Source organism: Cinclus cinclus, chromosome 2 (assembly GCF_963662255.1).
Source record: "Cinclus cinclus chromosome 2, bCinCin1.1, whole genome shotgun sequence".
NCBI classification, from domain to species: Eukaryota; Metazoa; Chordata; class Aves; order Passeriformes; family Cinclidae; genus Cinclus; species Cinclus cinclus.
In genome coordinates this window covers 114,850,104-114,922,192 of record NC_085047.1, presented here as the reverse complement: position 1 = coordinate 114,922,192, position 72,089 = coordinate 114,850,104, and the positions used below count along the sequence as shown (strand labels likewise).

Here is a 72,089-nt window from a genome sequence, read left to right as displayed (position 1 = left end):
CCCCCAAGCACCAAGCAGCTTTGGGAAATATTTTTCATGCCTATGACAAGTCAGTTGGAATTTCCAGTCTGCAGCTTCCCCACAGCTGCAGACACCCCTCTGAAATGGGTCTGTCTTGAGGTATTTATAACGTGTCTGTCACCAGGGGAGATGAGCAGCACATGGAAAAGCAGCACCCAGGTTTGCAGCTGATGCAGCTCATCATCCTTTTGTTTCTCTCCCAGGTTCCACACCCTGGAGTTCTTCCCTCCAACCAAGAGCTTGTTACAAACCTTTGCTGCTGGAACCCTGGAAAATGAGAATTTGAAACTTTCTGTGCTGTCAGGCACTGACCCCCAGGAGAGCTCTGCATTTGACCTGAGGCCGTGGAGAGGGCTTCCAAAATGGAATGATGGAGCTGGGATCATGGGGGTGTAGTTTGAATAGAAGTGTGTGATATCACACGGGGGAAAACTTAAGACTTTAAGGGTTTAGAATACAGTAATATATATAAAACAAAATGGAGGTTTTAGGGCGGAGGTTTGTCCTTCTTCTTCACCTTCTTCTTCATAAGTCTGGGTGATCGTATTTAATTGGAATTGAAAAATTCACATTGTGGGTCACGGGTGATTAGTTATTGTGTTAAAAGTAAAAATAATTTAGGTGTCATTTCTTAATTGGACAGTTGGCCCTTAAAAGGCCTTGTAGAGAGAGAGATAGGGCTCCATTTTTAGTTTGTTAGCTTGAAGTGCTGTAGAACTCACAGTTTGTGAGACTGTAATATAGATAAGAACTAATAAACATCCGAGTCCAAACAAGAAATGCTGCCTCGAGCATTTAATCCCTGACCCTGGCAAAAAGAAGATAAAATGAGAGTTTGCCCCTCCAAAAGTTCCCCTGTGGGCAAGCCAGGTGTCTGCCTCCCTGCAGAGCAGCATCCCCTCCACAGAGTAATGGATTTTAAAACTTTGATTTTTCTGTTCAAGAGTTGGGGTAACTTTGGATGCCACAGTGAGCAGGCACATTAGCTCAAGAGTATTTCTACCAGCTCTCCAGACTCTTTCCAAATTAACTCTCAGTGTCTGAATCTCTCAATCTTGGCAGGTGAACACTTTGAAAGGATCACAGGCAAATGCAGAGCATTGCCCTTGGTCCTGCAAAGCCATGAACTGCTTTCCCCTCTAATCTCCTTTCTGACCAATTCCAAAAGTACTTCAACCTGAACTAACTCTTAACAGCCTGATCAGCCATTTCCTTTCCATTTTGTCTGCAGTTTTTATCCCTTCCTTGTGTTCTACCCAATATTTACTTGGTGGAGAGTAATCTTATCTGAAAGATGGAGTTTCTTCTCCTCAGAGTAAATATGCAGCTTGGACTGCTGGTAAATAACCTGTAAAGGAGCTGATAAAGGAAAATCACTCCCAGGCAGTTCTGGTCTCATCCAGATCTGAAGGCAAGGTAAAGACCTGGGACTCCAGAAAGCAGCCAAGGAATTTGAACATTTGTGCTGTTTAATTGGAATATATGTCTGGGCAAAGTCACCCAGGGCTTCCCAAACCAACCCTGCCGTTGGGTTTCGTACTTGCATGTCTGAAGTCTGACAGTTTTGCAAAATATGTTCCGAAAAAAAACACTCAAAGGGGCATTTAGGTTACAAAGAGCTGATAATTTATGGCAAAAGAAACATTCCTGGTCACTCAGCCCACCTGGAAGGTCTCAGCCACAGGGATTTGCTGAACTCCAGGAGCTGGGGGAAGCCTTTTGTGTGAGCTCTGGACAGGGCTGAGTTTTCACACACTGGGGACACTTTGCCCCCCATTTTGGGTTAAAATGTTCACAGGGCAAAATCTCCCAGAGGCAGACAATCCAAAGCATGGAAACATCAGGCAGAAATTGCTGTCCTTCCCTTTTCTTGTTCCTCCCTAAGGTTTCCAACATGAAGAAAACAGAACCTTCAGGGGCTCTTAGCACAGCTCCTCTGGTGCTCCCTTCTAGCTCTGCCCCATTTGCTGAACCCTGCCCTTACAGGATGTTACAGACACAGATTCCACCACTAATTTCCCATGTTTTACCCAAAGATCAGCCTCGTGGGCTCCCAAGGTCTTACCCGCAAAGCAAACAACTTCTTCCACTCCTCTGGCCCTCCACAGCCCCTGTTTCCTTCCGTGCTTGCTTTGCCCACACTGCTGCTCCACAGAGACAATCACAGACCATGGAAAATTCCAAAATTCGCCTGTAGAATTCCTGTGTGTTCTGAGCAGGGGAAGGGGCTGGGTCTGCATCCAGATTAAGTTTAGATTTGGTTTGTGGCTCAGAGCTGACCTGGGACTAGAGTTCATGGTCATAATTGAGGAGTGGAAAACTCATGGATTTGCCTGGTGGGGGATCTTAGTGAAGGATCTTGCTCTCTTCAGATTTGGGGCACAGGGGAAGCAGATCAGGACATGGAGTATCCCCTCAACATCCATTGATTCCCATGGGATGAACAGAGGACCTTGCATTAAGCCCTAGAACAGTCTCTGTGTGAAGCTTCTGGTTTTCTAATTCTTATGCTGAACAGGATGCACTGAGTGGGTTTGCCTGTGGGGACAAAGCCCTGGATATTTAACAGTTATTGTGACTTTTTGCCTCTTTGTGTAACCTAAACTATGGCCTGGGCTGGGATTTGTCCCATTCTAGCTGGGGGAGAGTGATCTTCCACTGCTACACACTCTAAAAGAAGAGGAGGTCTTCAAAACTAATGAGGGTGGCATCTCTTAGCTTAAAGAAGAAACACGTTTTGGCAAAAAGAGCACAACCTGTCCCCAGGCCAGCAGTGTCAGATGAAATCTGCCTCAGGTCCTCCTGGCTGATGTGCTCCAGCACTGCAAGAAACAAATCTGTTTGCTCTTTTTATCAGTGCAGCACACAGCACCAGTTTTCCATTCATGCCATTGTTAATCCAAAAGGGAAAGAAGCCAAACCTTTCACTTTTCCACTGTTGTTAAAGCACAAGAGTTTTATTTGGAGACCCTGAGAACATAATTGTTTAGAGTCTTAAGTAAGATTCCTGTGCTGCCAAAGATATCCATTCAGAAACCACGAACCAGCCCACTGAAGTTCTTAGGACTGGCATAAACATCATGAGACCTTAAACAAAACAATTTTCTCTTTTCTTTCTTTCTTTCTTTCTTTCTTTCTTTCTTTCTTTCTTTCTTTCTTTCTTTCTTTCTTTCTTTCTTTCTCTTGCTCTGCTTTGCTCCTCTTTCCCTTTCATTTTCCACCTCTCTCCCTTCCTCCAGGAATAATATTCTAAAGCTTTTGTCTGAACCATTAAAAGCAGAAAAACTTGTTTTTCAGTGGGAAGTGAGACTCAGCTATAACCACCTGATTCTGGGACATGAAGCTTTAAAATAAACCCAAATATTGGTGAGACTTTTAGTGCCATTAGAGACTTTTAGTACAAGAACCTGCCACACTTTCCTGCCATAAGAGCTCCACATAACCTAGAGAACCAAAAAAAATTCAGCTGCATGCCATTTATGTCATTTCTTTTTGATTCCTATCTGGTGATAGCAATTTCATGGCTACTTTTATTACTATTCATTGTCTGTTTTACTGCAAAACCTACAGGCTGTGGTCAAACTCAGGATACTCATACACTAAGAGGCAGCCATCAAGTCTTAAAGGATGAGATGAACAAAGGGAGGAAGAAATGGGAGATTCCCTCTCCCTCCCCATCCCAGCACGAGGAGATGGAGTGCCTTTCCCACGCTATCTCAGGAAGTCTGTGGCAGAGCCCAGAACAGAACCCTGGTGCCTATTTCCAGGCAGGTTTGCCTTATTTGCAAATCCTTCCTATCAAACCAAAGCCAAAGAAATGAGATCAGCAGCCTGAGGTGACCCAACACCACATGAGCCGTGCCAGGCCACGTGTCACACCCAGCTCAGGATCCCTGCTGGGACAAGGACAGGTCCCTTTTGGGTGTCTCTGGGTGCTGAAGGGCAGCACAGCCCCTGGCACATCACCTGTGACCTGCAGGGCTTGTGCTAACACACCTGGCACAGCACAACCAGTGCTGGTCTGACGTGAACTCGGGCACCCCCAGCCTCCCAAGGGCTCTCTCTGGAAACCATGGCCAGCTCTCAGCTGGCTCCTTTTGGTCCAAGAGGAAAGAAAACATGAAGGGCTTTGCTTGCCATAGCGTGGAGGGAACAAAGGAACAAAGTACGCTGCTCTTGGAAGTCAACAAAGTACAGAGAAATATCCCAGACCTGGCAAGGACATCACTTCATTAAATATTAAAAAAAAAAACTTGGTGTGCTGATCAACTTCCTTAATTTTAAGATTTTTTTTTTTATCAGAACTGAGCTGCTTTCTACACATTTGCAAACTACATTACTATCTAATGTAAATAAACTTTATGACTCCCAATTATATATTATTAAGTAATGAACATAATGACTTTATGAGGGTTATTAGGAGTAACTGTATAAACTGTAGCTGGGTCCAGGGGAAGGTATTGCATGTTTTAATTTAAACTGTTCTGGGGAAAACAACAAGAGGGAAGTAACCTTCCAGTTTTCTGGATAAGGTGATTTAAGACTACATCATAAACAGCGTTGTTGGGTTCAGAGGTCTTGCCTCCAATGAATTGAAAATTAGAGATCAGTGGAGTTTGGGATCAAAAGATTATGGAACCAAAACTCCTTTCAGGTGTGAGGTGAGGATGGGCAAGCACAAGCAAGAGATGGGTTTGCTTTTGCCAAGAGGTTGGGATGGGCCTCCCCAGAAGCAGGGAAGGGTCAGGCCTTAGGAAGGGGCTAGAATTAAGGTTTCTGATGTTTCCTTCCTTGGAAGTGGATTTGATTTAAGGAAAAGCTGTCTCTGGAGACTGTGCCTGCTGGTGATGAGCTGGGACTGAAGTCAGAGTGGCTGGTACGAAACAAGCCCAGCTGGGCCCAGGGATGGGGACCGTGCAGAACGTGTCTGGAGCTGCAGCTGGCAGTGCCTGGGGATCTGGAGGGACCTGGAGGGACCTGGAGGGACCTGGGGGAGCTGGGGGATCTGGGGAAGCTGGGGGACCTGGAGGAGATGGAGGGAGCTAGAGGGACCTGGGGGACCTGGGAGAGCTGGGGGGAGCTGGGGCACCTGGGGGACCTGGAGGGAGCTGGAGGGGACCTGGAGGAGATGGAGGGAGCTGTGAGATGCCTCCCCCCAGCACAGGGAGAGATGGGGACCAGAGTACAAGAGGGGTCCAGAGAGGGTTTGCAGCTCCCTGGCTCAGAGAGGTTGTTCATTTGCCAACTCTGGCAGCAATGGGGATCTGCTGGAAAAGATTCCTCTTCTGGATGTGTCTTACGGACCAAAGCATTGTCCTTGTCACCCTGTGACCCAACAGGGTCCTGCCCCTGCCAGGGCACTCTGGGGACTGTGCTGCTCCCATCTGTGGCTGGGCTGTGGCAGCCCCACAGCTTCCCCAGTGCCCCTCTCCTCACCAGGAGCTGCCTCTGAAGGGAAAAGGAGCTTTGCTGTTTATTTTGGATGGTGTTAACACCTCTTTTTAGTTATTGCAGGTCATGCACAAAGGACAACCTTTGTCAGTTTTGTTCTGATCCCTGCTCAGATCCATTTCCAGGGCTGATGCCAATCTGGCTGGATGCAAATGCAGGTGCCCTTTCCTTCCTGCTCTCCTTTCTTGTTGTTGCACAAGTGAAATAAATTATTTACAACAGATTTTGCTACTGCAGCATCATTCAATTTAGTGAAAGCGCCCCTGTTTAAAGGCCAAATTGTGCTGCTCTGTGAATGTGTTCCCTGGACTCTGAGAGGAGCTACAATTATGTAATTTGGTTTTATGTGTAAATGGGCAGATGCTTTAAAAGCCTGTTCAGTTCTCCTAGAAAGGCTCTGTAGGAGCTGGCAGAGCTGACAGAGGGCAAAGCACCTTGTGTGCACAGGTTTCTGATCCAGGGGAGAATCACAGAATGGTTTGGGTTGGAAGGGATTTACCTTTTCCATCCTTTTCCACCCCCAGCCATGGGCAGGGACACCTTCCATGAGAACAGATTGTTCCAAGCCCCACTTGGGGTTGAACCACCTCCAGGGGCATCTGTGGGATTTGTGGGCATTTCAGACAAAGCTCCAGGTATTTACAAGAGGATGGAGTGACAAGGGGGAATGCCTTCAAACTGACAGAGGGCAAGCTTAGATTGGATCTAAGGTGAGAACTCTTCCTTATGATGGCAGTGAGACCCTGGCACAGAATTCCTAGAGCAGCTGTGGCTGCCCCTGGATCCCTGGAATGTTCAGTTCCAGGTTGGACACTGGGGCTGGGAGCAGCCTGGGACAGTGGGAGGTGTCCCTGCCATGGCAGGGGTGGCACTGGGTGGGCTTTAATGTCCCTTCCAACCCAAACCATTCTGGGATCCTGTGAAAGCCATCAAGCCCATGGGAACACCAGCTGCAAGAGAAAGCTGTGGCAGATCTGATTCGCAATTTTGGGCACCACAGACTTGCCACAGGTCTTAGCCCAGCATTTCTGAATTCTACCTCAAGTTTTGAGGTGGAGAATGACCTCATTGTTTCAAGTAACTTCCCCCATAAATTTAATATTCCTCTATTCAAGAGAAAATGGAACTTTGGGAGTTGGTCCTACACCATAAAATCATCTGCCTACAGGAGCTGTGAGTCCTTGTCCCCTGCTAATACACACACCAAGAGGAAGGAGGATATTAAAAAAACCCAAAGTGAATCCTGAAAACCCTGAAAGCACTAAATCGACACATATCATTGCACAAGTATTTTTTCCGCTGGGAAAGGGATGGCAAACCACATGCCCCATATGCTAATTATGTGATATAATAGAATTCTGGAGTCACATATGGCTCCTGAGCAGCTAAAAGCAGGATAATAAAAATAATCCCCAAACTATGGGTAGCAGAGCAGCCTGAACAGAACTGTTGGCTAATTCCAGAGAGTTATTTCCATTAAGTTGAAGTAAGAATGGGTGAGATACACAGAGAGGTGTTTCTGGGTTGGTGTTTTTGTTTGGATGGTTTTTGTTTTGTTCCTTTTTTTCTTTCATCCAGAGACAAATCCAACTTTTGGTCAACAGGAAAAGCTGAATGAGGGGGCCGTGGAGGGCATGGCTGAGAAGCAAGTCACACACACAGACTCACAGTAAAGCACACAGTCTTTGAAGCAGAGGTTAAAATAAAAGATCCCACGGGCTTTCTGACCTCCCAGAGGCTCTGTGCACCATGGGCACCAGCAGGAGAGAGGACTCAGGGATGGAAGCTTCCTGCTCCTCCAAGGCAACAGGATGAGAGTCCCAGCACGGCCCCAGGCATGCCCTGCACTCAGATAATGTCACTGCTGCAGCCCCCCAGCCCTCCCACTTCCTCCAGAGGATAAACACCTCTGCTTCCTCTTCATTCTCCCAACAGATATTTGGCAATGGAGCTTCTCAATTTCCTCAGGAGAGATGAAGAAAAGTCTAGGTTCTTCCCAGTTGCGCAAATCCCCCCACCCCAAGGATTATAACCTTGGCGTGCAGCAAGAAATTATTTCCTCTTTCATCAGTGAAACCTTTGCACAAGCCTCCCCTGGCTCCTCAGCGGGCAGGAAAGGTACAGCAGAGGGCACAGCATGCTCTGGGTCGGCACAGCCTTATCAGTAACTAAAAATAAGCAGCAGGAGGATATTTCCTGGCATTTACGCCGCTCGTGCTCCCGATGACTCCGCAGTAATTTGTTGCAGCCCACCACCTCTGCCCCTTCTCCAAAAGGGATGGACACAGAGTCATTTGCAAGGCCTTTGCCACATCAAACCTAGAGCAGGATGCCAGGAAAGCCTGCACGGTGAAGGACGGTGTGACTGTGGTTTTTTGGAAGGTTGGCGAGGCAGTCTGCTGGGAGGAATCACCATAAATCATCAGCATCTCTCTTCCCTTCAGCTCAGCAGGCCATGCAAGGAAATCATCCAGCATCCCATTTCCCTCTTTTTTTTGGGCAGGGAGGGACTTTTCAGCCCACTGAGTTGCTCTGTTTTCCACGTGCTCCCCTCTGGTGCAGACTCATCCTTAGGGATGTGACAACGGCGCAGGTACCTGCAGCTCCTCGGCACCTCGTGGAGGGAGAGAAGGACTCTGCTTTAGGAACAGCCAGGACAGGATGCTGTGCAGTTTTTAGCCTTTTGTGTATTGAATCCCTGCTCTGCACAATGGCACATTTGGGAGCTCTCAGTCCCTCAGGAGGAAAACACACCGGAGGAAGCATTTCCTGCCACGGGCAGTTGACAGCTGGCGTTGGGAAAGTCTCGAGTGATGGAGAGGAGGCTATTTTGGGGCAGTTTTGGTGACATTATTTTACTCCTCTTGTCAACAGTGCTGGTGGTTGCCATAACACAAGTAGAGTGACAGATCAAAGGGGGGAGGTGACAGCAGGGAAGGTCCTCAGGTCAGAGTGTGCATGTCCCAGGCAAACACAGTTATCCCCACTCAGCTCTTGTCATTCTGGGGTAGGTTGGGTTCTCCCTCACCTGCCAGTCATATTTGCTGAGCAAGGGTGGAGATGGTGAGCACAGAGGTGACACAAATCCTCAGGTACACAATACCATGCATGGGTTATGTGTCTGAAGAGCTGTGATAGCCTGGGGAGGTCCCAGTGACAATCCAGAAGAATATGGAGTGAATTCACTTATAAAATTCACTTACAGACACTTACAGAGCCCTGTAAGTGTCCAAGGCCAGGTTGGATAAGACCTTGAGTAACCTGGTCTAGTGGGAGATGTCCCTGCCCTTGGCAGGGGAGATTGGGACTGGATGATCTCTAAGATCCCTTCCATTCCCTTCCTTAACATTCTATAACTCTATTTCTGTGGTTCAGCCAGCTCTTAACAGAGAAGAGATTTAATGGGCCTTATTTTCTGCAATGAGACAAGGACAAGTTGGAACACAGAGGTGATGATCAGGATGATTTTGCTGAAGTCCTGAGAAAAACATGATCATTTCAGTCAGCAATGGGAGTCTGAGAGGAAGAAACCAAGGAGTGGGCAAAGAAACTCATCTAATGAGTTCTGAGGGCAAAAGAATTGCAGCAGCCAGAGCTGGGTGAGCTGCTCAGCTGGGAAATCTGAGAGACGTGAAAAGTAATGATAATTTCTATTAACTGGCAACAGAATATTTTATGAGCAAACCAAGATTGTGCATCTAGAACAATCGCATGTTTCCAGCCAGTAACAGCCCTCCACAAAACCCATGGCACAGCTTAGCTGGGCAGTAACATCACTTATTTTTGGGAGAAGGAACTTGAAATAAAGATGATATAAATATGAAAAAAAAAATGAAAAAAAAGAAAAAAAATGAACAAACAAACAAAAAACCCCAACGCATTAGAAAGTTATAGTTTCCATGACTGGAAGAGCCTGAAACAATTTCTAACCAAAGGGTATAACTAAGAAAAATACCTATTTTAACTGACCAAATATTTTGTTGAATTCCTATCAAATTCATTGAACTACTTAAACCAGAAAGGGCTGAGAAGACAAAATGTTAACCAACAAAATATTTAACTTCAAGATTCTCAAACAAAAATATTTGGTTTTCCACTTTGAATGTGAGGGTAGCTTTCCAAAATAAATCTTTGTATAAATATATCTCTAAGATTAAGGCAGGTGGGTGAGAGTTTGTGTCTGAAGTCATTTATTTGCAGTTTGGGGCAGCTTTACTGGACATGCAAAAGGACATTGCTCAAAAGGGCTCCTGCTCCAACCTCCTGGCATGTCACACAGCACATTTTCCAGGACAGCTGCACAATCCTCTTTTGTCCGTCCATCCCCTGGCATCATGACTGTCATCACTTCTCTTCTCGTGGCTTCAGCTGACAAAAGGAACTTTACAACACAGATGGGCTCATCCTTTGTGCTGCTGATGGGCTCATCCAGGCTACCACAGCGTGTCCCTTGTGTCCCCATCCCTGGAGGTGTCCAGGGAAGGCCTGGACGTGGCACTCAGTGCTCTGTGCTGCGGACAAGGTGGGGACGGGTCACAGGTTGGACTTGATGACCTTGGAGGTATTTTCCAGCCTCAGGGATTCTGGGATTCTGGGATTCTGGGATTTCGGAATTCCGGGATTCTGGGATCCTAGGATTCTGGGATTCTGGGATTCCAGGTTTCTGGGAATTCTGGGATTCTGGGATTTCGGAATTCCGGGATTCTGGGATTCTAGGATTCTGGGATTCTGGGATTCCAGGTTTCTGGGATTCCGGGATTCTGGAATTCTGGGATTCTAGGATTCCGGGATTCCGGGATTCTGGGATTCTGGGATTCCGGGATTCTGTCAGCCCATGGCCATGTATCTCCTTTCCCCGCAGCGCTACTCAAACAAGACTGGTTGCCTTTACTCCTTTTCTTTGTAACACTTCCTTTATTATTAAAAGAAATTTAAAATAATAGGCAGCGAGCTGAATGTTTACTTAATTATTGGTCAGGAGTTGGCTCCCGTGGAAATGTTGGCTGAAGGCACTGCTGTACAATGCAGCCCCTTCCAGGAGAGTGCCAGAAAACCCAGGGGCAGGTGGCAGTTCTTGAACAATGGTTAATTAGAATTTTTAGGCAAATATTTGCTCACGTGTCCAGACAATAATGTCTTGTGGAAATGTGTTTGCACAATGTCCTTGACAAAGGCTCGCCTATTAACCTGCACACAATCAGCTGCAACCCTGGAACAGTGTTTTAACACATGAACTTCTCAGTTCAAGAAACAACAAAACGTCACGGGTTCAGCCCTAACAAAATAATCAGCCCAAGTCGCCTTCATATAGGGAAAAAAAAAATAAAGAGTCTCTTAAAGACTATTTACTTTTAACCTATAAAATCATCCAAACTGTGCTGGGATCTGTGACTCAGTTCCCATAATTTCAATGCTTCCAGGATAGCCTTGGCCAGGTCACTCATGAATGGAGTTTCCAGAGCCTCTGCAGGGTACCTGTGTTGTGCTGTGCTACCACAAAGGGATTTTTGGGTGGTCTGTGGGGTTTTACAGAATATTCCTTTATGGTTAGTGCTCATAGGACTGAACATGCAATATTTTAGCCCAACAGTGCCTGGACTGCTCAGGAGGGTGTCTGGACTAGAGCTAGACAAAGCCAAGCTGACTTTTCTATATTTCTCTGGGTTTAGGGGCCCACAAAATGAACAGCGTCTTCTAGAGGTGATAGCCAGAAGCATTTGGGAATTGTTAGTTTAGCCCTTTGGGTTACAAGCAATCCCTCAGAGCTGCTGCCCTTCATGAATTCCCTAATTTGCAGCAGTGTTTTCTGAGTGTTTTGGCTGAAATCCTTCCAGCCTCTGCTTTGCACACCACATGTTCACCTCATCCCAATGGTGATTCAGTATCCACGAGGTGTGTGAGTCACCTCGGGGATGTGGGATTGTTTCTTATTCCCTGACTGACGTGTGGGCACTTTTACAGGGCAGAACACATCTTTTGTGATAGACGGAAAACAAATAAGCCAACAAAACAGCAACAAACACAGCAGTGGCTGCACTTTGGCAGGAATACATGTTTGGGCTAAAACTGTTGAAGGTGACAGAATTCCTGTAGTGGTTTTTTTTTTTTTATTTTGTCATGATATCAATGAAGAAGTATGAACCTGTTCCCTTAGTTCATTGCAGGAATGGCTGGATGAAATGGTGAGGTTTGTGTTATTGAAGGAGGTCAGGCAAGGTAAGCAAATGGGCCCTGCTGACCTCAGAGAAGAATCCAGGAGTCACAGCAAACTCAGCTTGCCTTGTTTGTTCCTAAAATATATTCCTGACCCAACTGTTTAGATTTTGTCCCACTTGAGGAATGATAAAAAAGTCTCAAATTCCTACGGCAGCGTTCCTGATGGTGAAATCACACTCACAACCATCTTATTGTGATCATTATCTTATCCCTCTTTCCCTCCCCAAGGTCATTATTTTCCTGAATTTTTTCAATGTTTATTTTCCCATACGCTTTAAAAGCTCAATCTTTTAAAAGCTCCTTCATCTGCTAAAAGTAACTTTGCTCTTCTGGGAAGGTAAGTTCAGGTTTGCATTGTGGGCACCAGAGAAGGAGACACTTGATAAACAGCAGTTATGATGGATTCAGTTCCTATAATGCATCACTTTTTCTTTCTTTTCAGTTCTTTGTGAGTTATAAAGCAATGCCTTGACTGGAGGCACATTTGGGTCTCCTGTGGTGCCCCAGTTTTGACCACTAATGCATATAATTGATCTATGCAGATTAGTATCAAACACCAGGACTGGTTTAAGTTGCACTCAGAATACTTCTTGGGGTTGTGGGAGAGTGGAGAAAACTGCTGAAGTGGCCCAAAAACTGGAGTCAGGAGTGGTACAGTCTGGTAGGATTTCATGTGCCTAATCTGTGCTGGCACAAAGGAAATCCTCCCAGGAAATCCTCCTGCCCCCCAGTCTGCTGCTGGCACGTGATGAAAAGAAAATAATCTCTTCAGAAGAGGAAAAAATCGTGCTTTGAACAACCAGAGTTAATGGTTTATCACAGAATTCCAGAATCCCTGAGGCTGGCAAAGCCCTCCCAACCCACGGAGTCCCAGCTCTGCCTGATCCCCACCTTGTCCCCAGCCCAGAGCACTGAGTGCCACGTCCAGGTGACACCTCCAGGGATGGGCACTGCAAACCTCCCTGGGCAGCTCTTGCCAAGGCCTGAGCACCCTTTCCATGGGGAAATTCCTGCTGCTGTCCCAGCTGAGCCTGCCCTGGTGCTCCTTGTCCTGCCCCTTGTTCCCTGACAAGGGAGCAGAGCCTGACCCCCACCTGGCTGCACTGTCCTGCCGGAGAGTTGTAGAGAGCAAAAAGGTTTTCCCTGAGTCTCCTTTTCTCCAGATTGAGCTCCTTTCCCAGCTCCCCCAGCCACGATTTACTCTCTAGACCCTTCCCCAGCCCCTCTGTCCTTCTCTGGACCCACCCCAGCACCAAAATGTCTTTCTTGAATTACAATCCCCCAGCCCTTGAGGTGGGACAATCACTTCCCTGCTCCTGCTGACCACACTATTTTCAACGCAGATTTCCAAAGAAGCAGCTAAAATAGATAGTAAAGAATTCCTAAAATTTCTGGAGCTAAAAATTAGAACCCCCTGTTAATTACTGCTGCATGTTTTCACACCACAATGACAAAACACAGGGAACACACAAAGGCAAAAAAATCCCTCATCCATCCCCCTGGGCCAAAAGCTGCTCTCAGCTACGCCCAAAAAACCACATGAAAGGCTCCTGTGAGTGAGGTGCCAAGGAGCACCAGTCCCATTTGCCACCAGCTCCCCGTGGCAGCTCAGCACTTGCCAGATGTTGCTCCAGCCCCCGGAATGGATCCAGATGTGGAATTCTGCTGCCCTGGCTGGTGGTGGTGCGAGCTGGGCAGGGGGTTCCTGGAAAACAGCCCCCATGGCAGAGCCAGACTCAACCCAGGGCCTGTTTTGGCACTGGAGGTTGGCTCCTGTCCTCTGGGGATGATTAATTTTGGTAATTAGCGCAGCTTTTCCAGCATTTCTGGGCAGTGATGCCGCTCATGGAAGCAGAGGAGTGGAAGTGGGGTGGGACCGGGCTGGCCAAGGCAGCTGAGCACCTCTGTGAGCCCTGAGCAGAGACCACAGGGCTCCTCCAGAGCCTGGTGCCTCTGGAGAGGAGGCTGACAAACATGCTCCATCCTGCCAAACCCCAGGACAAGTCTGGAATGTGCTTCCAGCAGGATCTGCCCTAACCCATCGCTCCATCTAGTGCCAGCTCCTCTTACAGCACCCAGTGCCTTCAGCTCCAAAACATCCCAAAATGATGCTCCTTCCACCCTCAGAGGCTGCTTCAGGAAACCTTTTGTTGTTGTTGCTTGTTGGAGGCTTTTTGGGGTTGGTTTTGTTGTTTTTTTTTTTTTTTCAGGTGCCTCCTGAGTTTATAAAAGGCAGCAAACTTCTGCCCTAAGGAAGGGTTTGGGTGAATCCTGCTCTCCTGGAGGGATTTGGATGAATCCTGCCCTCTGGAAGGGCCATAGGTGAATCCAGCCCTCCAGAAGGGTTAAGGGTGATTCCAGCCCCCCAAAGTACCCTGTGTGAATCCAACCCTCCAAAATATCCTGGGTGAATCCTGCCCTCCAAAATGGCCATGGGTGAGTCCTGCCCTCCAGAATATTCATGAATGAACCCATGCCTCCAGAATGTCCTTGGTGAATCCACCTCTTAAGAATGGCCACGGGTGACTTTAAAACTTCCATGAGTAAATCCAGCCCTCCAGAATATCCAGGGTGAATCCAAGCCTCCAGGAAGTCCATGGATAAATCCTTTTCTCCAGAATATCCGGATTGAATCCAGCCCTCCAGAGGGCTACAAGTGAATCCACCCTGGAGCAATCCTCTCCTCCAAATGTGTGCTACCACTTTACACTTTTATTAGCAGTTGTGCTGCAATGTGGCAATTTGTGAATCACTGAGCAGCCCCAAACACACAAACAGCAAAAATAGACTGCAAAGCTCAAAAAAATGCATGAGTGGGTTGTGCAGATCCCTGTTATTAAAATAGGAAAATGGACTGGGACAGTAAAGTGCTGGACAGATGTTGAAAAAATCCCAGCTCTAAAGAGATGAGGCAACTGAGAGGCATTTTAAAAAAAGATTTTATTCCATTATCAATCTCATTGAAGGGTGAAATGTAAGAGATGCAAAACTCTGGGTCATTCTATCAGAAGCCAACTTATTTCCTGGTTACAATACCTTATAAATGTTTTTCAGCCTATTAGCTTTTGCCACACAATGGTGCTAATACTTCTAACACAAATCACCTATTATTTTACCCCACGTGGTCTTACCACAATGCATCTTTCCCAGCTCTAATTCTCCAAAATATCTGGTCTTTTTGCAAGGCCATGGTTTGAAACTTGTTTCTAGTTCACATCAGGGCTCAGCAGAGTCTTCAGCTGCCTCTCACACTCGTGATTGCAATCACTCTTTAGTGCTGGTAGCACACACAGAGGGAAAAAAAAGAACTTTTCTGGCTGCATGCTAAACTTTGGTCCCATATAACATTGGAAGCACATGGGAATCATGCACCTGTCTTTCAGCAGACACCAACATTTGCAAAGCCAAAGAGCAAAAAGTGTCACTGCTGAAGTTGCCATTGGAAATGAGCACAATTTTAGAGCAGCTGAAGGATTCAGTGGTCCCTGGATGCTGCTGAGCAGCCCAGGAAGGTGAATTACTTGGACAGGGTGCTCCCTTCATTACTAAATGCACTGAGGCAGGACTTTCATGGAATTCTGCTGTCTTTGGAGGTCCTTCATCTGCACCCTGTAACTTCTTTTAATTTATAAAGCTGTGATCCTATCATTTTCTTTAATGAAAACTTCCACCTCTTCAGGTGATAGCTCCATCAGAGATGTTAATGAATACAAAAAGTCCATTATCTTGGAACGGGGATTGTTTTTCAGGAATAGAAATGATTGCTTCACTGACAGATAAAAAGCTCTCATCAATGGGTTATAGAAATTGCAAGCAAAATTAATCTCAACAAAAGTTACTCTCATTAGTTTTAATAATGGAAATATTTCTATAATTATCTTTATGTAGAAACATTTGAATTAAAAAAAAAAAAAAGCAAGTTAAAACGTGGTCTAAATTACCAGGCAGATTCTCTACTCATAAACTTATGGGCTATGTTGTTCAAATGAAAAAATAATTAACGTCTGAGTAAAAATCTTAATGTTGTCAATTTTGCTACTGCAGATAATGCCAGCGTGCAGGAAGATTAATTCCAATACTGCGTATTTGTTTTTCTCATTGAAAAGGGAGGGAGCGGGGGGGGGGTTGGGGGGGGGGGTGGGAATATTTGTGTCCTTGGAAAAGACATCCCCTCCTGCTGCACTCTCTGAGCAGGTGATAGCTCGATTTTCCCTGTGCTGTTCGTGCCCACAGCCCTGAGTCCAGTCAGGGTGTGCCCAGGGAAGGATGCTCCAGAGGGTTATGGAAGTGAGGGATGGACACTGCCTGGAGGGTCCTGGGGGGTTTCTCACAAGCATGGAAATATCCAGGGTGCCGAGCAGCTCAGTTTCGGTGAATCCTAGTGCCATCTTTTGGGAGAAATGGGAATATGCCTTGGCCAGCCAGTGTGACCTGACACATCCGAGGAGAGGGAGCTGTGGCTCTGGGGAGTCCCTGGGGTGGGCACACTGCCAGCCTCACCTGGGACCTGCTGAGGGCACAGGAGAAGGGCAGAAAATCCTCAGAAGGAACTCAAGGTGCACCTGCAGTGACTACAGCAGCAGCATAAACCCAGCCCAGGGCACTGACCGTGCCATTTCCAGCCCTTGCTGTCATTGTGTCCCACCCCCGGGCACCTCTGCCTCTCCTCAGCTGCCCTGGGGGACCAGGTTCAGCACCACAGTCTGCTCCAGGCTGGGAAAAGGGCACAGAGCCTTCTTTGCAAAGCCCAGACCTTCAAACAGAAACTGCATGGAGAGTCCTAAAATGTCCTGTGCAGCCAACCCTCACCAGCCATAACGCTGTAGGAGAAAAGGAGAGTCTGTGTAAGGGCTGTGCTGCAAAACACAGCCCCCAAAAACACCTCTTAAAAACCACTTGGTAAATCCCTGCAGAGTGCCGAGGAATGAGGAGATGATGGGCAGATTTCACCAGGGAGCACTGGGGGCATGGAAACCACACGTGTGTGACAGACCATTCCCCAGCTCCATTGCCTTCTCTGAGGCTCCAGCCCCTCAATCTCCCTTTGGAAGTGAGGAGTCCAAAACTGGGCAGGGGAATTCACGGTGTGGCCTCAGGAGTTCCCAGCACAGAGGGACAATCCCTGCACTCTCCTGCTGGCCACACAATTCCTGGATGCCATTGGCCTCCTTGGCCACCCAGCCCACCTTCACCATACCACTCCTGAGCTTTTTAAAAGAGATTTTTTTTAATTTTTTTTTTATTTGCTGAAGAGAAAAGCTCCTGGTGCCTTGCACAGCCACAGCTCCATGAGAAATAGGGATTGATCAATCAGGAGCTGACTGATCCCATGGACAGGACAAGAGGACAGAGTCTCAGGCTGTACCAGGGGATGTTTAGGTTGGATATTGTCTGAGTTCAAGAAGCATTTGGACAATACTCTCAGGGACATGGTGGGATTCCTAGGGTGTCCTGTGCAGGGCCAGGAGTTGGACTGGATGATCCTGGTGGGTCCCTTCCAACTCAGCCTATAACTTTTTTCCCCCACAGCCCCACGGCTGCCTTTATAGGGGACAGGGTCACCCCAGGGCTGTGCACTCAGCCTCAAGCCCTTCCAAAGGAATGTGACTTTCTTAAATGACAAAGCACCAGGGAGGGATTCTGGAATGTCTCCGGAACATAAATCCCATCAGTCTATCATATTTGAGAGCCTAAGTTGCTTTTGGTCTTTTGGAAACTTTATCATCAGTCAGCTCACATTCACTTCACTACATTTTGCCAGGTATTCTGACTAAATACAGCTGATTTACTTCTTCCAACTTGTCTCCTTTTACTTTGTGCCAAAATAGGAGGGGAAATGCATGGTGCAAGCAATGACTCCGTAATATGAGTCATATATAATATATATGACTAATACACACATATATATATATATGACTCCATAATTCTGTCCCTGTGCCCTGCTCAGGTGTGACCCTACCTGCAGAGCTGCCCCAGGCCTGGTTCCCAGCACAGGGAGGAGCTGGAGCTGCTGGAGAGAGCCCAGAGGAGGCAGCAGGATGAGCAGAGGGATGGAGCAGCTGTGCTGGGAGGAAAGGCTGGCAGAGCTGGCATTGTTCACCTGCACAGGAGAAGCTTTGGGCTGAGCTCAGGGTGGCCTTGCAGGGCCTGGAGGAGCTGCAGGAAACATGGAGAGAGACAATTGCCAAGGGATGGAGGGACAGGACACAGGGAATGGCTTCCCACTGCCAGAGGGCAGGGCTGGATGGGATACTGGGAATTAGGAATTGTTCCCTGGCAGGGTGGGCAGGGGCTGGGATGGAATTGCCAGATTTGCTGTGGCTGCCCCTGGATCCCTGGAATGTTCAGTTCCAGGTTGGACACTGGGGCTGGGAGCAGCCTGGGACAGTGGGAGGTGTCCCTGCCTTGGCAGGGGGGTAGAACAAGATGATCTTTAAGTTCCCTTCCAACCCAAACCATTCCATGATTCTATTCTCAGTAAAGCCCACCAGACATTTTTGAGAAAGGGATGACTGAGTCACAAACCAAACACCTCAGCTTTTGTGAAAAGTAGAGAAATAAAAATCCAGCAGTAACTGGGAGCACCAAGCATGTCTCAGCTCAAGAGCTGTTCCAGTAGTGACAGTGGAACATCAAAAATATTAAAGCAGTGACTGGTTTCCCACCTCAAAGCCTGCTGTGCTAAAACCTTGCTCTGTGATCTGCAGTGAGTAGGAAAAGGAGAGAATATTGGACTTGGCACAGAGCAGGAGACACACACAGAGAGTATGAATGAAACTTCCATGTTTTTTGGTGTACAATTAAAGTAACAAGAGTGAACAAAGCTGTTTGCAGAGTGCTAAGCCAGCACTTTGTACAGCTCGTGACAAAACAACAGAGATGTATGGTCTGATGCTTTTATACAGTCTGCAGTGACTGATTATATACTACCCATTTAGCATTGCAATACATTTAATTGTTGAGGTAAGTGGTTAAAGAAATGAAAAATGCTGGTTAGCTCATTTTGCACAGCGACTGGAGCTGGATATTACATTCCCAGTGCAAATTACCAGCATTGGCAGGGCTATTTTACAGCTGTTCCGTCTGCAGCCTGCATTGTAATGAAGTCGTGACATGAAATGTTTGTGGAAATTGTAATGAAATGTTAGCTGAAAATATATTAAAGTGGTGAGTGTGGAAAGAGAAATGAAGTACAACATTCACTCACTGCAATGTCTCCCCGGCTCAGGCTCCTGCTTCAGCCCAGATGTGCTGACCTGCCTCCTCCTACCCAACTGCACATCACAGCTGCTCTGCGGCCCATCCTTTGGGCTCAGGTTTGGAGCTAAACCTGACCTTATTTTCTTTTTAAGCCTCCTTTTTCTTCCCCTGAACCTCTAACTTCCCTCAGGCTCACAGCCATCTTCTCTTCCGTTTTCACCTCTCTTCCTGCAAACCTCTTGGCACCCAGTTGCTGTTTCCTTCTCCACATCCCTCAGATCCATCTCACTTTCCATGGTGAGACAGGACAATGAGCTGTTTGGGTTTCCCTGGTCGTTGGAGCCTCCCTGGCATCCCCTGTCCTGTGGAATTTCCCATTTCCAAGGGCGAGGGAGGTTGAGCTAAGCCAACCTCTTTGGCTGCTGCCCTCATGTTCTCAGCCCAGGTTTTGATGCTCTGGTTGTCTCCCTGTTTGCTGACAGCTCAGAGCCGACCTCGTGTCACCGTCATCAAATCGGGTCCAACAGCACCAAGTAACCCCTTGGATGTCTTAAACTCCACTTGCAGAATTTGGTTATAAAGGTGTCAGTGTCACAGCATCTTGCTACTCCTCTGACAGCACTTCAGAACTCTCTTCTTTACATATCCAATTTTGCCTCTTTCTCCCATTTTTCCTTCCTCTTCCCAAGCCCTGCTGATAAAAGCTCTTTCATTTCTCAGGCTGTATGTCCTCACCCCTGTCACCTCCTGGAACAGCCAAAGTAATTTTCACATTTTTTTTGAGACTCAAACCCTCCTCCAAAGGCTGTGTGTCACTTGCTGAAGTCCTAAATTTCTGTCTTTTCCTTGGAAACCTGTCATGGGTGGTTTACAGCTTGCTTACAGCCATGCAGAGGCACTTGGAATTTTTCCATGTTTGTAACCAGCAGCCATTCAGACACTCCAGCCCCTTGGGGAACCAGGCCATGAGCTGTGCCTCTGTGCCAGGATATGAGCCCATCACAATGTCCAAGGACCTTCCACATATTTCCCAGATTTATCCTCAGCGTATGCTGGAAGAAGTAAAAAAAAAGTTCCATCCCCTCCCCTCATTGAAGAAAAAAGTGGAAAATGTTCAGCCTAGTCTTGGTAGAAAATACAGAACTTTCCAGCATTTATTAGCCTTGTGTATTTAAAGATAGAAGCACTTCAAAGCAACATCTGTTAATCATGATCTGTATTTACCCTCTCCAGCACAATGGGATCCCACTCATGGCTGGGTCATCTGAATTCATTCCCATCCCAGCAAACTGAAATATGTGGATATACCAGACCAATTTCTGGGAACTAAACAGCATGAGGGCATTTTTAAACCATAAAACAAATTAATATTTTTATTCCCCCCCCCCCCCCTTTTTTCCCCCTTGTATTTTGAGTACACTAATGCAGGTGAACATACACCTCCCCAGGTACAGCAGAAGAGAGACATTATTTCTAAAATTGACCATTTCAGTGGTCAGTGTGGCTGCAGAAACACTGAAGAACTTCACAAGTCCTCCAGCTCTTCTCCATGAGGATGGAGAGAATTGGTTGAGTGCTTTGAAGCCCTCTCTCATCCCTGGCAGTCCTGTGCCCATGTCACAGGTGGCCAAGGGATCTACACGGCTGTCTTGTGACACTAACTGGGAATTTCGCAAGAATATATGAATGAATTGAGTAAAAGACATGCCTAAAACTTCAAAATTGCCTTTCATGTCCTCTTAGAATTGCCTGGAAGCCTAAAAGTACCATGGCAATAATTTAGTCCAAGTTCTTGTGCCTGTTTTAGAAGCCTGTATCCAATTTGGCATCTGGATATGGAATTTGGGGACGTGGTTTTGGGGTGATGCTGGCAGTGCTGGGGTGTCAGTGGGACTGGATGAGCTTGAAGGTTTCTTCCAGCCTTGATGATTCTGTAATCCTGTGATTCTCTGCAGAGCAGATTTTCAGTTTTCTGCAGAGAAAAATGATGCCTTCAGCACAAAGAAAATTGGAAATGAACAGGCATTTTTTGGGGGGCAGGATGAGCTGGTGGAACCAGTGCAGCAACTTCACTCCAAGAATTTGGGAAAACCATCCCAGTGGTCTGCTGGTGGAGACACCTGAGGAAAGGAGACCTTTCGGCTCATGAGAAGGAAACTCCAAAGAAAGAAGAACATGAAAATCTATCTTTTATCTGCTCAAGGACAGACTTTCATCCAGGTGGGACTGAAAATGCATCAGCTGCTTGACTGGGAAGAACAAACTCCAGTGGGATGGAGGTGTAGTGATAAAAGTCCTAGGTGGGAATGGTTTAGCCAGGAGGAGACATCAGGCCTGGCAATGTGCAGGGGAGATGGGGGGAAGGAAAAAAAAAAACAAAATAAAAAGAAGAAGGGCACACTAGCAATTGTCAGAGAAGAAGAGGGATAGGTTTGTGAAGTGGAATATGTGTAAGCTTGGCAAACACCCAGTCAAAGGGAGCATGATAACAAACCACAAATATTTGGAAAGCTGTAAACACAGAGGCAGGCAAAGAACTCTGGAGGGTGATGCATGGGGAGTGCAATTACATGGAATTAGAAAATACAGAAATGAAAACAACAAAAATAACAAAAACAAACAAACAAAAGCAACAAAACCCCACAAAAACAAAACAAAACAACCAACCAAAACCCCCCCCCCCGCCAAAAAAAACCACCCCTCTTTGACAATGAGATGTGTAACAGGAATGGGTGGAAATACCCTGGAATGGAGACCTTTTCAAAGGAGAAGGTTAAGGAAACTTCAGACAATGTACAGCAGAAAATAGGTTTGTTATTATGAGATGGATGGACAGGGTTTCCCAAAGAGAATTAATCACTGCTTCTAGGATTGGGCACAGAAAATTATTCTGCCTGTTAGCTTTTTATATAATATATATGGACCAATATTCTGGCATGCAACCCCAAAATTTTCTGAGCCTGGTTTTGAGAAGTCCTCAATCCAGCTATTTAAAGGGACATCTTGGGGCAATTCCTGGCCTAAGAACCCTGGGTGTTTTGTTAGTTTTCTTGAAAATATGTGCCCTTTTAAAAAAGGGCTAGGGAGGGAGCCGACAAGAGAGATGGAGAGGGACTTTTTAGAGGAGCATGGAGTGCCAGGACAAGAAAAATGGCTTCGAAATGACAGCAAGTGGGGTTAAATGGGATATTGGGAATTAAGAATTGTTCCCTGGCAGGGTGGGCAGGCCCTGGCACAGAATTCCCAGAGCAGCTGTGGCTGCCCCTGGATCCCTGAAGTTCCTAAGGCCAGGTTGGACACTGGGGCTGGGAGCAGCCTGGGACAGTGGAATGTGTGCCTGTTGGAACCTTTTATTTCCAACCCAAACCATTCTGTGATGCTATAAAATTAAATTTTGAAATAATTTTCTGCATTCTGGTTGGCCTCAATATCCTCATTAACCAGCTCAAAGTATTCTCATTAACCTTTCTTCAGGCAGAGCTCATGCTGGGTCATGCTCTGGTGTCCTTCCAGCTGCCAGTGCCTCCAAGGAGAGGTCACAGCACCCAGGGGACAGCAGCAGAGCCAGGAAACCTTGGGGGACTGCAGCCAGGATCTGCTGTGAAGATATCCAAGTGCTCCCACCACTGCCCAAAGAGGGAATGAAGAATTTGTGTTGTATCAGGAGGTAAAATTCAGTCAGGAATTAACTGGACCTTTTGGATGCATGAGGTGCTCTTCTGACTAACCAGCAATTTAGATCATCAGAGACTATTTTCCTAATGTGACCAAAACTTGATAAGATGGCACAGAAAAAGATCATGGGATGAATAATCATATGATGCAGATAAAACAGTTTATTTTACCTTTAATACACATGTAAGGAGAAATTTATTTTAAAATTATGTTTTAGCTGGGGCAAGAAATAGTCTGAGATAGAAAAATTTGCAAAAGGAAAGTCAAAATCCCTGATGATCCCTGTGCTTCTGTGGGCAGTTTAAAAGGCTCGTGGAATTTGAGGTGCCAAGTGTGGAGTCTCTGGAATCTGGGTAAGGTTTGCAGCTTGGCTGACAACTGACTGTAAAAAACCCCTCTAACTTAAACAAATTGCTGAAGTTATTAATATTAGCAATTTCTGCAAATGTGGGCACATCAGGGCCGTGTTGTCCAGGTGCTAAATGGCAAAGAGAAGATCCAGCCAAGGTCTTGGGGTCTGTCTGAGCTTCACTGAACATCTCTCATGGTATGGACACGGAGTTCCTGTGCTGGGCTTATCCCTTGTCAGGGTCACAGGGAGACCCTACAAACAATCCCAATGCAGCAGCAGTAGGGTCTCTCCATCCTTCACTCCCCTCTTGCAAAATCCGTGTTTTCCAAGGCTCCTGGATGGCAGGGAGCAGGTCCTGGAGGAAGGTGTAGCTCTACAATGCTGACCAGTGAGCTCCCCACGGGCAGCTCAAGGATTTTACTCTTCACACGAGGGACTCCATCAGGCCATCAGCTCTGGCTCCATCCCTGTCCCAGGATGTGGACCCCAATGCCAGGATGTTGTTCCCATTGCACAGGACAAGCTGGACATCCTGCAGTCAGCCCTATGAGCACTGGGCATGCTTTGGAGGCCTCCAGGCATGACTCTGCCCATCTAAACTAAGACCTTATTTAAATCTGGATGTTTAGTGTTTAATTAAAAGCTGGTTCAAAAATACACTTACCATTTCAGGTTGAAGTACACATGGAGCAGACAGTGAGGATCTGTAGATTTATTTCCACTGAAAGGCAAATTATTATCTTTATAGTCACACATAAGTGTGCCTGCCATAACTCTGTAACTTTCTAAAATAGTGACTGAACTTTTCTGAGAGTTCATTTTTTTCTTTTTTTTTTTTTTTTTAATAGAAATACAGACTTACAGTGCTTATTTCCCTACTCAGGTCTCACATTGGTAACACAATCCTGTGCTTATGAATTTCCACCAAGACACTCCTAACACAAAGCCTGGTGAGCTGGGTCCCATTGCTACCCAAAAAAATGTATAAGCAGAACATTTCCTATAAAACCTGAAACCACACCCGTTTTGTCTGGGAAAAAGGACACAAAAAACAGCAAGAAGGAGGGATACAGAGGGCTGAGCTGTCTGGGATTCCTGCAGCAAACACTGTGGAGAGCCACTCATAAATGTCAGGGCTGATTTTCCAGACCGGTTCTTCAGATGGTGTTGGGAAAGAATGGATTTATGCCAGTAGGCACCAGATGCAGTTTGGGGGCCTAGGGTACAGAGTGTGAGAAGAGAAAAATAAAAATCCCTGCCCTTTGCAAACAGCCAGGATGGGCTGCAGTGATGAGTGAACAAGGCTGCCATACACTCCATTCTAAAGTGGGGAATAATGGAAATTGTTCATTATTCACTTTATTTACTAATAAAGATACAGAATGTATTAAGGGCAAGCGGGCAAAGCAATTCAACACATGATTCAGGAGGAAGGTACATCTCAGTCTGAGATTTTGCAGCATGACTTCATGGCAACAAAAGATAATTTCTGAGTAAGAATACTCTTCCTTGGAGGCCTCCCTCAAGCTTCATTTCCAGTCTTGGGCGTGGAGCTGTCAATGAATTAATTGGGGATGGTTGCAATCTCTGGGCCAGCACAGGGATGGCAAGGCACTGTTAAAGAAGGGCTGGAAGTGTTTCAGCAGAACTGTCTGGAAAAGAGGAACACAGCACCTGTGCACTTTACACTTAGGCTGTTTGCTCCTACATTTTCACAGCCCAAAAAGCCTGGCCTATTTTAACCTGGTGAGTAGCAGATCTGGCATGGGTGTGACACACAAAAAATGCAAACACAAATGCAAACCACAGTGTCAATCTGAAATTGCCATGCTAGGCCAAGCTTATTTTATTACATACATTCTGCAATCTAAGGACTAATATGTTCATAATGTAAACATTAAGCATACAGAGTTAAAATTCAAGGCCACAATAGTTTTTTTTGGATTGTCCCTTTTTTTTGGTTGGTTTTTTTTTTTTATTTTGTGTGTGTGTCTTTGGTTGGCCGAGATCAACTCGTAGTGTATAAATGCATAAGTTATATAATAATTATATAAAAAGGAAAAAAAAATAACATTGAACTTGTATACTTCATTCTGACAAACGCACAGCGTTCGCGACTCGGTAAGAAAAACTGGCGCCCGCCTAACAAAAATACTCAGGTGATTTCTGATTCTGGCAGTCAGGGGCTGTCTCTTGCTCTAACCAATAGAAAACAAACTCCCTTAGTAATGATGAGGTTCTAACTGGTAACTTTTAAATATCAAACACAATTCCAGTTTTGCTTTGTTTTTTTTCCCCCCTAAAAACAAAAAGAGATGCATATTCTGATTTCTCGCTTCCTCTGCTTTTCCCTTTCCTCACTTTTTATTACTACTGTTCCTCCTGAAATACTGGGAATGGTATAATACTGAGCAATATGTTTCACAAGTCCAAACAAGTGTTTCTTCATAGTCCCAACACTACAAAGTTTTCAGTCTTTTCAGTCTCTATTGGTCAAGAAGTTTCTTTCCTCCCCTTCTCACCACCTTCATCCTCCTCTTTCTCCTTCCTGCTTCCTCTGTCAGGTGCAGGCCTCTGATCTACAATCATACACTTGCCCTCCAGCACATTCTCATTTCCCACGTTTGGCTCAGGGTTCCTGTAAAACTGTCAAGGAATCTGAAAGTTTGGGTTGTCTTCACAGTTTTGAGTAGCTGATTCGCTCTGATGAATGGATCTCGTTTGATTGTAACCACAAAACTGCTGCTTCTACTCCAAATCAGCTTCCACACTAACCAGTCTCTTCTGCTGATATGTTTCTATTTTTTAAATACAGATAGGCTTTTTTTTCCCTTTTTTTTTCCCTTTTCCCTCTCTTTTGTAATGATCCATATACTGTATGTTAGGTCACTATAGACTTATCCTTATATTGCTGTAGTATAGTCCCAGTTTTGCACTAGCATGATATCAAACTTTACACACAAGCTTATCAACTTTTTAAGACCACCAGCTTCCGTAGGTTTTCCTTATCATTTCATGCTTCTACCTACAATAGTCTATTGTTGTTTGGTCCACAGAATCGATGCCCATATACATTACATTTTAGTATCTTAATACTTCTTGGATATTTCCTTTAAATCCCTACTACAAAAAGTCTTTTTGACTCCTATTTTAATGTGGTTTTGGGTTTCTTTTTCCCAGCCAAACCTTCAGTTGTCTCTTTAGGCACTTTTAATTCGAGTACTCCAACAGAGTTCACTGCGACTCCTCAGCGACCGAACCCCAGTGAGAAGCGTCTCTGCTTTTGCCTGGTGTTTATTTTCCCCACCCCACTTAGTAGTAGGTGCCAAGATGAGAAGGCATGTGAGCAGCTGGCAGCCTGGTGTTGGGGTAGATCCCTCCAGTCGGCGAATTCCAGTACGGATTGGGGGCGGCAAAAAAGCTGGAGGATGTTACGGGCAAAGCAGGGGGGTGGGGAGCCACAAAGTTCATCTTCTGCGGGTGCGCGTGGTACGAGCTCATGTAGGGCAGGTCCGATGGGTATTTGTACATGGACGACTCCGGGGGGTGAGGCTGCAGCGCCTGGGCGATGCCGTGGAAGTCGAATTTGTAGGCGTAGCGCTTGCCGTGGACCTTGGTCATGATGTTCTTGTCGTAGTAGTAGCGCAGGGCGCGGCTGAGCTTGTCGTAGTTCATGTTGGGTTTGCTTTTCCTCTCGCCCCAGCGCCGCGCCACCTCGTCGGGGTCTGTCATCTTGAACTCGCCGTTGGTGCCCTCCCAGGTGATGCAGTTGGAGTTGGAGCTGTCCGACAGCAGCTCCAGCAGGAATTGCCACAGCTGGATCTGCCCGCTGCCTGCGGGGAGGAACAGAGAGGGAATGTCAGGGCTGGCATTAATAATGGCAAGGCATCAATCCTGCAGGCTCTCCCCGAGGACCCCATTAGGAAATGTTGTGATGTTGGCTCCTAATTCTTTCTATTAAGCAGTCCCCCTTCTCCCAGGACTGTGTCACGAAACCCCAAAGAGCAGGGGGTAATTGCAATGTGTCGTGTTTTCCCTCATGTGAGTGGCAGAACGCCATTCCATGGAGATTTAATTGTTACCTAATGTCATTCAGCGCAGACAATTGATGGGGAAATAATACAGCGCTCATTTAGGAAACTAATCTCTAAAGTTCAGCACAAACAGCTTTCACTTGCGTAACACTCTGCCTGTTCTCACAGCATTCTGTTGCAACTAAGTGTTCCCCGCTATGGAATGAGCCCACACAAAATGGAGAAGTTCAGAGCAAGCTGGGCCCGTGCCAAACCGTATCGTCCCTTTGCAGCATTTGGGGAAATGCAGAACGGAAACTTATTAGCTTGCTGTTGCACTGCATACAACCAGAGGGCAAAACAATTGCAAGAACAGTGAAAAGGTCCATAAAATACATCCTTGTCATCATTCTGCTCCAAAGGAGTTTAAATGATTATTTTACATTAAGACATAAATTGTTGCTGTTGTATTTTTCTCTGTCTCTGCCAATTCCACCGCAAAAAGAAAATAGTCAGTCTGCTGTAAACTTTGCAACAAAGGTAGGGCAACAAAATTTGTCCATTTTAGACAAGTGAAAGAAGATTTCAAAGGGCCTTGCCACTGACAGTCAGTGTTAGGAGCTTAGCGTTTCTTAACAAAGCAACACTGAAATGGTGCAAAATGCAGCTGAAGCAGCTTGCGATGCAATCTGTTTCACAAGCATGGTGTCAGCAGACTTTGCCAACCAGCCTGGATGTGCTAACTCTGAACTACGTCTCTGACCAGGAATCGGTTGGTTTTCTTTTTTTTTTTTTTTTTTATCCAAACCAGCTATGTGGGTATAATAAACAAGCTTTTCTTTAGAAAGCTTATAGTAGCAATTACAGTATCAAGCTGGAGCAGCATCTGAAACCCATTAGCAGTTTATACTTCAGTGCAACTGAAACCAATATTCATTTAAATTGTATTTATTCAAACTGGCCTTAATGAATTTCTTCTGTTCCATTAACATGCATTAAATAAACAAACAAACAAAAGAATCCATGGTATGAGCAAGGCATGCAAGTTTTAATACACGAAACATAACAAGAGGATTAGGCTTTGAAAATCAATAAACAGTTCAGCACTGGACAAAACACAAATTTTTGAATAAGCAATCCAACATATGTTCTAACATAAACACTTGCCTTCCAAATGTAATATATAGTCCTATGAAAATAAATGGTTGCTGTCAATTTCCTTTTAATGAGAGAGTAATTCCACCAATTTATAAACACACAAAACATGTTAAAGCACAGGAATGATGGCGTGGAGGAATTCCATATCCAAATGTTATAAAAGCATCCCAATCCAGATCGTGTTAGTGTCATCCACAGTGATGAAGTCAACCAAATGGACACCGGATAAAGTTTGGCAAGCCATGATTTATGACCAAATTAACGGGATGTAGGGCTGCACTTCCAGTCAAGACCAGTGCTGCCTGGAAACCCCCACCACATCAAGCCTTTTGGAAAATCCTATTCTTCACACTTAATTACTTTCCTCTGCCACACAAAACTGTTCAGATAGTCAGCTAATCTAGAACTGTGCTCCATGTCATTTGGGAGAAAGTGAAAGGAGCTGATCAGCATTTTGGCAACTTCAGGCCTTGAAAAACCCTAAGATTGTTGTAAAAAGGAAAAAAAAAAAAAGAACCACTGTCACTGGGGGCTGAGGATACCTGTGTGGAGCAAGGAATGTTGTGCCCTGGGACTGTCCAGGCAAGGGACACAAGGGGAGCACACAGTGTCAGTCTCCACTGTGGTGTTGACCATGGTGCTGTAGAGCCACAGCATGTCCCATGGACTTGGAGCAGTGCAATCTGCACAATTCCCAACCAGAACTACTAAACTACCCAGAAGAACCCTTGTCTTTAGCAAAAACATGCTGGTCCAAGGTTGCACTCGAGGATCCTTGAGGTTTTTTCCAGCCTGAGTGATTGTGTGAGTCTGTGTTTTTTTTTGAAGCTACACATCCCTATCCACAATGCACTCCATTGCCTTCTTGAGGTGGGTGAGCATTTTTGAAGTGTTTAAACCCGTTATTATTTGCAAATAGATTATACATTCCTGGTTTTTGTTTTCTTTTTCCTATATATTTCTGCTGGGTTATTCATCCCAAAGTTTTGTATTCATCAAGGCCAGTATGATACTGTGTTGTGGATTAACAGAATCTGAGACACAGCTGATGAAGAGTGGTTAAGAGATTTGTACCCTTTTTGTACCATGGAGGGATAACTGGAGACCAGAGGGGGTCTCTTAACACCCCTTAACCAAATCCTGATATTCAGGCAACTGAAGTGAACTCCATCTTCAAAGGCTGGACTCTTTGGATGTCCTTCCCAACTTTAATGATTCTAAATTCCTCAGTTCCACACTGTAGAGTGAGAAAATCAGGGACATCCCCTTCCAGTTCTGGTCTTAAAGCTTAAGTGGGGACACTCAGCAGTGAAAGAAAGGAAAGCCTCCTAAATCACCAAAATCCCTTCTCACCTGGATTTGCAAGTCGGCTGCTGGTCGGTCCAAGAATCTGATATGGATCTACAAAATTGTGAAAGAAAGATTAAAAACCCTGCAACAGCAATGTCAAATATCTTAGGTACTATTTCTGAGCCTTGTAAGGGGCAGTGTGCACTGCCTGATGGGGCAGCACCCAACACCTAAGCAATTTGCTTCCTCTGCATGGCAATATTTGCTTATTTCCCTTTCAAACTCGGTGTGCAAGGATATACATTTGCTTTTTTTACTGTATTAATGTGCAGATGCATATATGCAGAATGCAAATTTTGTTATGAAGCATTCTGGTGGTGGAATCCCCATCCCTGGAGGTGTCCAAGGAAGGCCTGGATGTGGCACTGAGTGTTCTGGTCTGGGGACAAGGTGGGGATGGGTCACAGGTTGGACTAAATGACCTTGAAGGGCTTTTCCAACCTCAGGGATTCTGTGACTCTGCGATTCACTTTTGTCACTGGACTCCAGTGAGACATCCCATGGATTAACCCTGCAGCTGAGGTTTTCAGGAGAGCCTCTGTCAGCCTTACAGTGCCTGCAGCATCTCAGTATTTCCCTCTAGGAATTCCCTCTGGAAATGAAAACTTACTTTGGCCTGAAGTCCAACAGGGGAAAAGGGAGGGCTGTAACAGCAGGACCAAAGCCAAAGTGATGGGCTGCAAGCACTGAGTGACCCTGTGGCTTTTACAGCCAAGAAGACAACGAGGTTACATTCCTTACACATTTAAATAATCTGTGCAGCTCACATACAGCCACTAAAAGGCCCTCAGGATTTATATAAATCATTGGTATATTTCTAGGAAGTTTCTCATGGTTGGAAGGACAGATTAGATAAAACAGTGTTTGGGCAAAAATCAGTGTAATACTTCCCAGGCAGTCTGCATGAGTTAATGAGACCTAGTCATGCACAGTCTTGTTTAGCTATAACAAAAACCAGAATAATGATTTAAAATCCATGTGATAAAAACTGGCTCAGAGTCTTCTGAGCTAAGAATATCCCCTAAATCTCTTTTATTTCCTTTTTCTAACCTTTTGCTGTTAACAAAAGCCATGACTGACTCAGGACCTTTGTAGTGCTCTCCAGCTACCTGTCCAAAATACAGCTGAATTTGCAGTAAGGGATTAGGTCCCACCCCATGGATTTGCTGCTCTGAAAACACAAAAGGCACCCATTTTGCTAAACCACTACTCTATAAACCCATAAACTTCTGCTTTTTCCTCAGCTTTCCAACAGACTGAGAATCCCTCTAATATTCCTGTTGTGTTTCAGGAGCCAAATTCCAATGGGTTTCTGTAGGCTGTAATCTATTCCTTTCTTTTTTTTTTTCGCTCATGCACATTTTTCAGCTGCTGGCATCTCAACTACTGGGGTCTTCTGACATTTCTACCTTCCACCTTTGTACCCAAAATGTAGATATATATATATATATTTTTTTTTTTTAATAGCATTTTTATTCTGGAAGGTTGTCCCTGCCTTTAAACATGGCATTTATCCCAAATCCAGCTGCAGAGCAAACCCCATTCACATCTGGGGTTTTGGTGCTCTCCATCTGGAGTGGTCTGAACCAGACTGTGCAGTCTGGCTGCCCTTCTCATCACATTCAACAAACCCAGGCAGAATTCAAACAAATGACACCCACCTAACTGAGGACGCTGGTCTTCTGTTTTGGGAACTGTTGAGGATGATGGCTGAGTAGCTGAAAATGGAAAAAAACAAAAAAAAAACAAAAAAAACCCCATGTAGTTATTTTTCCAGTTAGGAAGTTGATCACCAAACCTATGAGAGGTCCCCAGGCCAGGAATTCCTGCTGCTCTCTGCTCCAGGTTGGATACAAGAGGATTTAAAGCTCATAAAAAGTTTTTTAAGGCTCTCTGGTGATGGACTTGAAGAAGTTTAAGGAAGGATGTGGCTGCCCAGTGACACCTCCCAGTATTACCTATACAATTGGCTTTTCAAAAATGCAGGGATAAAACCCCTCCAGAGCTCCTGCACTTCCCTTTGGAGTATTACCCACATTTCCCCAGCTGTGCAGATGCTTTTACCTTTTGACTGAGGGCTGGGGTGGCTGTGACTCGTCCACGCTGATCTCCTGGCTTGCTCATAAGGCAAATCTGTGAAGGAAAAAGGCACTTATTCATGCAGATATGGCCTAAAGTGACTATGTCCAAAAAGGGCACGTTTGAGGGGACTCAGGATTTGGAAGATTACTGAAAACAGGCAGGGGATTCTCTGTTCAAACCTTTATCATCTTTACTGTCTCTAAAAACAGCAGTAATCACAACAGTTGTGTTCTGCACTGCTCTGCAGAGGTGCCTGTTGCTGTCAGAAGTCTGAGCTGCACTGAAATTGGTGGTGCAAAGAACCTTTAGAGACAATGCAGAGTTCATCACTTCCAAAGGTTCAGGGTACTCCCTTTAGTCCCCTTCTTCAGCCCAGGACACCAAGGACTGGCACACACTGACATTATGAATAATCTGTGCTAGAATCTTGCAGGAAAAGTCCTCCAAGAGCTCATTTTACTCATAAATCCTCCCAAATTCAGCATCTAACAGTATTTCCTTTTCAGAAGACAGGCTTTAGTTGATTTATTCCTTTCTGCTTCTTGGGACAAGCTCCTTAAATTTACACATCTAAATTTTAATTTCCCTTTCTTTCATTTACTCGCCATTTCTATTTTATTTCAGTGCTTTAGCATATAAAAAAATTGAAAAAACTAAGCCATAAAGGCTTTCTTCATAAAGCAAATGTAGTGAATTCAAATGTTGGGTTTACCCTTAGAAATTTTTGGCAGTTTCCTGTGCTTTTCCACGGCTGGCTTTAACACATTAGCTAAAATTACTGCCAAAATCAGAGTCTTACGTAACTTCCAGGATCTCAGGAAGGTAGCAGTGCCCACCTGGTGGAACTAAGTTGGTGCAGATGTCTTGACTCTCAACACCACTTGTGCTTTATTTCAGAAATCATGGCTGGAAATGAAACAGCCCCAGACTGGCTCTGTGCAAGGCAGATATATCTGCCCATTTCCAAGCAGTGGGAAAAACAGCATTGCATGGAAATAAAGCGTGATGTAAAATGCACAACCAAATTGCCTTTCATTTATTTAATCTGTTTGGCACTGCCAGCACTGCCACCTCCCAGAATCCTACACTTCAAAACCTTTGCTTTTGCTGAGATTTGCAATTGATTTTTGTACTGCATTTTCAAAATTAATAATCTTGTATCCCTGATTTCTTGAGAACGATCCCACAGCTTCTGAGAAAATAATGTGAATTTTACAGGTGCTCATCTCTGAGCAGAATATGAGTTCTTGTGACCTGCAGATGTCCTGCCCAGGCTGAGATCAACACTGCTGTTTAGTTAGAGACTTTTCCATCTGGCAAAAACCATCCAGAATTACTCTGGCTGTAATTCCAGTGGGTTGTGAGTTCTGTGTGTACACAGGGGGCTCAGCTGTGGGGTCTTGCAGGTATCTTGTGCAGTCCTGCCTTGCCCGTCCAGTTCCCCACCCCATGGCAGGTTCTCCTCTCTACATTCCCTTGCCAGGCAGATTCTGATGACACAAGGAACCGATTTTTTCCCTGCAGTTTTTCCACTCCCTGCCCAGAATGACGTTGTCCCAACCACAATTCCACCCACAATCTCTTCTCCTTTCTTTCTCATTTTTCTTCTTTTCTTCTTTCTTTCTTTCTTTCTTTCTTTCTTCTTTCTTTCTTTCTTTCTTTCTTTCTTTCTTTTTCTTTCTTTTCTTTCTTTCTTTTTCTTTCTTTTCTTTCTTTCTTTCTTTTTTCTCTATTTATTTCTCTTTCTCTCTCTATCTCTCTATCTCTCTATCTCTCTATCTCTCTATCTCTCTATCTCTCTATCTCTCCTCTCCTCTCCTCTCCTCTCCTCTCCTCTCCTCTCCTCTCCTCTCCTCTCCTCTCCTCTCCTCTCCTCTCCTCTCCTCTCCTCTCCTCTCCTCTCCTCTCCTCTCCTCTCCTCTCCTCTCCTCTCCTCTCCTCTCCCCTCCCCTCCCCTCCCCTCCCCTCCCCTCCCCTCCCCTCCCCTCCCCTCCCCTATTTTTGCATCTCAAATTCATCCAACACCTGTGCCCTGAGAGGACTGGGAGATGCTGTGTGTGCTTGTACTTGGTGGCACTTGAAACATACTTGGTACAAATTCAGTACTGTGACAAAAATGTTTTGCCTTTTAACTCATCACATCACAAGAGGTTCTTTTGACTACGCCCTCTCCATGAAGAGAAAAATCACATTATCAGCTTTTCTTGAAACAGAGCAAAGTTCCAGCTTCATGCTTGCTTCAGCATCGTGCCTTGATAAACACGTTGTTATCCCAGATAAGCAGATCTGTTTTTGTCCATGGGATATCAGCACATGTCCTTATCTCAGACAGATCCCTGATGGGAATGCTCCTGTTTGGCGAGCCAAAGCCCAACCAGGTGTCCCTGAGCTCCTGAGAGCCTCATTGTGTTACTGTCACTGAAACCTCATGTTCTGTTGTAAAGGTGACTGAGAAACCCTCCCATGCACTGCAAGCCCTGCTCATTTCCCATTTTCTATTGTAGTGCCTTAACAATGGCAGTGCTTAATTACTCTCTCCAGAACTGCACCCCAGGATTTGGCTGATTCCCACTGAACATTATTTATTCCTCCCGCTCCTCATTTTTGACCTTTTTCATGTCATCAAGTGGCTGTCCCCAGGGTCTGCTTTTGCTCTCACATGAACAGTGCTTTGTTATGGGAAAGCTTCTTTGCAGTCTGGTTGAAACATGACATTTAATTCAAAGGAAAGCCACAGAATAAGCCAAAAAACAGTTTCCTGAAAGAAAACTGAATTTCTGCGAAAACTCCTTCTTCTCTGAGTAGAAATTCTGACTTTGAAGATGTCCATCAACTTTCAATTGTAAAAGATAAAATAAAACAGTACTTCCAAAATAACTACAGTTCTTTGTAGAAAATGTTTAGCTCTGGACAGAAGAACAGAGACACCCCAAAAGTAAACTGAAATTCCACAAGCAATTGTGTGAGTGCAGAAAAGGTGTTGACACAAAGCATTTTGTTCCCTAAGTGTCATTTTAAATGTGGGTTAGATAAAAATGCTGAAATGAAGGAGCTCACCATGACTGATATGTGGTTTAGGACCTTTTCCTCTAGAGAAAAGTAACATTTTATTTTTCCGTCACACATAGGATGAAACAAATATGGAAATCATAGACCTTGTCAGGGAACAAAAAGTCCTGATTTTCATTCAAGTCTAGTGGAAAATAGACTCATTCCAGCCTTTGCCTGAAATCCTCTCTACTGGCACAGCTTTTCCTGCAGGACACCAGGTCTCTCTGGTCCTATGTTAGATGTTCACTTCTTCTGGGAATTACTGAGAGTTTGGGGCCTCCGGATTTGTGCTTGTGACTGTTTCTATAGCTCTGCTTTGTTTTCTCATCCCTGTTTGTGTTGACATTCCCCAGTGTCCCTGAGAGCTCCTAGATGTCCCAGTCTGCTTTAATGCTCCATGAAAATGTTTAATTTGTTTGGAATATCCCTTCTTCTTACACTGACACTAAGCAGGTGCTCTGTGACACTCTTTATTTTGATAATTATATCGCGTTTCCTCAACCCCAGACTGTGATTTGTACAATTTCAAACCTCTGTATCCCTCAACATGCTCCAAAGATTCTTCCATACTCCCATGGCTTTCCCAGGCATTTCTAAGCACCTCTAAATTCTGCAAAGAGCCTTTTTGATAAGGGATGATTGACACAGCTTTCCATGCAAGGGGTATTTAATGGTGCAGCCACATTTCCCATGGGATTCTCTACTGTGGTTCTTCATTTGTTCACATTTTTCACTTTGGCCCTGAGCAGAACAGTGGCTGTCACTGTGCCATGAATAAAGTTGACAGTATTAGGTTGCTCCTTCATGAGTGAAGGGGGTTAATTTGGAATCAGTAAGACCTGCAAATAACTTGTGCCTGGTGCTGCATTTATCAACTTGTATTTTCAGCTGTTAATACATTGCCAAATTGTTTCTCCCTAATGAACCTCCTGGGTACCTGGACAGGAATCCTGTAGAGGAATCTCTGGGTTTAAGTAACAACAAAATCATAAAATCAAGGAGTGGTTTGGGATGGAAGGGAACTTAAAGATCATCTTGTTCCACCTCCTGCCATGGCAGGGACACCTCCCACTGTCCCAGGCTGCTCCAGCCCCAGTGTCCAACCTGGAACTGAACATTCCAGGGATCCAGGGGCAGCCACAGCACATCTGGGAATTCCATCCCAGCCAGGAACAATTCCTAATTCCCAAGATCCCATCCAGCCCTGCCCTCTGGCAGTGGGAAGCCATTCCCTGTGTCCTGTCCCTCCACCCCTTGGCAATTGTCTCTCTCCATGTTTCCTGCAGCTCCTCCAGGTCACAATTCCATCTCCCCAAAGCTTCTCTTCCCCAGGCTGAACAATCCCAATTTAACTTAAGATGTCCATTACTGGTGACAGGCTAATTAGCCAGCTCTTAATTTGTTTACACTGATTTAAATTATATTGTAAGTAGTTGTGGGGTGTTTTGGTGAATGTCTTATGAAAGCCAAACGCATTGGTTCAGCAGTTCCATTTTTAGCCATGAATACAAACAAACAAATCTAACAGAGTTTGACTTCCAAGGATCCAAACAGGTTGAATCTGTTGATGCAATAGCCTGGTAGTTGTTTTTTTTTTTTTTCTCTCTTTCCACATTAGCAATCACCAAATCTACAGACATGCATATATCCACATATACAAGACTATATAAAATAGTACCTGAATGTACCCTGGACTCTGCCCTAGTACAAATATAGTAACTGATGTTCAAAACCCCTCTTTTTAATGTGCCAGTGTATGTTTTCACCAGAGCTCAGCCAATTCCAGTGCATGTCTCTTCAGAGCACTTGGATTTTTGCTTCTGCCTCAGTAATGGATTTCCTTTAAATTCAGTATTTGCTGCAATTCCTCTTAATGTCCCTTCATACTCTGCACTCATTTTTGGAAAAGCAAATGTCCAGATTAGGCATTTTTCCAGCATTTTTTTGTGTTGAAGGGTGATAAAAAGAAAATCTTTGGCTTCATAGCCATGTCCTCATCTTCTTTAATTACTCCCATTAGCCTTTCACAAATCAGCACATCCACAAAACTTGCACAGGTTTCAAAATTTTGAGCATTAAGAACTTCCTTATGTTTTGATTTTACTTAAGACTCTTAAACTCACTATCAGATTGTTGTGGGTTCTGCTTGCCTCAAACATAAATAAAATGTAGACAGCAGGAGAAGCACATATCCTGCATTTTTAGAGTATTTTTCCACAACAGACTTCAAATTAAAGGGAATTTTAGCCTCATTTTACAAACAGAGAGCTGAAGGGCATTGACAAGTGACTGTGCTGGGACAGTGCAACAGAACCAGTGAACAGAGCTCAGGTTTCTGATTCCCTGGTGCTTTAAAAAGTTGATACAATTGCTTCAAAGACAGAGATTTGTGGAATAAATGGACTTATTAAACTCTTCTATTTAATTCTTTCACTCTACACAATTATATAGACACATACATATGCGATATAAATATATATAATGTGTGTTCATAATAGAGCCTCATATTTATGAAAAGGGAGTGGAAGGAGAAAAATAATGTGATATTTCAAGAGATGAAATGAGTGAGATCACAGCACACAAAAAATGGTCATTGTTCATACCTGGTCTGGTTGCAATTCTTTGTGTTGCTTCTGGATAAACTGATGTGTTTGGAAAAATAAAAGTGGCACCTCCTGAAGAGAAAGAAGAGGACATAACACCTAAAGATTCATTTCCACAGTGACTAAATCCACCAATATTTTTCCCTCCTGTAGAGTGAATGAATGAATGAATGAATGAATGAATGAAGACTCTGAATAACTGATTTCTGCCTTTGGACTGTTATATATAAAAGTTCATTCCAATAATCTTTACATTTATGTAAATCCATTCAAATTACCGGATAAAAGTCTGTGCAAAATCTGTTTTAAGGAGACAGTCAAGCTCAGGAAACCCCTTCTACCTCCACCTTGGAAAGTGGCTTTCTACCCCCTGAAATAAAACCCCTTTGCCTCCTTTAGTGCATTTCCAGAATGGTTCATATTTTCAACAGAGACTTTTGGGTCAGGCCCTCAGATAACTCATTAACCTTCCCCAGAGTGAAAAAAAAGAGAGAAATATAGAGCTTGATGTAGGAAATGGAATCTCCCTTTTCCTAGACATTGAAATTGCTCTGACTACATCAAGGGACTTCTAATGACCCTCCCCAGGAACATCATAAAGGTCAATTACTGCTGATTTCAATAACTTTTTTCTAACTCTTTTGTGGTCCGCTGAAAATTGAACAACTAATTTCCCATCTGCTGATGATCAGATCGACATTATTCACACTCCCCAATGACAGATAATCTCATTTTGGTGAAATTAATTTCAGAGTATCATTGTCAGTGCACACACAGAGAAAAAGATAACACACAGAACTGCTGAACAACACTTGGATGTCTGTAAGTGGAAGCTGCTTGGCAAATTAGAATCTCTAAAGCCAGAGATGGAAAAGACCATCAAGTCTATTTATTTTTAAAAAGCACTTAAATCTTATTCCAAACCACATCCAAGTAAATGGAAAAAAAATTTGTTGCCTTTGGTGGGGCTTGCAGCAGGCCTGGAGCCCACAGCAGGACTTTGTTTGCCACTATGACCAGTGGCAAACCTCTAATCTCAGGGAAAGATCTTCTAATCCAGTGAATTTTGCTATGAAACTCACCCAGAGTGAAAAACAAAATCAAATATGAAAGCACCATTGCGATCCAAGTTTTGTTTTCTTTTTCTTTTGCATTATCCTTTGTGTTATCTTTTTCCTTTCTCATAGAGAGTTGTTATTTCTGGTCACTGTAGGTAACTAAGACCCTCAGGCATGATCATGCAATATTCCAAACTTCTTTTGTAGGGATAAAAAACACATTATTTGTATAATTCCATGCCATCCTCTGTTACACAACTGTTAGAGGAAGTTAAAATGGATTCTGAATTATTTTCATAATTTTAAAGTTGCATACTGAAAGACAGATGAGGCATGTGTCATCCTCCTGCCTACACTCAACACTTTCCCGGGACAAACTAACAGAAGGGTGAATATCAACACAAATAATTTTAAATTCAGATCAGACTTAGTGGGGATTACAACATCAGACTTAGTGGAATTACCAGCTCAAGTCCCACAGCAGGTAGAAAATGAGATGAGCTAACTGCCTAAAGAGCAATTTTACTGATTTCCACCACATTTAGTTCATGGGAAGGGAGACGTCCCCATTCCCCAGAGCCCAAAGCACTTCTGAGCTCCAAGAAACTTCTAGGGATCCACGGAGTAGATCTGACAGTAAAATGGACAGAAGAACCAAAAAAATTCCACAGGTAAAAGGCCCCAAACCTGCAGTTTTGTGCTGTGTCAGGATAAAATTTTCTTGCAGGACACAAGAAATGTTTGCACCATTTTTGCACCACCTGGCCCTGTGTGATCTCACCTTTTCTCTGTGTGCCTGTGCAGAAAACACACAGACAGCAGGGAGGGGATTCTCTTGCCTCCCTCCTGATTTACCACTTCCATTTTTTTAGCAAGCAGCCCATGGGAAGGAATCCTGTGCTTTTAGAAGATGACCTACAGCAGTGGGAGCAGTGCCAGCATTACCTGTGTTTCTAGCATGCATTAACCGTGGAGAGTTTTGTAAGGCCTTATCAACATCATCTGAAGTCAAATGTGGAAGAGGAGCTACAAAACAAAACAAAAAGCAACACCAAAATGTAAAAAAAAAAATCGTGAATCATCTTTTTAAACCATATTTTCCCCTGACAGGATTGCCTGAATGTAAATCTATCAACAGCCTGCAGTTTGGAGGGAGGTGTGTGAGCTACAGGGTAAATTAGGGCATTCATTTATCCAATACCATCATTTATTGTTATGAATGCACAAAATTTCTGGCTGGTTATTGACAATGTGCGTGTGGAGGAGACTGCACCGCACTGGTGTTGCAATGCTTGGTGTTTTTTTTTTTCTCTAAAAACCACATTCATTTTAACTTCTTTAAACTGAGGCAAATTTTCCTCAAGCTTAGGTGAAAGCCCTCAATCTAAGTAATCCCTAGTCCCTTTTTTCCCATTGAAATTCTAGCCAGGTACTACAACTAATTTGCATTTCGACTTCAGGGACTATTCCTTTGTTTCCATGAATTTACAGATTTTTTTTTTTATTCCATTCAGTTGAATCTTCCCGATCCTACCCAGAGCACAGCAAACTGCTGCCAGTCCTTAGAATCATGCCTGGAATTCACTTTATGAATCAATGTTTGCACTCTCATTTAGTTAAAACGGAAAGAAATGAATATGTGACCAGAAAAAACATTAGCACTGAACCCCATGTGATTTTTTTCTTCCTGCTGAATATGCTGAGCTTCAACTTGATTTTTCTCTTGAGAGGTATACATAGAAAGAGCCCCTAATTCTTCTCTTTGATAAACATGAGTGAAATTAATGGGAATCTTTCCATTGCACTCAACAGGATTTGGGTTGCAGCGCTCTTAGGAACGCCAACATTTGCAACAGACACTTGAAAACCCAATTATGGACAGCAAAAAATCTAGGATTGACTGCAGGCACTACGGAGGACAGGCTTACTCTCTCTGAGGTAGTGTAGGTGTGACAGGAGGATGTCTGCATTGTAGCTGGGGGTGAGCCTCTGGAAGTCATCCTTGGTCATTTTGCAGAGCTCCTTGCCGTCGATGTTCTGGAAGAGCAGGATGTCCACGTCCGGCAGCCCGTACTCCTTGACCGCCCACTCCAGCCACTGGCGCACGTGGTCAGTGCTCCACAGCGTGGGGTCTGCAGGGGCCACACAGCATAAAATCAGGCAGGGAAGGGCAATTGCTGACCACTGGACCGGGGCAAAACAATCCCCCCTTCACCGACTGCTGGAGGGATTGATTTGGTGGGCTGAGTGCGAGGGAGAACAACCGTGGAGAGCTGTGAGCTCTGAGTGCTAGAGATAAACCCTGCGCTGCTGAGTGAGATTCCCCTCCCTCTAAAAAAAAAAGAAAACTATGATGCTGAAGTTTTAAGTTTTTCTGTTCTGCTTGGGTGTGTGGCTTTTGGCTTTATATGAAGGGTTACTAGGATATTTTCACAGGTTGGTGAAGACAAAACAGTGCTATTCCAGCTGGGGACTCAAGGACAATCTCTTCAAACTTCAGAAAAGAGGAGGGTGGGCAAGCAAGCAAGCAAGGAGGATGAAACTTCATGATTTGAGGGTATTAATTGGACAGTTGACTTCTGTATGCAAATGGACTAAAACCTATAAAAATGTGAGATCTCATAACCAAGCCCTCTTTTGATTCCATCTTGGAGCCATCCAGGCAGTGGCACTGGTACTGCCAGGGGATTGCCTTTGAAGGCCCCTCAATAAATATCCATTTGATTCCCCTTAATTCAGTCTAGCCTCTGTTCCAGCTCCTCTAGGCATCACCTACACTAAGAACCCTTAAATGGTGTAACTCTCTTCATCAATGAATCTAGCAAAACCCACAGATCAGTAATAATATAATTAAACCAAACAACAAAAACATAAAAATCAAATACTCAAATAGCAAAAAGTTCCCCTCAAATTACTATATTAGCCACAATAGTCAAAGCTTTTCAGCTTTTGTTCTAAGCCTTTCAATTTAATTACAAATTCTACTTATGCTACCAATATAACTAAAAAAGTGAAAGACTCAATCTTAAAGAACATTAGCAATATGTTAATTGCTCCCACTCAGCTCTTCTGCCTCTTCATTTTTAGGCCTTTTTAGCCACAGATTGACAGAGCTTCTGGCCCACCAACATCACTGCAAGCTGCAGCTGAACAATTTCCAAAACTCTCCCTTCAATCCTTATCTTTATTCAAGTGAAATTTCCACTCGTGCCTGAAAGAATCTTTCTTGGGTGCAGGCTAAATAAGCACTCACAGATTTGGGCAGTTGTTTCACAAACTAGGGTGGGTGTCTAGTTAATAATATTAGAATATTAAAATATTCTGCATTTTTTTTCCCAGACTGATGTCCTGTACATTGCTACACCTGCATGGGTTTCTACTCAATACCTGAAGTATTGGCAAAATCACCTGGGGAAAAAGACTCCCAAACAGTCCAGATTTCTAGCAAAATGTTTTTTAATGAATTCTCTCCCATTCAACTTTTCCTTGTTCTTGAGTAAGGAACCAACAACATGAAGGTGCCTCAGCTCATAGCATGAAGAATTTATACTTTTTGCAGAGAAAAGATTAAAGCTAAAGGAAACAAATTCTCCAAGACTTTCTTCCTAATCATCTCAGTGACTCTGTAATTTTGTGATACCCTCAAAGCTGAGAATGGAGCACGTGGAGGTCAACTGGCTGTTGTCCATCCCACGAAAATCTGGGACATGACTGGCAGCCTAAATAGCTTTTCTGTGGTTTAACTACAGCGCCATTCCCTCTATTTTCACTATTATTCAGGTGGCCTGAAAGAGGTGGAGACCTCCTGAATTCCACCAAAAACCACTTAAAATAATGCCTCATCTGCGATGAAGTAAGCAGGAATCTAGAGAGATGCAAGTCTGGTGGTGAATCTTGGGTCTGGATGAGATTGCCTACACCTTACAGCAGAGATCTCTGAAAACTTCAGTTTGCTCTGAAGTGAACAACCAAACACCAGGAAATTTACCAAAATATTTTCATTATGTCTGTAATTTTTAAATGCGCCTTAGTTATGATAAATAGAAAGTTACCATGGGTGGAAATCTGAATTTTACTTCTAACTTTACCACGTGATCTGCGCACTGCTAACGTAGTAATCAAAACCAACTGATTTTTACCCAATAATTTCTTCAAGTGACCTCAAAATGTCAAGGCTGTGACTGTGACAATCTTCTTCCTTGAAAGTCACTCAGATCCACCTCAAAACACAATTCCAGGAATACACTAAAAAAAAGTCCCTTGCTGGGCTAACCATGCTAAGGATTACTAAAAGACTTTTTTTAAAAAAGTGCCAAACACCAGGAAGAGAAATGTTTTAGGAGAACATTCAAAAGCTGTGTATTTCAGTGTTGGCAGGACACTCTTCATTCACAGCATCACTCTCCTGTCTCCAGAGCAGAATTGACAATACCATTGCAGGGGACACTGCAACAGATTTGTCCACACCTTTCTTGACAAATAACTGAAATAATCACAGCTTGCAAAATTGGCCACAGTCAGTACTCTTGCATGTCTAAGCAACTGAAAAACTGCAAGAATATTAAGCAACATGGAAGAGGCAGAAATATTTCAGACAGACACCTCTCTGCTGGAGAGGAACCAGCAGCAAAACATTCCCTCCTGGCTGCAGGTGTTGAGTTTACCCTGTGCATATCCTGTGGTTTAGGAACACCCACAGATGCTGTGATGCTGTGACTTGGAAACAGGCACACTAATTCTTCTGCAAAATACTCCAGGTTTGTTTGGAGGACAAGGCAGCCAGAAGTGACAAAAAGGCAGCAGCCTTCTTGTCCCATCAACTGTTGAATCCCACAGCCAAGCCTGCCAAGGCTGACCAAGAATTTCTCAACTGTGCTCTTACATTGCAGTGGAGCTGTCAGTTTGCTTATTAAAATGTTTTATGCTGCCCCGACTCAGGGGGTAACCCACATAAAGGCTTTTCATGCCCTGTTTGATCCCACAGAAGCTACTTTTCAGTGTTTTCAAAGATAATCTGGTAATTTTGGTATTTTCAAAGATAATTTTTCTCTCTCTCTCCCACACACACCCTGCGCCAAGCTTGTCCAAAGGATAAGAAATAGAGGTTCTTCTTCCCTTTGCCCACTTTAGGGTGAAATCCCCCAAAAGGAGCTACAGGAGTCAGATAAGATCTGAGTGCCTGTTATCAGCCCGTTCTGCTGCTGAAATGGCAAGAACACATTGAGGAGGTGTCCTCACTGTGATCCTCCTCAGCTCATTCTCTCAATAACCCCTAAAAATTTCTGCTCTTTTCCTCCTCATTGCCCACATCAGCACTTTTCTCCAAACCCTCTAAATTAATCTTAGTGGGCTTGAGGGAAATGCAGGTTTTTTTGGCTTGCAGTTTTGGTGCAGAGGGTCTAACCTGCTGGCACAATGACTCTTCGTTCGTTGGTCGTCATGTTTGGGGGGGGAACGTGCTTCTCCTCCATGTAGTTGCCATAGTTCATCCCAACACTGTCTGAGCTGCTGACCATCTTCCCTCCTTTTGCCACGCTGCAGTCATCTGGAGAATTCCTAGGCAGACAAGAAAGGTGGGCTTCCATTATTATTCCAGTCCTTATTAATATCACCTGGAATGAAATGGAAAACTGGGAGTCGAGCACCTGAAAAACCCAGTACGCTCCACCCAGTGACTCTGCAGATTCCTTCAGCTGTCTAAAAACACCAACCAGGGTCAATGGACCACAGATTTATTTCTATTATCAAAGGATCAGGCTCTCACGTCTCTCAAAAAATTATAAATACTAATAATTTAATTCGAGACATGGAGTGGAGCCTTGGTCAGGAGCTTGTTCAGCCTGGTGGCTGCAGGGAGCTGCATTTCCCTCTCCAAACATCCCACAGACAACTGAGAAACACAGAAATACACTTATTGCTGATTTTCTGGGGGAAAACTATTCTTAGTTGCTGTTGTCCAAGGCTTGGAGAGCTGCCCACCTCCACTGCCATCGCTGTTCCACACTCAGCTGCACTTCATGTCATGCAATGAATGTATCCACATTCCTATGGAAGGCTCACAAAAAAAAAAACATTTGCCAAAGCCATGATTCAAAATGCCACACGCATGACTGGAAAAACCTTTCAGCTCCTGACTAGCTCAGTCTCCATGGTACTGTAGTCAAGACAGGGAAATCTGCAGAGGATCTGCAACCAGACACCTCTTTAATTTTGGCTTTGCCTTCTGAATAGAGTCTTTAGGTTTAACATCCCGCAGGGGGTTCCCTAATGGCATTTTAATTGCATCACAGTTTTCTTTCTGGCAGACACAGACATATTTGTCCCTTAATTTAATGTCTACAACGTGTTTCATCAGAGGGAGAAAAATTGCTACAAAAATCAAAATAAAGAACTCAGCCATGGGGAATACCTTTAAATGTAAAGAGGTTGTTTGGCAGGGGAAGAAGGGTGTTAGCTGGGGTTTGGCTTCTTTAGCAATACCTCATTACTAACAAGCTTTCCTTTAGTCCTGCCATTTAACTCCTGAAATTGTGCTGTGCTCTCACTAAACAAGAGGCAAGTCCTAGATTCATGGAATCATAGAATGGGTTGGCTTGGAAGGGAATTTAAAGATCTTCTAATTCCAACCCCCTGCCACGGCAGGGACACCTTCACTATCCCAAACTGCTCCCAGCCCCAATCTCCAACCTGGCCTTGGGCACTGCCAGGGATCCAGGGGCAGCCACAGCTGCTCTGGGCACCCTGTGCCAGCCCTGCCCACTCTCCCAGGGAACAGTTCCTAATTCCAAAAAATCCCATCTAACTCTGCCCTCCTTCAATTTAAGGCCTTTCCTCCTTGTCCTGTCTCTCCAGCTCTCTTGGAGCCCCTTTTAAGCCCTGTGACTCAGTTGTGTTCACTGCTCAGCACTGCCACGGTTCAGGAACCAGTCCAGTCATGATTCCCACATGACTGTTTTGGAAAAAACAGAACCAGCACTTGGAAAGCTGAAAAATTAGTGTACGTCTTAAATACAAAAATAAAATATCAAGTATAGCATTATTTTTTCTATGCAGTTTTTCTACTGATTTTACCCTTCCATGTTAAGGTAGAAATTAAAGGAAAGCTGCTGCTAACTTTCAGTTTAAAAATAAAACATATCAGAGATCATTCAATGGTTGACAACATCATCTTTAGGAGAAGGAAGAGGGCCTTGAATGTTGCCTGGAAGACACTGGCTCCACACACTTCTTCTAGGATGCCTCTAAACACACCACATATCAACTCTGCCCTGTGTAAAAACCCTGCAACTGCTCTGTCATCCCCAGGACTGAAAAACAACCACGGGGGAAAACACAGTCAGCACCTGCCACTGTGTGGTCGTGAATTCAGCCCTTCCTCTCACAACCAGGGCACTTGGGCAGTATTTTTCTCAGGTTTACTTTTGCTCTCCCTACCACACACCACTAAATATAACTCTGGGATTCAGCCTATTTCTGCCCAAACAGGGCAGAGCAAAACAAAGCTGCTTTTTGTTTCAGACATAAACGCTGAAGGAGAGCTTTTGTGATGGCTCCTTGTGAGTGAAATGTTGGCTTTTTCTGCTTCCCTTTCACAAATGTAAATGGCATAAACGTAGGAGTGAGCCTTCACTTTAAATTATGGATATTTGGAAACATCCTCCACCACCAGCCCTTATACCTGTGCAGATGTGGACCCTGACTCCCAAAAGCAATTCTGTTACAAAGAACTATTTGGCTTATTCACAAAAACTTTCTGTAAACAAGGAACTAGAAACACCCTTTAGTTTAACTGGCACAGTTATTTAATTTTGGTTTTTTTTTCTGGGGGAAGGAACTTGGGATAAAGGGACTCCAAAGTGAAATATCCCATCAGTAGCAGCCTGCAGCGCTTCTAGAAGCAATGGTGCATTAAAAACACTCTTGTAAACATTGAGCAGTAAATGATGTGAAAGATCCAGTAGCACACAGCTTTTGGCAATCTGACAGGGCTTCTGAGATGATTTTCTGATCTGAATATAAACAGACAGGGGTGGGGAAGAAGATCATAAGTAAGTCATAACTTTTCATTAAAATCCAGAAGCAGATGGTCAAGAGTTTTGTCCATTTAGCTTAGTGGGTGGACAAGCAAATCCCCTATCCATCAAATCTCCTAAGACCATGCTTAATTTCAGGCATGGAATCAGCTCCGTGGGGTTTAACAGGACTACTCTGGTACTTCAAATTGAGTGTGTGCCCTAAACCACTGAGCCAGGGCTAAACTCAACTGCCTGGAACAAACTTCTACAGTACAGACAGCAAAACTGAAAATGCAAGCAGATACTAGAAAACGGTGTTTCTAGTGCCCAGAACAACAAGAGAGTGATTGTCTGCAAAGGGTTGTTTTTTTTTTTTTTTTTTTTTTAAGGCTTTCTGTGAGTCTGCTTTATTTCTGAACCACCAGGGGAGCAGGTTGGAAAAGCAGCTTTTGGAAAGTGTGCCCAGAATGAAGGGTGCAGCTCTGCAGTGATTCATCCCCAGCTCCAGGCCTGAAATGAAACCAGAGATGTTTTTCTTCACAGCTGCCTGTTATTTTTGCCCTTTGTAAATATACTGTGTTACACCTGGAACTTAAAAAACAACAAAAAAAAAAAAAATAGAAAGAGGTAAGACTACACACAATCATGGTACCCAAGAACACCTTGTCCAGTCTTGAGCTGATAAATGCCTGCTGATAAAGTATTTTCTCCTTGGACATGAAAGCCTCATCTTTATGCAGTGTTACTTAAAATCAAGCTGCTTTGATAGTTAAATTTATCCCCCACTCCTACCAAAGCTGATTGGAGTTTTGCCAGCCATTGACTCTGATGACAGCAGATGTAAGTTCATAAATAAGTGTATGAAACACATTTTTTCCTTTTCACTATGCTACTATTTTCCCCAGGTGACATAAAACACCTGTGTTGTGCTGAAGTGCAAGGTGTCAGAGAAATTCAGATTAGGAATCAGCAGGTGTCATTCCTGTAATATAAACTCCTCCGTTCAATATTTCTGAGTTTCAGAGGGAAATAAATGTGAAAAGCTGTATTCTCCAAATATCTACATGCCTGAAGTTTATTTACTAAGAACAGCTTGGATTACAGAGGCTGCTACAAGGTCAGCTCATACTGAAGGCATTGCAAAGCTTGCTCAGCCTCATCCCTCATTCACTGCAGGTTGTAGTGGATTTGGTATCAGTGCTTCCTCCCCAGGGAGTTTGTCACTGAAAAAGTGGCCCCATGAAGAAAATAATCTGAAACTTCCCCAGAACTTCTTACTTTGAAGTACAGCGGGGACAGCCAGATGCTCCCAGGTGAGAAGGAGCCTGTGCCGAGACTCTAAAAAGCACTTCCAGGGGTGATTTTGGAGACCTCAGCACTTGTCAGAGAACCACAGAATGCCAGAATGGTTTGGGTTGGAAGGGCACTTGAAGATCATTCATCCCACCCCTGCCGTGGCAGGGACACCTCCCACTGTCCCAGGCTGCTCCAACCCCAGTGTCCAACCTGGAACTGAACATTCCAGGGATCCAGGGGCAGCCACAGCAAATCTGGGAATTCCATCCCAGCCCATTACCATCCCAGGGAACAATTCCTGATTCCCAGTATCCCATCCAATGCTGCTCTGAAGCCATTCCCTGTGTCCTGTCCCTCCATCCCTTGGCAATTGTCTCTCTCCATGTTTCCTGCAGCTCCTCCAGGCCCTGCAAGGCCACCCTGAGCTCAGCCCAAAGCTTCTCCTGTGCAGGTGAACAATGCCAGCTCTGCCAGCCTTTCCTCCCAGCACAGCTGCTCCATCCCTCTGCTCATCCTGCTGCCTCCTCTGGGCTCTCTTCCAAGACTTCTTGTGACAGCAAATTTTACCACAGAGATGTCCAGCACAACAGAGGCATGAAAATGCCAGAAAACTCACACTGGTTGAAATATCCCTGGGGTGCTCCCACAGGCTCTTGCCAAAGTGCTCAGTGACCTGGGCTGGGGAGCTGTACACAAATAACAAAATAAATGGGTGAGTGAGCAACTGGAAAAGGGATGGCCAGGGTGGGAAGGAGCTGCCAGGTCTGTGGAAAGCAGGGAGATCTCTCAGAAACACACCACTGGCTAAAGCTGCTTAAACTGGTGCTGAAGCCATGGCTAATCTCTGCCTTAAGGTGTCAAAAGCAATCCTAAAAAGACAAAAGAAAGAAGAAAAGGAAACTGCAGTCCCCCCTGAGCCACTCAGTCATGGCTCTGCTCTGTGTAAGGCTTTGCAAGGACCAGCAGCCCCAGCATGGGCCATGGAGGGACTGGAATGGGGCATCCCCCTGCCAGCAGAGCACCCAAAGCTGGGGCAAACACCTCTGTGTGGGGTGCTCAGGGTTACCTGGGCATCACTTAACCCTGAGGGTCACTCAGAGATGTCACCTGGAGGCACCTCTGGCTCCTTTGTCCCATGACAGCTCACGCAGAGCTGTTGGCTTTCTGTAAACACAACACAAGGTGCTCTTTTTACCGAGCTGTACACACAGCAACCGTTCATCTCCAATCAAACAGTAACTTTGGCTAATTCAATCCTTTCATTTTCTATTTTGTTTTCTTCCCTTTAGCTTTCCCCAGCTATCCTGCAACCCACAGCTGCTTTGAGCCTCAAGGCCATGGTGGCAAATGCAGGCAGTCAGTGTCTGGCTCACTAGAGGCCAGTCAAGCCATAAATATTCCCAGCCTGGCTCTTTGTGCTCCCAGCGTGGGGAAACAGCTGGTTTAAGTTTGACTGCACGTTGTCATTTCTCCATTAGTGCAAACACTTCAATATTTCTTACGTGTCAGGTTGGAGTGAAGAAAGGGAAAGCAGGGAAGGGGGTCACGAAAAGCCAAAGCTAAGAAATGATGTTCTGTATATACATAATTTACAATTAGATTGCTGCCTGGGACAAGGCTGAGGTTTGACATGGTGATAGCCAGGCCAAAGCCACAACGAGTTCCCAGTTGGCCTATAACTTTCAGGACCTATTTTCTCTTGTTTTTCTTTTATTGTTTTTATAGAAATTCTATTATGATGGTAATGGATTACATTTCTCAAATTGTATTTCATTTCAAGAGCTTGTAAGGCTGTTGTATTTGTGGTTTTGTAAAATATGAAATACCAGGAGATGGGGCCCTTCCCAAACCACAGGTGCCTTCTTTTGTGGGTAAGGATCATATAGAAAGTTAGGAAAATAGAACATGCCAGGAATAAACAGAAGTGACATCTTGTATGGAAACCATAATCCCCCATGTCTGTGGAATGTCTGCTGATTTTCACGATTAGCACTAAGGGGCTGTGAGGGTGCAAAATGCTAAAGCCCATGGTTAGCCACTTTTCCTTACCTTCTGTTTTGTCTTAAAAAGCTATTCCTAAACTTTAAATACTGAACACCCCCACTCATGCTGCCCTGATCAAAATGAAACACCCACTAATGACAGGGCAGAGGAGAAAACTCACCATCAGCTCAAAGTGCTCTGGACACAGTAAAACCTCTACAGGAAACAAAAAAAAAGCAAATATGGCAATAGTCCTGAATAATGACAGCGATCCCAACTCTTGTGGGTTCCTATGTCATTATTTGAAGATTATTTTTGTATTTCACTTCCAATCTGAAAGTCTTTGGTTGCTGGGTATTCAGTGGTCAATCCCAAATGCAGCCATGATAATTATGAATGAGCCCATTATCCCAGACTGGAAAGCTTCTTACTTAGCACCTGCCAGCCCAGCACCCCCAAAGAGCTTCCAAAAAAATAAAATAGTTGTAGTATTAGTGAGCTGAGTTTGTTTTTCTCCTTGGCAACATGTTTGCCTCAAGAACAGAGCCAAAACATGCCCCCACACACAGGCAAGTGCTGGTGTTAAGCTGGTGGATTTACAGAGCAACGAGGAGCTTCTTGAAGCAGTCACACATCCTGACTTTGCCATTTTTCCACTTTGGTAGGCAGCCACTCCACCAACCACCCAGTCACTGGGAAAAAGGATTATCAGTCTGAGATAATCAATATTTTCGTACCCAAAACGAACAATACCTTACACAGGCAGCTGCAATAAGGAAAATCATCCTCTTAGAAACATTTTTCAGCTCTGCCCTGGGCTGCAGTAGGGGCTGACTCTGCTGGTGATGCCTTTTCTTTGGTTTTAAACATGGTTAAGGGATAAAGACTTTTTATTTTGGTATTTAACAAGAATTTTTATGGTGTAATAATTTTTAAGGTGTTGGATATGTTGAAATGTAAATATATCGCAGATTGCATATACAATTTTATAGATTTTGTAAATTAGCGTATTAAACAAAGATGTTTTAATGAGAGGCTTAAATGAACAGCGTGACATTTCTCTATTTTAAAGCATTTTTCTTTTAGACAGACTTAATTTTAATTTATAGGATATGTTTTAGAGGGGATTTCGTTTTTTTTAAGACAGCAAAAGGTTTTTTATTTTGAGCTTTTTAGGATGTTTGTTTTATTTGGCTTAGTAGAATATTAGGATTATGTCAAGATATTAGGTTTAAAGAATTACAAGTGTGTATGCTAAGGGTATTGAGAATATATAAAAGGTATATAAAAACAAAAGGTAAAAAAAATCATCATGTCATCACTGGAGACAGAATCCCATGGGCTGTTGGGGGGTTTGGGCCAGGCTTGTTTAGTCTGAGCTGAGGTTTCCCAGGAATGCCAGGCTGGATGCTGGTGGTGTGGGAGGGATGTGGAAAAAGCCATACCCTGGAAAACAAGTGATGTCAGGGTGGTGGATGCACATCAGCCCTGCCCCTCCACGCGCTGGAGGATCACCAGGTGGAGGTCAGGAGGATGGGGCCAGAATTTTCAGTGATGGGATGAGAAGTGCTGGCTGTAAACTGAACCACAAGAAGTTCCACCTCAACAGGGGGAAGATTTTCTTTACTGTGTGGGTGGCAGAGCACTGGAACAGCTGCCCAGGGAGAACAAGGGGTCTCTGTCTCTGGAGACATTCCAGAGCCACCTGGATGTGTTCCTGTGTCACCTGCTCCAGGTGACCCTGCCTTGGTGATGGGGATGATCTCCAGAGGTGCCTTCCAACCCCAACAATTCTATGATTCCATGATCCTGTGATTCTGTGGAGCTGCTTAAGTGCTCTGATTAGATCCACCAGCATCACACCATGATGCAGAGGTGCTGGCAGCTTAAAGCTTCAAGCTCAAAGCCTGCCAGCCTGGATGGTGGGAGCAGGATGGATTTGTTGGAATAAAGAGCTCCACACAAATGAATTCTCCCTCCCCAGTGCCTGGGCACAGCAGCTGTCACACATCCTGACAGAACAAGGCACCTCAAGGGCTCCCCATTCCAGCTTGTTGGGTGTATGGCACAAAGAATCTACTCCTTAGGAGACTTTACATCATGGGAAAAAAAAAAAGAAAAAAAAAAAAAAGCACCAGCAAAGAAACTCAAGCTCACCCTGGACTCTGAAAAGTCCTCCTGTGTATCAGACGTTCTGAACCCAGAGAGTACAGAGGCTCTTTGATGAAAATTCAGGCAGTTACAATGCAAAGAAAAATGCTATTTCCCAAAAGAGCCAGCACAAAAGATGTATTAAGTGATAATTTCATTCCCAAGTGGTTTTCAAGCAACAACTGGTAGCACTTAAATCAACATTTTGCACATGATTAAATCCTAAGGACAACTAATTATTTCTGGCATTTCTTTAAAACTTCTCTATCAGCCAAGCTGATGTTGGAAAGCTTCTGCTGTGCTTTCGCTGCAACTAACTTTCAAAATACTTCTTCAATGAAATCATCATGCCGCTCATGGCAGGAGAAATTTATCTGTGGCCTGAATAAGACTCTGTGTTCCACTTCAGCCTGCCTGAAAAAGATGGATTACCTACAGTAAATGTCATTATTCCAAGCTACCTTTGTGTAGTCCCACCCATGGGCACGGCAGAGCCCCATGGGTGAGCATATTCCAAAATCACTGGGAAATCCGGGGATTTAAATGCTGTTCAAGCAGTACCCAGAGCCTCATGAGAGCATTTCCACGGAGTGAATTTCTCCTGAAATGCATGACATGAATTGCCCTCATTGTGGTAGAATTGCTCACGCCTAATTTGATAAAACATATAAAGAACAATAAACAGCAAAGTTCCAGTGTGGCATATGCAACCTCCAGATTTATACTACAGGGTGAATCTTTTGGCCTGACCCAAGAGCAATAAATAGCAGGAAACAGGATTGTTACATTCAGGTGAAAGATTGACTGTAGGGTAGCACAAAAGGTCTCATTAGATTTATGTACCTGGAAGGAACAGAATTAATGTACTTAAACTCCATTTGATACCACCTGTGACAACCTGCATTATATATGCAACAACAGCCAGGTAAATGACAGCTTTAAATTAAACTTTTCTTGCTTTATTTAATTTAAGGCAAGCCCCCAGGCTGTATTTTGTGGTGCTGGGCTGCAGGGTTTATCTGGAAAAATACTGTTATTGTTAAAGAAAAGTGGGTAGCTAATCCTTGTGCAGCACACCGAAAATAACCCTTTAATTTAATTCTAATGGCATTTCTCTGATATTCACAGGAATGCCAGCTGAGACTGTTAAGTTTTCGAATTTAATGTAGGGCAATTACCTTAAATTACAATTAAATTACACTGGGAAAGTCCTACCAGAGGGGGCACATTCCTTCTCTGAGTGGATGCTTAGTTGGGGATGTCTGAGGGGTTCAGTATGTTCCCAAAATTTTATACCCTCCTCCAAAGGACAGAATATATGGCCAGGAAGCACAGACACAGGGAGAGGGGAGAACTGGACAGCAAAATATTGCAATGTTAACTTCTCCCTGGCCACCACTTCGTGGGATCTCAATCCCTGCTTTGCATCCTGAAATATTCACATGCAGGTGCCCAGGACAATTACAGAGGATACCCCTGGAGACCCTGGGGGCAGCACTTGCATGGCTCTGCAATGTGAGGCTGCATTTTAGACACCTCTGGGACAACTCATACTTTAAAATGAGTCTAAAATAAGCAGGTACACTATTACTAAAAATGGAATGCAGCTTCAAGTGCTCCAGGTAATGCTTGCGGTAATATTTAACATACAAAGCATTTTAAGAACTGAGGAAATATTATCATTTAATAATATCATTTAAGGAAATAATTATATGGGCTGCAAAGGAGGAGAGTGGGGAAGGCTTCTGAAGAAAGGAAAATGAAAAGTAACTTACAGAAAGTCAAGGTAGCACAATCTGATACACACTTTGTTTTCCCTAAAACTGGCAGAAATATCACATTTCAATTCCCAGAGTGCAATAACACTACATATTACATACACACATGTCTGTGAGATTTAGAAATGCCAAATGTATTTATTTTTGTTGATTGTCAGGGTTAGTTCTCCATTAAAAGTGTAGTGTTAAGATCTATTTTTTCAGGTATGAGTTAGGCCCTATAAAATAAAAGTTCTCTGACAAAATAAAGAGTGTTTTTTAATGATTTGCATGTTCAAAAATTATTTTTGTGTATAGTATGAGCATGCAATATTTTTTGTTCTTCTGCTAATCCTTTTTTTTTTTTTTGTAGCTTGTAAGGACTTTTTTTTTCTTTTTCAGCAAGTCATGCCTTAGGAACTGTAGTGAAGTTTGAATTTTCCTTGTCTCCACTTAGGAACTCTGCACTGATTTTTCAACAGGGAAGGCTGTAAAAAATTTCAAGGCTGATTCTGAATCAATACACCATTTGCAATTATACCTGTGCATTTGCTTAGCACAAAAAAAAATTAAAAAGGCACCGAAACAGATTAAAGACACCTGAACTTCTGAATAAGCAGCCTTACAAGAAGACTTCCTCTAATTCTCTGTAACTTCAGCTCACCATTTATTTCTAAAATCTTAGACTACTGACTGGAAATTCTGATTTGACTTCAGCACAATTTCCATCCTCACCACAGAACAGAGGAGGTGTGATAAGCTGGCAAACCACTCTGCCCTGCTTGTGGTGCTCATCACATCAGCACAGCAACTGTGAACAGCAACCACAGAGCCCAGGGCTGAGGTTTTCCTGAACAACTGATCCTGGGAGATGAGATTAAAACACAGGTGTTTGTCACAGGGAGATGAGAAGCACAAGCTTCACTGATACATCACCAACAATTGTCAGCAACTGACTCTTCTGGACCTTCACCCTTCAGCAACACCAAGGGAAAATTGTTTTGACAGTCAGGCATTTTAAACAGGAAAGCACCTGTTTGGACAGTTTCCTTGAAAAAAAACAACAACTTCGTTGTGTTTTTTCAGATGTCCCACAAGGTGCTCCTGAATTTGGGAAAGCCACCAGTCAATATCCAAAAATCCATTGCAGTATCTTTGCAGCCTAATTGATACAAATCTCCTCTATAGTGACATTCCCAAAAAAAAGTCCTGAAACTACAGTTAATACACAGACAATGTGGCCACTGCCTGTTGAGCTGAGTAATTTCTTTTTCTGTTCCTTTCTACTTGCCTGCCTGCCTCTTTATTATGCTGTTTTTCCAGCAAGAGTTCTTAAATCCAGCTCCACTTTTTTTAGGCATTATGTTCACAGTAAATACAGAAGGAAAGATCAACAGTTCACTCCCTCTGCCATTACAAGATTTTATTTCCAATGTTCCCCTCCCTGTTTGGTTATCTTTGGAGCAAAGGAAACTGCCCAAATTGATGGATTTGAAAACTTCCATGGAGTCCTAGATCACGCACACCACACCCTTCGATGGATCAATGGTGCTGCTCCAGGCTACAGCAAATCCCCATTTTATTAACTTTAATATGTGCTCTTTCATCTGGTGTGCAAAGCAAATTCACATCCAAAAATTATCTGCAGTCAGAGGAAAGGTATTGCACAAGCTCACGAGAAGTCTGTGCCTGCAGCACCTGTAAAACCTGAACACGTCTGATAGGTCAAGGTAAGGCAACCTGGAGCCTTCTGGGATGGCGGCAGTGGCCAGGTGGGATATCCTGAGGTACCTAAAATGGTGCTGAATACACAGATTTAGACAACTGAGCCACAGCCATCACTAAAATCCCTGTTCTTGAGCCACCACCAGCCTCGTTACCTTGACCCGTTAACCTGGTTGGGGTTACACTCCATCTTGATGGTGACTCTGGCCGGGGGCTGTGACAACCAGTCCTGCTGGGGGACACGCGGGCTCATCTTGGAGGTCTGTCCATATTCACTGGAGGAGGAGGCCGTCATCTCTGTCTTGATGAGGTGGGGAGATCCGTAGGCACACTCGAACAGGGACTGGTCTTCGCTCACCACCGATAACGCTTCCTGCAAACCAGAGAAAGGTCAGAGCAGCCAGTGCTCCCCAGGGAAAAAGGGCTCGTTCAGCTCACAGGGAGGTGAACAGCCTCATGCATCAAGGCAAATTAAGGCTGGAGGTTAGGAAAAAGATTTTTACTGGAAGAGTGATGAAGTACTGGAATTGTCTGCCCAGGGAGGTGGTGGAGTCACCATTCCTGGATGTGTTTAAAACAGACTGCATGTGGCACTGGGTGCCATGGTTTAGTTGAGGAGTTAAAGGCATGGGTTGGACTTGATGCTCTTGAAGGTCTCTTCCAACCCAGTGATTCTGCTCTGTTCTATTCATTTTTAGACCCAGCACTGTTGTCACTGAAGGTGAGGACTCATGGTGACAGATGTCAGCACATGACAGGAGAACAGGGGAACATCTCCCTGGGGAGAGCCTCCCAGAGCAGCTGAGCAGATGCACAAACACACACTACCAAACACTTGGGAACAGAGAAGAGGGCAGAGTGTGCAGCCAAGCTCAGGTCTGTGGGGTCTCAGGAGCGATGCAGAGGATGTGCACAAATTGCTGCTCCTGACAGGAGCAACCAGAAGCCAGGCCCTGCTGACCTGCTGGGATTCCCCTTTCCTTCCTCAGGGACCCAAGCCAAGTCCTTTCTGGACCAGGAGCCAAGAGATCTGGGCACAGCCTCTAATCCAGGGACACCATGCCCACCAGCCACTTCCCTCCCTCTCACGGATAACTCTTCCTGGTGGAAATCCCACTCTGGAGCTGTGGGAAGGGCTTCCCACCCTCTTTGTGGCAGCACTGGGATCATGGTCATCGAGGGCAGCAGGGCCCATCAGGTCCCTAAGTGCCATCATGTCTATCTGGAGCCCAGACAGACACCAGAGGGAGGGACAGTGACCTTCTATCCCCACTGCCAAGCATTCCTGCTGGCACCAGTTCCTTCCCTGAGCTACTGGAGTTGAGTCTTGTGAGCAAGGCAGTGCCTGGGCCAGGTTTGGGATGGTGCTGTGGCTACCACGTCCATCAGGTGTGGGAAGAGCTGGAACTCTTGAAGGGACACATCCCACCTGAGATGAGGCTCCCCAGCCACGAGAGCTGGTCTAGGCTGCCACACTCTTGCTGTCCTCCAGCAGTGCACAGGCTTGGGGAAGTTCTCCAGAAACAGAATTCTGAGGACATCCACTTTCCCCAGGGGTCGCTTTGGGTGGACAAGGTGCAAATTCAAGCACTGGAAGGGGCTGCCCAGGGAGGTTTGGAGTCCCCACCCCTGGAGGTGTCCAGGGAGCACCTGGACATGGCACTCAGTGACAAGGTGAGAATCAAGCACAGCTTGGGCTTGATGGGCTAGGAGGCGCTTTCCAAGCTCAGTGACTCTGCAGCCCAGTGTGTGACTCCTTCCTGGCCCTGTGGCACAGAATGGAGCAGGAGTGCAGCCCAGCACCTCCTCCCTGCCACTGTGGGGACAAGCCCCAGCTCTGGGGTGGTGAAGAGGCTCCGTGTGAGCCCAGGGGCTGACAGCAGCTCAGGGGGACGCTGGGCCAGCTGGCCATGGCTGTGAGTGTGGGGGCCAAGGATCAGGGAGTGGGGGAATCCTGAGCCAGACTCGGGGCAGGGAGCTCCGTGAGGCAGCGTGGGTGGGCTGTGCTCCTGCCAGATCTGCTGCTGACGGCCAGAAATGCATGGTGCTGTCAGCAGAGTGGAAGGGAGAGAGAAAAGGGACGCCAGCTCCCCACCCATGGGAGGGTGGGTGGATGTCTGAAGGCTCCCACCCTCCCTGGAAGAGGGTTTTGCTGAGCTCCAGCAGTCACATGCTGCCCTAAAAATCAGTGTTTGTTCATTCTAAGACCCATGGTGTGACTCTTGCAGATGTGCTGTGCAGGGGTAAGAGCTGGACTTCATCCTTGTGGGTTTCTTTCAGCCCTGGATATTCTGTGATTCTACATCCCTCCTTCTTTTTATCCACCTGGTTTGTGAGCCCTTGGGGTGCACTCTGCTAATATTCCTAAGTTTGGTCTGCAGCTGCAAAGGTGGGGACATCGCTTCCAGTTTCCTACTGCTCGTGAAAACTGAGATCACCCCTTAATCCCAGGATTTGGGGAGTGGGATCTCAGGCCCTTCAAGCACCCTGAGACTCATGATTGAATTACTAACCCTAACACAGAGTTTCAGGCAGTGACCTGCACCTTTTTACTGCTGGTTTTCAGATGTCATCTGAGTGGAAAGATCACTACTGGGCTGCCACCAGTGGCTTCTCAATTTTCACCCTTCCTTCTGTGTTCTGCACACTCTCCCACCAACCTGCAGCCAGCTACCTCTTGCCTCTGGTTCTGTGAGACAAAAAGGATGCCAGAATAACACCTCTCCTTTTTGTCATGCCTCTCATGCCAGAAACCTCTGCTGTTGGTGGTCTGAAGCTTTTCTGAAGAGCCTTTTCTGAGAAAACCTGCAGAGCAAGGTGTGGGGGGGAGATGGCCACTGGTCCCTTGGTCCCCAAGGATTCTTCCCTGGCTCCACTGAGAGACTGCAGGGAAGTTGATGTGCTTGGATAATAAAGTAACAGAGATCATGTAACAAGAACCAAAGAAAGAAGATGTTACACTGGAAGGAAAATAAAGAGTTCTTTCTCATGGATACAAGAGATCTTTTCATTAAATAACCCCCCAAAATTAAATATATACATGTGCACAAACACAACCTGGCCAGGTGATCACAATGCATCCCATGCCTGACACTACTGAATGCACAGCTCCCCCTTTTCTGTCCCAGTCCGTGAGACAAAAAACACGTAACAAAAATGATAATTTTGGAAGAGTCAGCTCTCGTAAATACACCAAAGTGTGAATTATACACAACAAAGCTGATAGAGATTGCAAATAAAGCATTATTTAACTCTGTAAACCACTTACTAATGGACCTTTTCAAAACAGGCATCAAGCACTATATAATGGATTTATTTCTCATTCTCCCACACAAGTGAAACAAAGCAAATTTTTCTGGTTCCTATTAAAAATGACTCCACCTAATTTAAGTTAATTTATGGATATTTAGGGTAAATATAAATGTACAGAGCAACAAGAAAAAAGGTTTTTCTATTTATTTGCATTACTAATGACAACAAGCACTGCTTGTACTATGGGTGCCCATGCTCCCTGAAGAGGGAAAGTGCAAACATTTAAACTTCCTGACAAGCATAGTAAATGCTGGAATTATGAACCAAATTACCTAGGGCTGTGTGAATATCTACAACTACGGGTACAAAACAACACAAAAATCAATGAGCCCGAGAGACAGATTTAAACGTCATGTTTCAGAGCAAAATTCATGGAGAAAGCATGAGCTTTCTCAAGCTCAAGCTCAGCCTGAGTTTAGCTGTGGTTTAACAGCATTCATCTGTACTCCATCCTGCTGGTTATCAGTCAGTGCTCGCTGGCAGGTCTGGGAAGGCTCTGCAGGAATAACTGAGCTCCTGCCAGCTTTGTGTGCTGCGGGTCAAGCCCTTTGTGGAGGTTCATTAATGTGCACTCAGCCTCTGACATTCATCCTCCCTGGTGCTGGCTGGCCTGTCTGGAAGGACAGCAGGACAGCAGGACAGAGATCTCCCCTCCCTGGGTGACAAAAGCTGCACCAGCCTTCGAAGCCTCTGTAAAAGTGTTGAGGAGTCAGCACAACTAAAGAACATGGCCCATGCTGGAATCAGCCTCGTGTCCTCTTCAAGCTCTTCTTCCTCTCAGGGATCTTAAACCAGAGAATCAAAGAATGGTTTTGGTAGGAAGGGAACTAAAAGATCACCTCATTTTGATGCTTTAAGTTTTAGCTTTTGTATTTTCCAGATTCTGCACTTCATTGGTGTGTTACTCTGAACTCCATACCAAGTGTTCCAATTTCTGCTCACAGCTCAGTCACACAAACCAATCCTTTTCCAGCCCCAGAACCAAGGACACTGCTGCAGCTCCAGCCCCAAAAAGTGCAAACAGCAGAGAATTGAGGAGAGAATCTGGGAGGGTGGGACTGCAGAACCTGGAGCTGGGATTGGACAATGAACCCCAATGTGGGGATGGACCCAAACTTATAAAAGTGTGACAACTCCTGACCCATTGTCCATCTTGGGTGTAGCCATGGCCAGGCTCCTGCACTGCCCAAGGTGAATCCTTTAAAGGCCGTTTAATAAATTTATTTATTCCTTCAATACTGTCTAGCTTCTGTCCTAGGTAGCCTCTTTAGGCAGCAGTTTCACCTTCCACTGTCCCAGGCTGCTCCAAGCCCAGTCCAGCCTGGCCTTGGACATTTCCAAGGATGGGGCAGCCACAGCTGCTCTGGGCACCCTGTGCCAGCCCCTGCCCACCCTGCCAGGGAACAATTCCTAATTCCCAAAATCCCATCCAGCCCTGCCCTCTGGCAGTGGAAGCCATTCCCTGTGTCCTGTCCCTCCATGTCTTGTCCCCAGTCCCTCTCCAGCTCTCCTGGAGCCCCTTCAGTCACTGGAAGAGACTCTGAGGATTCCCTGGATCCTTCTCTTCTCCAGGTGAGCACCCCCAGCTCTCCCAGCCTGGCTCCAGAGCAGACAGGCTCCAGCCCTAGGATCAATTTAGGCCACTTAAAAGGAGAGGATTTCTGGCCCAGGCTTTTCTGAATCCACTGACCTCGCAAGACCTAGGGATGCTGAACAACCAAGAACTCAACCAACCTGACAGAACCACCCCTGAAACTCATCCTGGGGAAAAGAATGGAAACAGCACCCAGCAATAGGAATTCCTCAGTTATACAGGAATGTCTGCTAATGGGCGTAACTTGGTGTCCCCAGACTCTGAGCTGTGAAAGAAAGGCTCCAACAGCAAACTGCTGTCCTGGAACAGCTAACAGAAAGCAGTGTGGGTTCTTCATTTCCTAAATACAGGGACTTTAAAAATCTGCTTTGTGTTATAATTGTAAATATAAAATTTGGACCAAATCTAATGCAAGAATCGTCAGAACTCACCATCATGAAAAAATAGCGGCATGGTCTTGCCACATATAAATGTAAACAAAGCTGTTAATGCTGACAACGTTTGGCAAGGTTTTATTACATATGGATGCCAGTTCTGTTCCTAGTAAATGCTTTTCATTACTCATTTACATGTTAATCTCTTTTTCTCATCCATATTAATGCTGTCTCTGGAAAAGTTTGGCAACATCAAGTTTTAAGTGGGATAAAGAAATGTAAACATTAATAATTATTACAAAATAATTACAGGTTTCTTTCAGTTTTGCAAAGGTTTGTACCTCTTGGACAATAATTTTAGCAGTGAATGGGTCACCTTCCTGGATTTCACACGATGCAACATATTCTCACAACATCTCAGAAATGAAGCCTTTAATTTCTAGTAATTAATATCTGGAGTAAAGGGATATGAAGAAAAGAACACATGGAACTTAAAGGAGAAGGTGGGAAGGGTCTTTCATACAAGTCTGTGAAGCAGAGCTGTTGGTATTTGAGGCCAAAACTGAACATGGATTTTCTAAATTTCATCTCCCTTTCTCCACATATTTCATGCCATCACAGCAAAAAAAGAAAAAAAACCCACAAAATCCAAACAAACTCACGTTCCTTCATTATATTCCTTTTATATTTTAATTGCTTGTACTATGACAAACCTGGCTTCTCCCTTGGACTTTCTGTACTAATGATAAAAGAACAAAATGATTTCTCTATTTGGTTTTGACTTACACACTTCACTGATAAGTTTAAAAAAAGGAAAAGAATAACAGACTGACAAATCTGTAGAACAATAGGTGCAGCAACGCCTTTAAAGTAGGCATAAAGTCATTAGGACAAAGGTGTTTACTTAATCAAATGCTGGATTACTTGGCCTAGAAACATGAAGTTACAGGAAATGTGATTGAAGTAGTTCCCATCATGAGAAGCACATGCAAGCTGCCCTCTCCTTTAAATGCAATATCAGGAACTAAGGACAAAGACTTTTTTTTTTTTCTCTAACGTTTGGTCAAACTTAAGAAATGGCTACACAAGAAAATAAGGTATGAGGTTGTGCAGCAGAATTTGCTTGGGATGAGGGATATTGGGGAATAAACACAGCAGTAGGATTTTTAAGTACTTTGGAGGCCACTGTTAGAATGGACAATGGTTTTAAATTGTGAACTGGGTTGGTTTGTTTTTTGTTTTTTTTTTCATGAGCAATGGTTTTAAACCGAGGGATGAAAGGTTTATATTATATTTTAGGAAGAAATCCTTGGCTGTGAGGGTGGTGAAGCCCTGGCACAGGTTACTCAGGATAAACTGCGGATTCCCCATCCCTGGAAGTGTCAGGGTTGGATGGGGTTGGGCAAGAACTGAACCCAAGGAGGAGGATGAATGAGGGGACACAAATACAGCAAACCCCCTCATTGTACACTGAGATGCTACAGAAATAAAATCCATTTTTTGCTTCCTCAGACAGCATTCCCAGACTCCCAAAAGGACTTGTTACCCTTGGCTTACAACAACACTGCAATAAAGAACTTTTAATTAACTTTGCCATATGCATTGCATTTATACAATCTATTTTTGACACCAGTCTTACAGTATTTCTCCTCATAGATGTAAACACATGTTACTTTTCTAATCTGATTTCATGATAATACATAGGTAAGCACAAGCTCTGACCTCCCCACAGCCAGAATCCTTTCAGACACGGGCTGTTTCTTATCACTTCTCAGATGTCTACAGTTGGTCAGAAAAAACTCTCTGTTCTAAAAAGAATTCTGACATACTTATTTTCATTCTAAATTAGACCAAAAGCTGTTATATGAAAACTTTCACCAAACTGTTTATTATGAGGATTAATTGTAACACACCAGCGTGTGTTTTGCAGATGTTAAAATTTTCTAATAAACAGTCACATTTGGACAGGACCTGCATTTTCTAAGGGAAGATTGTTCTCATTAAGGCCATGCAATTAGCTCCTTAAGTGTTTCCACGCTTTAGTGCTCTTGGTATATCCCTTGTATACCTGATAACATTTGTTGTTGAAGGTTTATAAACTGAATTACAAGAAATTGGATTTATATATTGAATTACAGCTGTCACTGAAAGAAGGGGCAGGTGACAGTATGGAGGAGAGTACACAGGGCACAAGATTTGACCAAGTCACTCTTCTTGCTTGCTGCTCTTCTACCCACCCTCCCCCAGACTGCATCTTCTGATGCTCTAGGGAAGCTGCTCATCTGGAGTGAAAACTTAATTCCAAACAGGCCAGGAATGTCATTTGCAGGCTAGAACAGAGAGCACAGGGAGGCTGGACAGCAGAACCTCCCCGAGCACTGGGAACTCTTCCAGTCTGAGGCTCTGCTCACGTCTGCAACAGGCACCACTGCACGAGGAAACAAGCTGGGGTTGAACTGCTTAAAGAGCCTAAATCTGCAGCCCTGCTCCAAAGCCAAGCCTTTGAGCCTTGGATTCATTGCATCCAGCAGCATTCCGGCGAAACAAAAGGCAAATGATTGATATTTTAGCCCTGATGTAGCTTATTAATCATGATGCTTGTACAAGTCCCTCCTGACCATTTGCAGAAGAAGGATATTCAATATGGTGTGGGGAACATACTGGAAAAGGTTACTGCTTAAAATGCAGTCACCTGTGTCAGGAATTGCAACACACATCTGGAATATGTTTTCCTTCCAAATCTCCGAGTCCTGGATTCATTAGATCAGACAAAAACCCGCATATTATATTCATGAGGAGAGTTCAGGAACAACAAAAAGCCTTGGCAAGTACAAGATAGGAAAGACAGATGTTGTCCTCACCTCCACCCATGAGAATGTGATTGCCAGCTCAGCCAACATCCTCCACCTCCTTTCAGGGAGCACTTGGAGACTCCGTGTTAATCCAAACACAAGCCCGGTGCTGCCACTTATCAGCTCTCCTCACCTCTTGCTGAGAAAAATACAAGGATGTTTGGAGCCCCACTTGAAAAAAGGAAAAATCAAGCATCCATCAAGCTGATGTTATGAAATTGCAGGCTGCATTAATTTCTGGGAAACAGCAGCAGATGTTTGAGGCCTGATCCTGCAGCTCTCTTTGCGTAACTCTGACTTCACGGCTAACGTGAACAGAGCCCTCGTGGCTAAGCCCAAAGGCTTAATATTTTGTGTCTTAACAAACAAATTCTGAAATACTACGAATTCAAATGCAGAGCCTGGTGCCTTATCACAATTTCTAATAAACTGTCATTCCTGAAATGTCAGCAAACTGTAAGGTAATATTTGCAGCATGAGCCATGCAACTCCACATCTGCAAGGGCTTCAGAAAATAAAAAATCACCATTCCGTTATTGCAGATGGTGAAACTTTGGTCAGAGTTACTAAAAACTGGTCTTAGAAAACATATCTCCCTCATGCCAAGCTGTGTGCTGTGTTTGGGACTACCCTGCATTTCACACATTAAAATTATCAAACTGACTAGAGCGATTTCCAGAGCAGGCATGAGCACCTGATTTTAAGAGTTGTCATTTCACCATCAATTATTTCACCTGCAGTTTTTATCTGCCAGCAAAGTGCAAATGAATAGTTTAGCACCAAACCAAGATTTAACATATGGAAGTAGGAAACTCATAGATGTCACAGAGATGAAAACTTCCACCCTGCACCTATTTCAACCATCTCTACACCTGACTGGGCTTCAAGCTGCACCAGGCTCCTCAGTAAAAGTGGACCTCAAAAAACTCCTCCTTCAAGAGGAAAACTACTTAAAGACGGAGAAAACACCAGGTTTTATCAGCTGCACCATGAGCTGAATGAAGAGGGTGCAGGGTTGGAGCAGCACAATAATCAGAATACGTATTCCTGAATGATTATGTCAACCTTAAATCACCAGGGCTGGAAACAATACAAATATATCCTGCAGATTGTATACTGAATACAATATATTGCATTTTTAATGAAACTGGAGCTTTGTATGCTTATTTTAGCACTTCCATCCATGGAAAGAGCTCGAGCAGTGAAGTTTGAATGACTTTTTTTTCAGTCAATACAATAGACTTTTCTTCCTTTTCATCTTGAGAGTATTGTCAATTATAAACTTTGAAAGCTTGAAGTTTCTTGCTCCATCATGCTTGGCTGCTAACTTCTAGGCCTTCAAAATGCCTAGAAAATTGGGAAAACTTGAATATAGAACCCTTTAATTTCTATTTCAGCCCTGGGATAGCCTGTTGCTGCTACTTTGCTTTTCAAATACAAGACTCTATCAATCTTAAGGAGCAGCCAATATTCTACTTTGTTAAAAAAAATACAAACATCTTGAGTGTTTTTTCCGTAACCTTTCCAGCAAAAATTTGCTTTGCAAAGCAGGTTGCAGGTTTGTAAAATGGCCCAGGGCCCGACAGGAATGGAACTGAGGCTGCACACACCTGCTAGGAGCTAACAGACCAAAATAATATCGGGAAGAACCTTGGGAGAGAATCTTGGGACCAAAAAGCACCCAAAACAAGGCACTGATCCCACTCTAGACCATCAATCTTACCCATTTTTTTTTGTTGTTCCACTCAAAATCCTTTACATCTTGGCCAGCCCCAGCAGTTCAACTGGGGTTTCTTCAAGAATTGCTGTTTTTTAATCAGAGTTATTCTCTGTCCAGAATCAAAGCTCTTCCTTGTACACAGTAACCACCCTCAACAAAGTCTGGAAACTTTACTGAGTAAATTTTTAACATGAGTTTTTAGCCTTATTCAAAAGGTCTGTCCAGTGTTATGGTAACATTTGCAACTCTCTTCCCTACCATCTAAGGAAAACTACAAGATTATACGTTACATTTATAATTTGTTCTGCTACATTTAGTATTTGTTCACTGTGGTGGGTTGACTTACCACAGATATATTTTATATATAATCACACACTCCTATTTTATATATGCTGTATACACTCTTAAGTGTATGTACACATGCACATTTTTAGAGAATCCCACCCTCAGTCTCTAAGCAAATTTTAAAGTAAAAATAACTCAGGTGTTAAAATATCTTTCCCTAAAGCACAGCTTGTACCAAGGACAAGCACATCAGCAAAGCAATCAGAAATGTATGGGAAGGAATGAAGAGATCTTTACAGCCACTGCACTGAGGAAACGTGAAAAAAAAAAAAGCATCCAAAATGAGCTTCCTTTCCAGTGAAGCTTCGTTTTTTAGGAATGCCTGAGAGCATTAGGGAAATAACACTTGGATGGAGGCCACGAGCGGAGCTCCTCCTGAGCCATCACTTCCCTGCAGGGTCCGTGCGCGGTTCTTGCGCACGTGCGCGCGCGAGGGCGAGCGTGGCTGTGCCAGGAGAGGGTCACGCATCTTCCTGCTGGGAACACTGCCCTGGCAGGGCAGTCTTAGCTTCAAATACCCCCTACCCCAAGGAAATCACAGGAAAACAAAAGGCTGTCTGCTGGGTGTGGGACCAAGTCCAACCAGCAGCAGCAGGCTGGCAGATCTCAGGTGGTTCTCCATGTTCACCTTCCTAGGTATTTCAAACTCTCACTTCGCTGTTTAGAGAGCACTGACCACATTCAACTCTGACCAATCTCCTTGCTTGAAAGCTCCTGCAAATGCTGCTCAAGACATCTTTATTTCTGTGGATGCTTTTATTAACTTCCAAGTGTATTTTGTCCTGATGTAATTCTTCCCTGTGAGGGTGGGCAGGGGCTGGGATGGAATTCCCAGAGCAGCTGCGGCTGTCCCTGGATCCCTGGCAGTGCCCAAGACCAGGTTGGACACTGGGGCTGGGAGCAGCCTGGGACAGTGGGAGGTGTCCTTGCCATGGCACTGGATGGGAACAAGATGCTTTTTAAGATCCCTTCTAAACCAAACCATTTCTTGATTCTGTAATTCTATACATTTTACTCACTTCTCCACATTATAAAACTGGAATTAAACCACAAATTCCTACTGCTTTTTAAAAACGTACTCTGTTAACAGCGCTCTCCATTTTTGCACAGGATTGGAGCAGAAAATCTTGTATTTACATTATTCTCCCTTCCTTTTCCTCAGACACCTTTTATTCTGGAGCTTCCATGTATACACTGGATATATACATATGTAGTATTGAATGCCTCTCATGGTTTTCCCCATTTCAGGAACATATGGAATACTGCTCAGATGGGTAATCCTTCTAAATTCAGAATGAACTTTCCAAATATGCCCACTGTGTATGTAAAATATAACTTCCTGTCACGATAACCTTTGCAGTGTATAGCCCAGCATACTTTCCTATAATTGTTTATAATGCCTATCTTGATTCATACTTCTGTACACATTATTTCAGTTGTCTGCCACAAAACATGACTAATGAAATTAAGACGGGGTTGAATGTCACAGCATTAAGTCATTTCTTTGTGTGTAAAGACTCACACAAGAGAGGTTTTAGTGAAACAGCAGTGAAGCCAAGTGTCTGCTTTTCTTTAAGGATATTTAACCTGCTCTGCTGAACTAGTGTAAAATAAGGATACTGTTCTTTTAGCTCATCAGTATTAACTACTATCAGTCCAAGAGACTGGCATTGTTTTTTGATATTGCATTTAGAGGAGTAGCCAAACCAATGGGTCAGAGGAAAAATGTTGTTTTGTAGCTGTAGCAGACGAAGTAAACATTCTTTGTTTGCCCCCAAATAAATCAAAACAGAACAATCCCAAAAAGCAACTCTCACGTACGCACAAAACAAATTGCTTTGTGACACTATAAAAAAAAAATTTAATCCCATTTACACCTGTGCTTTTGCTTTCAAACTAAGCTCATGTCTTTCTAAATAAAATCTTCAAAAATCACAAAATATAAACAATTACTTCAGAAAATTTTCAACTGTTTCATTATTTTTCCTTTTTTTTAGAGGTCTGCCTCACAAATTTAACCTCTATCTTCCAACTCAACCCATTTTATGATGGTAGGAGCTCGTGGCTCTCTGCTGGATCTCGCATGAAGCAGAAACAGGTTGTGCTCTATTTTTAATTTTATACATGGAGAAGGAAAATGCACGTGGCAATAACTTTGATGTGGTGGCAAGAAAAATCCTGCAGCTTTTCCCTGTGTCAGTATTTCTTCCAAACCTGTGATTACCAAAGGGAGCAGTCAAAAACCAGACCCTGCAGCTCTGACCTTGACTGGTTTTTGCAATAGCGCCAACATCAGCTCCAGAAAAAAAAAGAAAAAAAGGTCAGCTGCTGCCATTGATGAAAAGTGAACTGAGAATGCCAATGCAAGTGAAGATAATCTCCTGTCCAGAACTGAGATCTGCATTTACCACAGCAATAGAAACCTTTAAGATGGTTTTCCCCACACCTCACAACAAATGTTTAACGCACACTGCTGCAAGAAATGAAGCTGGGCGGATGCAAAGCTTAAGACACGCTAAAAGAAAGTATTTTTATTTGCTTTTCTTTGGGCTGTACTGAAAAATGACCCCAAAAATATCTTTCCATACTGTAATCCAGGCGTTCCAACATCCAGGAGAGGTAGAGAGGTACGCAGGCTGTTTCTCTTTTATTGTTTCCCCAAACAAACCCATTTCCTACAAGCTGTTCCCATATCTTTCGTGCCACGTCCAGCTTCCCAGAAAAACAGCAGGAAAACAAAGTGTGAACTCCAAACAACCCATTTCCCCAGAACAATGTACCACACGAAGGAGAGAGAGATAAAGGGGAGGAGGGCTGGGGGAAGGCAGAGGAGCTGTTGTGATGCTGCCCAGGGACCTAGAGAAAAAAAGGAAGGAGGAACTTTTAGAAGTCACAGAGGGGAAAGAGTTGTGAGTTGTGTAACTGTAAATATGAAACAGGCAGGTTGCCAACTATTTCAAAGGATTTGAGGTTTCAAAATCATCGAGGAGGCTTAACTGATTTGCACTCTGCGTCTGGAGCTTCCAGGAACACCTTTGGATGTCTGAGAGCCAGAAACTACCCCCTCTTTTTTACAGACTCCTCAAGCTATACTTGGTCAGCATTTCAAGCTGAATCAGTAAGGAATGTAAACAGACACCATTTATGCTTCTCTGCAATCTAATAAAACAAAAGTATGGACTAAATAAAACATAATGTTGTTTGGTAAGAAGGGAAAACCAGATGAGCTTGTTCATGGCTGACCTGAGCCTTCTCCAATGCTCCTGCTATTCAGCAGACCAAGAAAACCTATGCACCGAGCTCCCACAGGACAAAAAAACAAACACTGAGACACGTGTGATAAAAGTAAATGATAAATGTTACCATGACATTTTAAAATCCCGTTTCTGTATCTGAAGGAATTAAAGTAAGGAAGGAACAAATCACTTCAGCCTTTCTGTCCATAAGGACTATTCAAGTAAGAAAAAAACTAGTGTAGAATCAACACAATTGCAATGCTCTTTCCCAAACTGTGTCCTGGGCTGATCCCCCAACCTGGGCAGCAGGAAAGGAAGAATTCTGTCCCTGTGCCCTGCTCAGGTGAGAGCTCACCTGCAGAGCTGCCCCAGCCCTGGGACCCAGCACAGAGAGGATGTGGAGCTGCTGGAAGGAATCCAGAGGAAGTCATGAAGCTGATCCCAGGGCTGGAGCCCCTCTGCTCGGGAGCCAGGCTGGGAGAGATGGGGATGCTCAGCCTGGAGAAGAAAAGCTCCAGGGAGAGCTCAGAGCCCCTTCCAGTGCCTCAAGGGGCTCCAGGAGAGCTGGAAGATGAAGACATGTAGTGATAGGACAAGGGGGAATGTCTCCAAATTGAAAGAGGGCAAAGCCAGGTTAGATTGGGAAGGACTTGTTCCCTGGGAGGGAGGGAGGGCAGGCCCTGGCACAGGGTGGAATTCCCAGAACACCTGTGGCTGCCCCTGGATCCCTGGAATGTTCAGTTCCAGGTTGGACACTGGTGCTGGAGCAGCCTGGGACAGTGGGAGGTGTCCCTGCCGTGGCAGGGGAGGAACTGGATGATTTTTAAGGTCCCTTCCACCCCAAACCATTCTATGAATCCGTGAAATCAAGAATTTGACCAGCTTTGAAATCTTTGGGTAGGGAGACACAGCTTCTGTAATGAAAGAGAAAAATGTGATATTTCTGTTGATAAAAGATGCAAAGCCACCGATGCTGCAGTTAGTACAGTGAAAACCCAAACACAACCATTTATCATTGAGACCTGGCATGACCATGAAAGGTGCACTCTGCAGGGAGGGAGATGTGGGGCAACGCTCATGTCACAATGTGCTGACTTCCTACTGTGCACTTTTACTTAAACTGCTGTAATTCTGCAGCAAAAAGGACCTTTCCAGTGCCTCTAAAGTATTTACTAATGAATTTTATGCAGGAAATAAATGGACTCTGCTGTTTTGGGCATAGAACAAAGGCAAAGAATTGGAGAGACCTTGTCAGAAAATGCCTACAGCTAACACAGAAGAGACACAAGGTGAGGGAAATAAAATACAAAGCACAAGTTGAATGCAATGTGCGAGCAGTGTGACTGTCACAGCTGTGCCAGAGGTTATTCCTTCAGTTTGAACAACTGGAAAATAATAAATAATGAAAGGCTACCACACATGGCAGGTAAGATGTGGAATGAAGGTAAAATGAAAAGCGTGATGAAAGGGGAAATAAAAGCAAAGTTTCAGGCTGGAAGGGAACTTGAAGATCATTTAATTCCAACCCCTGCCATGGCAGGGACACCTCCCACTGTCCCAGGCTGCTTCCAGCCCCAGTGTCCAACCTGGAACTGAACATTCCAGGGATCCAGGGGCAGCCACAGCAAATCTGGGAATTCCATCCCAACCCCTGCCAGGGAACAATTCCTAATTCCCAAAATCCCATCTAAGCCCACTTTCTGTCAGTTTGAAGCCACCCCCTCATGTCCTGTCACTCCAGGCCTTTGCTGAGTCCCTCTCCATCTTTCCTGCTGGTATCCACGTTTGAACTGGGCACCTGTTCAAAACATCAATTTCTCAAAACCGTAAATTTTCAAACAGATTGTTAAGGTTTTCACACACCAATTTTACCAAAACAATTAGCAAATTCATTGTGCTCCATCAGAGTTAACAGAAACACTTAATTGGTATAATCAGGGGAACTCTGACTCTTCAGAATACCTTTTAAGTATATAACAATTTTCTTATAAGATACTTCCAGTGAGAGTTAAATCTAAAACAGATCTCTAAAACCAACTCTTTTGTAAGACTGTGAAAAACAGATCTAAAGGTTCAGTACAATTTTTTGCTTCCTCATGTTGATTATTTCATCACTGACCAGGTGTGTTTTAAAGCTGTTTATGACCCTCTTAAGCTTCAGGCTTCAGACACAACATTTCAGGAACATTTAAAATTCCTGCCACATCTTCTTATATTCTACTTTTTCTACAGATGGGTTTTGTATGCTGAGTACATTAAATATTGTATTGGTGACATGTACAAATAATATTTTTAAGTCAGTTACTTGAAAAATTAGTACTTATTTATATCAAAGTCCAGAGCTCCTGGTTCTGCATTTCTAGGAATATCTCTCAGGCTATTTTTCTAAGTTTTACAGAATTTTTGAAGTTTCAGTGTCATCATCAATCCTTGCAACTAAAACCACACTGCTCATTTTACAACTTGGTGGCTAAAAAATCTGCATTCCAAATTTATCTTTTATATTAGCACTTTTATTGCCATAAATAGAAGTATTTGCAAATAAGAACTGAGACATCTAATGAATGGATATTTCTCAAAGCACTAGAAGAGCTTCAGAATTAACTGAGCTTAGTGCCCATACAATTTTAGCAGCTGGGCAGAATAATGTCCCATTTCAAGTCAGATGAAAAACTCTTAAAGGCTATTAATGAAAATTCTGCTGGAAATAGAAAAGCTCTGAAAATCACAATGAAAATGTCTCAGATGGGAATGTGAAAATAAACCAGCTGCTTCTGAAAATACAGTGATTTTTTTTCATGTCTCTGTGAGGATCTGTGGATGTTACTGAAAATTCTCTCTCCTGGAGTCAGCACCCATCATCACATGGAATCAAAAAAGCCAAAATGTCCCATCCAGTAACAACAGGAGTAAACAAGAGGCTGCTGATGATACACTTGGGACTGCTTCCCCCCTTATTTTTCACTATTCAGAGGGAAAGATTTTCCCACATGAGCAAATTACTGTTAGAAACATTTCAACAAGACTTGAATTTGCCAAGGTGGGTGAACTGTGTTTCTACTGGAAAGGGGTGTAAGATGTTGTGAGAAGATCACAAAATTATGGAATGGTTTGGGTTGAGAAGGACCTTGAAGCTCATCCCATTCCAACCCCATCCATGGCAGGGACACCTCCCACTGTCCCAGGCTGCTCCAGCCCCAGTGTCCAACCTGGAACTGAACATTCCAGGGATCCAGGGGCAGCCACAGCAAATCTGGGAATTCTATCCCAGCCCCTCATTACCATCCCAGGGAACAACTCCTAATTCCCAAGATCCCATCCAGCCCTGCCCTCTGGCAGTGGGAAGCCATTCCCTGTGTCCTGTCCCTCCACCCCTTGGGAACAGCCCTTCTCCAAGAGAGACAAACAGTGTAAAACCAGCTCTGTCCTCCAGAAACCTGTGTTTAGAAGTTGAAGAAAACTGAGGATTAAATAAAACAAACAAACAAACAAAAAAAAT

The 72,089-nt window shown here is 44.2% G+C and overlaps 1 protein-coding gene across 1 annotated transcript; it reads right to left on the bottom strand.

Annotated features, from left to right (window-relative positions):
• Positions 1 to 26,227: 26,227 nt before the first annotated feature.
• On the bottom strand, positions 26,228 to 63,337 carry ERG (ETS transcription factor ERG). Its single transcript, XM_062514980.1, has 10 exons — positions 63,276 to 63,337; positions 55,313 to 55,534; positions 43,635 to 43,786; positions 40,159 to 40,362; positions 39,176 to 39,256; positions 37,173 to 37,244; positions 31,501 to 31,569; positions 31,098 to 31,154; positions 29,440 to 29,487; positions 26,228 to 26,748 (listed from the first exon to the last, which is right to left on the bottom strand). The coding sequence occupies exons 1-10, from the start codon at positions 63,335 to 63,337 to the stop codon at positions 26,228 to 26,230; spliced, it is 1,488 nt and encodes a 495-aa protein (XP_062370964.1).
• Between the last annotated feature and the right edge of the window lie 8,752 nt (positions 63,338 to 72,089).

What these genes read in the sequence shown, in the direction of transcription:
- ERG (XM_062514980.1), bottom strand. Translation starts at nt 63,337, where the DNA reads ATGTTGGCTGAGCTGGCAATCACATTCTCATGGGTGGAGGTGAGGACA. An exon ending in AACCAGGTTAACGGGTCAAG is followed by an intron (nt 43,787 to 55,312) that starts GTAACGAGGCTG and finishes TTGTCTGCCTAG; the next exon opens with GAATTCTCCAGATGACTGCA. An exon ending in AAGAATTGCAACCAGACCAG is followed by an intron (nt 31,570 to 37,172) that starts GTATGAACAATG and finishes TTTCCTTCACAG; the next exon opens with ATTTGCCTTATGAGCAAGCC.